General features: G+C 41.3%; 1 protein-coding gene across 1 annotated transcript; it reads right to left on the minus strand.

The window, feature by feature from the left end:
* Positions 1 to 42,027: 42,027 nt before the first annotated feature.
* On the minus strand, positions 42,028 to 46,341 carry LOC149163126 (uncharacterized). The gene is made up of 3 exons (XM_089435353.1): positions 45,436 to 46,341; positions 43,260 to 45,186; positions 42,028 to 42,908 (listed from the first exon to the last, which is right to left on the minus strand). Exons 1-3 carry the CDS (start codon positions 46,339 to 46,341, stop codon positions 42,028 to 42,030), a joined length of 3,714 nt encoding a protein of 1,237 aa, XP_089291479.1.
* Between the last annotated feature and the right edge of the window lie 25,748 nt (positions 46,342 to 72,089).

Genomic DNA, 72,089 nt, shown 5'->3' on the forward strand with positions numbered 1-72,089 from the left:
GCGCCCCGGAAAATTTTGGTTTTGGACCATATGTTAGGTTGGGTGGACCCACCTATGGTTTTGTGCATGATTTTCGCACATGTTTTTTGGACGCGATGGTTTTTCGGTCCATGGTATTGGACGTGATGGTTTTCGGTCCATGGTATTGGATGCTTCGGCATGTATAAATATGTATTGTAACATTGAAAGGAACATAATGAAAAATCAAGCTGGTAGTCCTGGTTTTGGGATCCAGGGAAAAATCTCTGTGCATATGTGTTTTATGGGTTATGCTCTCGCATTGTTTATTTTCTTTGTTTAAGAATTCGTATGCAGGTAATTTCTGTACAGGGTTAAAACCTACAAAAATTACAACTTGTGGCACTCTCCGGGAAACTAATTGACCATTCCATGTTTTCTAGGGATTGATTTTTTTTTTATTTTTATTTTTATTTTTTAGGAAACTGGCCATTCAAATTTCCAAGAAGGATTGCACAATTCTCAACCACGAGGGACTAGACAATCCTTTGGTTGAGTGGATTTCTCAGTTTCTGAGGGTAAGAGAAACTTTACGCAGTTTCTAAGCTCAAGGTAGGGCTACCTGTCTAGATTGCATAGTTTCTGAGCTCAAGGTCAACATGCCTCTAAGAATTGCACAATTTTTGAGCTCAAGGTTGGCCTGCATTCAAATATTGCGCATTTTTTGAAGGGAAGACCAACAATGTTGCAAGGTCAGGGTAGGAGATGGCTTATGTTTGAAAACGTTAGATCGAGATCAAACATGACATCAAAAGAGTTGCATGAAAAGACAAGTCTTTAACATAGCATGAATAATTGATGATAGTGAAATATCATCTCTTGGAGATAGAAGGGAGGCTCCAAAATCAAATCATGGGCATAATTTTGGAGGGTGGTTGTAGTACTACAACACTTGGTGACACACTGGTAGAAATCCAGCTCTTTGTACAGGTCTATTGTTGTTGCTACATCACCTTCCAAAATTTTGGCCTACAACTAATTTCGGAGCCTACTTTGATCTTGCATACTGTCGTCGCAAACATTAAGACTCATCGCATGTGTTTTCTCTACGTGTTGTGGTCCCAATTGCAAGGAAGTCAAAGGGTCGTCTTTTCACATGTTAAGTGTCGCACATCGCATGAAAGCTAGTTTTGGTGGTTTCAAGGGGTAATATTTGTCTAAATGAGTTGATATTACCATGTAAACATGTGCTTCACGTATTTCCAAAGTTTTAAGCACTGTCGCATAAGTTTCGTCACGGTCATCGCAAAGTTGTCCAACTGAGGGAAGTATGTTGTTTGTGTGTTTTGGATGGTCTATGTTGTGTTGTCAAGTGTTCTAGATGATCTATGTTGATTGTCTTAAGTGTGTGATCACAATCAAGTCTTGTCACTGTTCACATTGGCTTCATGGATCCCACACTTAGTCAAATTTAGAAAACTTCCCGACCGGGAATTCTATCCTCATCCAGCTTTCCTGAATGCGCATTGCGTAGTCTCAGCCCTCAAGTAGCAACCCTGCCTCTTGGAAATGTGCAATGTTTATTACTGCCTCCTAGAACTGCGCATTACAATGTCTTAGTGCTAAAGCCTGAGCCCTGAGCTCCAAAACCACCTAATCCATCTCTCTAGCCAAGATTGACTTGTGCATATCACAGTCTCAGTCCTCAATCCCAGCCCTTGAGCTCCTGAAATGTGCAACTATGCACTCACCTAGATTCCCTGTCCTTCCAACATTGCACAATAGGCAACTTTAGTCATCAAGCCCTTAGCTTGGCTCCTTGAGCTCCCCAACTTTTCAATCATCATGCCCAGTCTGACCTGAATTGTGCATTGCACAATTTCAAGGCTCAAAATTGACCCTTGACTACTTGAGTTGTGTAATTGCATAGTCATTGACTCTCTCCCTCAGCCTTCCACTCGGTTCCAGCTTAGTTAGTGGATCTTCATTCAACATCTTAGACTAGGGTTTTTGTCGGACTAATGTCATCTCATCTTAAGTGAATTGCAAATGTAGGTACTCTATCATGCTATGAAAACATGATGAAGAAGGAGAAATTACATGCATACTAATTCTAAAAACAAAAAATAAACAATGGTGAGAGCATAACACATAAAACAAATATACACAAAGATTTTCCCCTACATCCCAAAACTGAGACTACCAGATTGATTTTTCATTATTTTCCTTTCAATGTTACAATACATATATATACATATCGAAGCATCCATAAACCCAAATCCATTAACCCTGGATTAGAACATAACCGTAGTTTCCTTGACCAGATCTACAAAATACCATGGACCGAAAAACCATTGCGCCCAAAACTATGTGTGAAATCCATGCACAAAACCATAGGTAGGTTTGCCCACCTAATATAGGGTCCAATTTTTTTTTTCCAGGGGTGTTGCCCTAGACCCCATAGAGGGGGGCTACCACCCCCCTCAAAGCCCTCGAAAGGGGGGATGCCGCGGGGGTTCCGCCCCCCCTCTAACCACCCGGCTTCACTAATGGGGCTAGTCGTGGAAAGAATATAACACAACCCAACATTCTCCTACTTGTTGTTTTATTTCCATAGGGGGCTAGAGGAGAGCTTAGTCATTGATCCAAACCTACAACGCCCATTGTTTCTATACACCAAGAGGACTTATCAGGGCTCACAGACTTTGTCAATTCATCTGCAGTATTCTTCAAAGTGTCCACCTTTACCAACAACACCTTTTTGTCTTCTACCATATCCCTCACAAAGTGATACTGAATGTTAATGTGCTTTGTCTTTGAATGATAAGCAGGGTTCTTTGCCAAGAAAATTTCACTTTGGCTGTCATAGTCTATCCTTATAGTGCGTTGTACTAACCCCATAGTTGAACACAATCTCTGCAACCAAACTGCTTCCTTGCTTGCATGAGTGGCTGCCATGTATTTTGCCTTTGTAGTTGAAAGTGCCACTACAGATTGTCCCTTACTCATCCAACTGACTGCACCTCCAAATAGGTCAAACACATATCCACTTGTAGATATTCTCTAATCCACATCTCTAGCTCAGTCTGCATCAACAAAGCGACATATGTCCAAAACTTTGTCCAATCTTGGTCTTCCTTGGTAACACAAATCATAATCACTAGTGCCACACAAATACCTAAAAACTCGCTTCACTGCTGTCCAATGCTCCTTCCCTGGTTTTGACATGAGCCTGCTCAATACCCCCATTGCATGTGCAATGTCTGGTCTAGTACATACCATCGCATACATCAGACTACCGACTGTAATTGCATATGGAACACGGGACATGTCCTTTTCCTCCTCTTGTGTCTTGGGACACTATTCAATAGATAACTTTACACCTACAGGAATAGGAACCTTCACTAGTTTACTATCCTTCTTATTAAACCTCTGCAGTATTGTCTCGACATACTTCCTCTTGTTTAACCACAGATTCCTCTTTGCCCGATCTCATTTAATTTCCATGCCCAAAATATAGTTTGCAGCACCAAGATCTTTCATGTCGAATTTGGAGGACAATTGGGTCTTCAAATCCTGGATAATTTCTTTGTCATTTCCAACCAACAACATATCATCCACATACAAGACCAGCTAAATAATACGGTCAACAATTAATTTAAAATATACGCAATGATCTGCTTTGCTTATGGTGAAGCCAAGTCCCCATATAAATGTATCAAATTTATGATACCACATCCTTGGTGACTGTTTTAACCCATATAGAGAATTTTTTAACTTGCATACCAGTTCTTTCTTACCCTTCAATGCAAATCCTTCAGGTTGCTTCATGTAGATCTCTTCTTCCAGGTCCCCGTGAAGAAATGTTTTCTTCACATCCATTTGTTCTACCTAAAAATCAAAAGCAACAACAACAAATAAAAGTAATCTAATAGAAGCTACCTGGGCAGCAGGATAAAAAATATCACCAAAATCAATTCCCGACACCTGGGAATAACCTTTTTGCTACCAACTGAGCTTTGTATTTCTCCACCTTTCCTTATGCATTCATATTCTTCTTGAACACCCATGTCTGCCAATGGGTTTCCTTCCAGCTGGCAACTCCACCAGATCCCAAGCCTCATTTTTGTGCAAATATGTCATTTCATCAACCATGGCCTCTTTTCAGAGTTTTCCATCCTCTGAATCTACTGCTTCCTTCACAGTTCTGGGATCATCATCAGTAATAGATAAAGAAAAATTTGAAAATAAAGTAGATGGACTATACCTTTCTGGCTTCCTTCTTTCTTGAACCGATCTTCTCATAGTTTGTGGCTCTTCATCTTCTGATTCCTCTTCTCCTGTAGAGTCTGATTCTTCCTCCTTAAGCTCAAACTTTGTCTTCTCAGGTTCCTTTGGTAGGACTTCATGTTTAATAACATATTTCATCTCTCTAAACACCACATCTTGACTGTACACCACCTTCCTTGTTACTAGTTTCCAAAGCTTATAACCTTTTAAACCATCTTTATACCCAATAAAGATGCACTTTTTAGATTTACTATCCAACTTTGTTCTTTTCTCCTTTGGAACATGTACATATGCATCACATCCAAATACCCTCAGATGTGAAAGAGAAGGTTTATTACCAGTCCATACCTCTTGTGGAGTCTTATCCTCCAACACTGATGAAGGTGATCTGTTGACCAGGTAACATGCAGTCTCCACTGCCTCTGCCCACAATTCCTGTCCTAACTCGACACCAATGAAATGCTTCTTGCTCTTTCCATCAATGTCTTGTTCATTCTTTCTGCAACTCCCTTTTTCTCAGGTGTGTATGGAGTAGTCTTCTGTCGTGCTATACCACACTTCTTACAGAACTCACCGAATTCTCTCTTTCAAAACTCTCCACCAGTATCTGTCCTCAACACCTTTAACTTCTTCTCTGTCTGGTTTTCCACCAAAGCCTTAAATTCTTAAACCTGCCAAATACTTCAAATTTTTTCTTGAGGAAATATATCGATGCATGCCTTGAGAAGTCACCAATAAATGATACATAGTACACAGACTTACTCAGTGATGGAACCAACACAGGTCCAAACACATCATTGTGCACAAGCTCTAATTTCTATTTCACTCTCTTACCCCCAAAGGGGAAATTCACCCGATTCTACTACCCATATACACAATTTTCACAGAAATCAAAATCCAGAGAGCTATTAGACATACCTTCTACCATACCTTTACCATGAAGTATTCAAAGGTCCTTCTCTCCAACATGTCCAAGCCTTTGATGCCATAACATGGTCTTTTCTCCAGAGACCACTAGATTTTCTGCTCCACTTTTAGGAACCACAAAACTGTTGCACCCATCAATAGCAGTGCTACCTTGCAGCTTGTACAGAGTTCCAATCTGAACTCCCCACATCAATACTAGTGTTCCTCGAACCATCTTGCAGGTATCTTTCTCGAACATTGTTTTTACACCTGCATCATCCATCTTGCTTACATAAATTAGATTTTTGGCTAATGCAGGAATATGAAAAACACCCGGAAGTGTTCTTATCCTTCCACCTTGCAACTTCAACTTGGCTTTTCAGCGACCAATGATTCTAGACTTCCTATCATCCCCCAAGAAGACATCACCACCATCATATTTCCCATACTCGCAGAACCACTATCTATGGGAGTGAAGTGAAAGGATGCACTTGAGTCAATCAACTATATCTTGTGGTCTACATGTGTACTTGAAGAAGAAGCCAAGTACACATCCCCACCTTCATCTGAGGTGGTTTTCGTCTCTATGGAAGGAGCATCATCAGATCCCTTTCCTTTCACAAGAGTTTAAGATTTACAGTCCCTTTTGTAGTGCCCTTCCTTTTCGCATTTCCAGCACACCTTTAAAGGTTTTTCTAGAGATTTAGATCTCGCACTCGAGGACTTATTTTTGTTTCTATTCTAGGACCGTTCTTGTATAGACAAGGAATCACCATTCTGGCTCTCCATATTTTTCCGTCTCATCTCCTCCATTAGCAAGTATGAGACTATTTCATCAAACTGCAAGGCAGTTGCATTGCTACCTATTGAAACAACCAAACTATCCCATGAATTTGGTAGAGAACACAACAAACTGATGCACTTATCTTCATTTGAAATTTTAATATCAATAGATAATAATTGGCTTACCACAATATTAAATGCGTTTAGATGTTTTATCACCGAGTCTCCATCTTTCATCCTCAGGTTATACAACTTTTTCCATAGGAACAGTTTATTCACCATAGACTTAGATTGGTACAAAGTCCCTAATTTGTCCCACAAAGCCTTCGCAATAGCTTACCCTGATACATTTAGTGATACTGAATCTGAGACACATAATCGTATTGTGCTTTTTACCTTCCGATCCAACTTCTTCTAGTCTTCATCAAACATTGTCTTTGGTTTAGTACCTAAATCTATTGCGATCCACTGATCTTTATCCACCAATAGATCCTCCATCTTGAGTTTCCACAACTCAAAACTCTGACCATTAAATTTCTCGATCTCTATCTTTGCACCACTTTCCATCTTCTTTCACCACAAGAATCGATCCCGCATATCTCCCACCGAACAAGGTCTACCATAGGCCCGAGCAAAACCCCTCAGTAACAAAGGCATCCTCTTGAAGCCAAAACAACTCTGATACCAAATGTAGGTTTTAACCCCATATAGAAATTACCTGCATATAATTCTAAAAACAGAAAATAAATAATGGTGTGTGTATAACACATAAAACAAATATACACAGATATTTCCCCTGGATCCCAAAACCGGGACTACCAGATTGATTTTTCATTATTTTCCTTTCAATGTTACAATACATATATATATATGCCGAAGCATCCATAAACCCTAATCCATAAACCATAGATTAGAACATAATCATAGTTCCCTTTATCGAATCTACAAAATACCATGGACGAAAATATTATCGCACCCAAAACTATGTGCGAAATCCATGCAAAAAACCATAGATAGGTCTTCCCACCTAATATAGGGTCCAATTTTTTTTTTTCTCGAGGCACTACCTTAGACCTCGTAGAGGGGGGCTACCACCCCCATTAAACCCCCCGACAGGGGGCGCTGCCAACCCCTTGTGACCCCCCCGCTGTGCCTGACGCAACAAAGGGGGGGCTCAGCCCCCCCTCTAAACCCCGACTTCACTACCGGGGCTAGTTGTGGAAAGAATATAACACAACCCAACATTCTCTCACTTGTTGTTTTCTTTCCACAGCGGGCCACAGGAGATATTAGTCATTGATCCAGCCCTGCAATGCCCATTGTTTATCTACACCAAGAGAACTTCTCAGAGCTCACAGACTTTGTCAATGCATTTGCAATATTCTTCAAAGTGCCCACCAATACCAGCAACACCTTTTGTCTTCTACCATATCCATCACAAAAAGATACTGAACATCAATGTGCTTTGTCTTCGAATGACAAGCAGGGTTTTTTGCCAAGAAAATTTCACTTTGGCTGTCACATTCTATCCTTATAGCTCGCTGTACTAACCCCATACTTGAACACAATCTCTGCAACCAAACTGCATCCTTGCTTGCATGAGTGGCTGCCATGTATTTTGCCTTTGTAGTTGAAAGTGCCACTACAGATTGTCTCTTACTCATCGAACTGACTGCAACTCCAAATAGGTTAAACACATATCCACTTATAAATCTTCTCTGATTCGGATCTCCTGCCCGGTCTGCATCAACAAAGCCATAGATGTTCAAAACTCTTTCCAATCCTGGTCTTCCTTGGTAGCACAAACCATAATAACTAGTGCCACACAAATACCTGAAAACCCGCTTCAGTGATGTCCAATGCTCCTTCCCTGGTTTTGACATAAACCTGCTCAATACTCCACTGCATGTGCAATGTCTGGTCTAGTACATACCATCACATACATTAGACTACCGACTGCACTTGCAAATGGAAACAGGACATGTCCTCTTCCTCTTCTTGTGTCTTGGGACACTATTCAACAGATAAATTTACACCTACAGGAATATGAACCTTCATCGGTTTACTATGCTGCATATTAAACCTTTGCAGTATTGTCTCGACATAATTCTGCTGGTTTAACCAGAGCTTCCTCTTTGCCTAATCTTGTTTAATTTCCATGCCCAAAATATTGTGTGCAGCACCAAGATCTTTCATGTCGAATTTGGAGGACAATTGGGTCTTCAAATCCTGGATAATTTCTTTGTCATTTCCAACCAACAACATATCATCCACATACAAGACCAGATAAATAACACGGTCAACAATTAATTTAAAATATACGCAGTGATCGCTTCTGGTGAAGCCAAGTCCTCGTATAAATGTATCAAATTTATGATACTACATCCTTGGTGACTGCTTTAACCCATATAGAGACTTTTTTAACTTGCATACCAGTTCTTTCTTATCCTTCACGACAAAGGCTTCAGGTTGCTTCATGTAGATCTCTTCTTCTAGATAAGAAATGATGTCTTAACATCCATCTGTTCTACCTCAAAATCAAAATCAACAACAACAGATAAAAGTAATATAATAGAATCTACCTCGGCATCTGGAGAAAAATATCACCAAAATCAATTCCTAGAACCTGGGAATACAATTTTGCTACCAACCGATCTTTGTATTTCTCCACCTTTCCTTTTGCATTCATCTTATTCTTGAACACCCATTTGCTTCCAATGGGTTTCCTTCCAGCTGGCAACTCCACCAGATCCCAGGCCTCATTTTTGTGCAAAGATTCCATTTCATCAACCATGGCCTCTTTCTAGAGTTTGCCATCCTCTGAATCTACTGTTTCCTTCACAGTTCTGGGATCATCATCAGTAATAAATAAAGAAAAATTTGAACAGAAAGCAGATGGACTATACATTTATGGCTGCCTTCTTTCTTGAACTGATCTTCTCACAACTAGAGTTTGTGGTTCTTCGTCTTCTGATTCCTCTTCTGTTGTAGAGTTTGATTCTTCCTCTTTTAGCTCAATCTCTATCTTCTTAGGTTCCTTTGTAGGACTTCATGTTTAATAACATCTTTCACCTCTCTAAAGACCACATCTCAGATGTACACCCCCTTCCTTGTTATGGGTTCCAAAGCTTATAACCTTTTAAACCATCTTAGACCCAATAAAGATGCACTTTGAAGATTTACTATCCAACTTTGTTCTTTTCTCCTTTGGAAATGTACATATGAATCACATCCAAATACCCTTAGATGTGAAAGAGAAGGTTTCTTACCAGTCCACACCTCTTGTGGAGTTTTATCCTCCAATGCCGATGAAGGTGATCTGTTGACCAGGTAACATGTAGTTTCAACTGCCTCTGCCCAGAATTCCTGTCCTAACCTGGCACCACTGAGCACACTTATTGCCCTTTCCATCAACGTCTTGTTCATTCTTTTTGCAACTCCATTTTGCTCAGGTGTGTATGGAGTGGTCTTCTGCCATGCTATGGAGTAGTCCTCAGCATCTTTATCTTCTTCTCTGTCTGGTTTTCCACCAGAGCCTTAAATTCTTTAAACCTATCAAAGACTTCAGATTTCTTCTTCGGGAAATATATCCATGTATTCCTTGAGAAGTCATCTATAAATGATACATAGTACACAAACTTATCTAGTGATAGAACCGAAATAAGTCCAAACACATCACTGTGCACAAACTCTAATATCTCTTACCACCAAAGGGGAAACACACTTGATTCTGCTTCCCATATACACAATTTTCACAAAATTCAAAATCCAGAGAGCTATTAGACATACCTTCTACCATTCCTTTACCATGAAGTATTTGAAGGCCCTTCTCTCCAATATTTCCAAGCCTTTGATGCCATAGCATGGTCTTTTCTCCAAACACCACTAGATTTTCAGCTACACTTTAAGGAACCATTGAACTGTTGCACCCATCAATAACAATGCTACCTTGTAGCTTGTACAGAGTTCCAATCCAAACTCCCCGCATCAATACGAGTGCTCCCCGAACCATCTTGTAGGTATATTTCTCGAACACTATTTTTACACCTGCATCATTCATCTTGCTTATAGAAATTAGATTTTTGGCTAATGCAAGAATATGCAGAACATCCAGAAGTGTTCTAATCCTTCCACCTTGCAACCTCGACTTGAATTTTTCCACGACCAATGATTCTAGCCTTCCTATCATCCCCAAGAAGACATCACCACCATCATATTTCTCATACTCGCAGAACCACTCTCTATGGGGAGTGAAGTGAAAGGATGCACCTGAGTCAATAAACCATGCCTCATGATCTACATGTGTACTTGAAGAAGCCAAGTACACATCCCCACCTTCATCTGAGGTGGTTTTCACCTCTGTAGAAGGAGCATCATCAGATCCCTTTCCTTTCTGAGGAGCTTTATATTTACAATCCCTTTTGTAGTGCACTTCCTTTTCGCATTTCCAGTACACCTTTATAAGTTTTCCTGGAGATTTAGGTCTCCCTATAGATTTAGATCTCCCACTCGAGGAACTATTTTTGTTTCTATTCTGGGACTGTCCTCGTATAGAAAAGGCATCACCTTTATGGCTCTCCATATTTTTGTCTCATCTCCTCCATTAGCAAGGATGAGACTATTTCATCAAACTGCAAGGCAATTTCATTGCTATATATTGCAACAACAAGACTATCCCATGAATCTGGTAGAGAACAAAAAAACTGATGCACTTATCTTCATCTGAAATTTTAATATCAACAGATAATAACTGGCTTACCACAGTATTAAATGCGTTCAGATGCTCTGTCATCGAGTCTCCATATTTCATCCTCAAGTTATATAGATTTTTCCGTAGGAACAATTTATTCACCAGAGACTTAGACTGGTACAAAGTCCCTAACTTGTCCCACAAAGCCTTTGCTGTAGCTTCCCCTGATACATTCATCAATACTGAATCTGAGACACACAATCGTATTGTGCTTTTTGCCTTCCGATCCAACTTCTTCTAGTATTCATCGTATATTGCCATTGGTTTAGTTCCTAGATCTACTATGATCCACTGATCTTTATCCACCAACAGATCCTCCATCTTGAGTTTCCACAACTCAAAACTCTGACTATTAAATTTCTCGATCTCTATCTTTCCACTACTCGTCATATTCTTTCACCACAAGATTCGATCCCGTAGATCTCCCCCCGAGCAGGGTGTACCACAGGCCTGATCAAAACACCTCAGCAGCAAAGACACCCCCTTAAAGCCAAAACAACTTCCATACCAAATGTAGGTTTTAACCCCGTACATAAATTACTTGCATACAAATTCTAAAAACAAAAAATAAACAATGGTGAGATCATAAAACATAAAACAAATATACACAGATATTTTCCCCTGGATCCCAAAACGGGACTACTAGATTGATTTTTCATTATTTTCCTTTCAATGTTACAATACATATATATACATGCCGAAGCACTCATAAACCCCAATCCATTAACCCTAGATTAGAGCATAACCGTAGTTCTGTTGACCAGATCTACAAAATACCATGGAATGTGTTAACACCCAGGTTGTTCCCTATGACTCCCAAGGGAACGGCCGGGTAACCACTAACCAATCTTTGGATCACTGTTTCTAGCCAAACTGTGATCAGAGAGGCTCTCTCTTTATGATTTGTAACTGTTTGTGATATGATTTTTAGGCTAGCTATTATGCACTGGTTTTTTGTTTATGTTTGGTTGATGAAATTCCTTTTAGGTTCTAGTGAAGTAATTTTCTGAGAGGTTGAGCACCATTGGGCGATGGAGTCTGTAGCTATATGTGTTTGAAACTTTGAGATGAAAGATGGGACTTACAGGGCCATTTGAGTGTTTAATAGAACGATTCTTGATTTAAAGACTGGGAACAGGTAACACAAGCAGTGAAAGCATTTAAGAATTTTCACTAGTTATCTATATGTTCCCAACAGACAGCTTTAAGAAGAGAAAACAGAGGTCTTAGGGGCAAAAGTTGAATCCCTGAGAATGACTGTTACAGTAAAAACACAGTTTTGAATTGCAGCAATTAAGAATTACAATTCTGTCACTGTATATGAGGAAAACATATATAATAGCTCAGTTTGAGTCCAGGGTAAACATAGTTAAATCCTGGTACTATCCTTTCACCTTGCTATCAAGTGTAAACATTAGAACAACTAAGAGAACAAAAGACTCAAAACACATGACAAAGAGATTTGAGAATACTTGCTGTTTTATGCAACATCCTGGAATCCTGTAACATTCATCTTTCACCACAATACATCAAAGAACATCCAGCCTTGGAAATTCCATTCTTCCTTTTATTAATTCTCTCCGAATGTTACAACGAGCTAGAGCTCTTCAAAAGAAAATCCCAACAACCACCCCTTTTTACTGCTGTGAAGGGTGAATATATACTTACGGTTATTTACAAAATATCTGAGTCATGAGTTATCTCAGCTTTTACTTTCTTACCAACTACTTAAGATATTATGGACAAAATTTAATGCAGCATTGATTACAGAGTACAGGCATTTTAATGCTCTGTCAGAAGATATTTTAGCCTTTGGAGACAGCTAAGTCGGTCGAGATTTTCTGAGTAAATGCTGGAAAATCTGTCTTTAATGCTTTGTACGCTGTGTCTCGGACTTGTCACCTGTGATTGTGACTGATGCTTGTGGTGAGCTCAATGGTCCTGCTGAGTTGGCTCAGCCTCTGCCTCTTTCCTGTAGATATTTTCCTCAAAACCTTGCCTGCGCATGATGCTTATTTGCCTGTTGAGACAGTGCTACTGATTCTGGCCTGACAGAACTGTTTGTGTTAAATTTCTCCAGGCATCCTGTGTGGGCAGTTGGTGTGCTAGGATTGCACCCAGAGTTTCATCTGCTTCTGTAAATTTGAAGAAGTTAGGTGGTGTGTCAAACAGATGGTCCCACTTCATTCATTAGGAAAAACAGGTTTTCCACTCTGTCATACATACTTTGCCCTGTGGCTGGCCCTGGCTCTGCTGAAGTGCTGGGTGGTTGTGCAATCTCTGCCACTGCATGGGCATCAATCCTCTTGTTGTAATTGTCCAGGGTGAGCAGTCTTCCTACACTGCTTAAGATGCTGGGGAGGCCTCTGTTCTGCAGAGTCACGAATTTTTCCAGGAATCTATTGATCTCAGTTTGCATATCCTGGGTCCTCCTCTCCAATGTTCCGACCAAGTTTCTCAATGTAATGACTCTCTTTGCTACAGCAATTGCTTCTGTCCTGTTAGTGATACCCATGACAGCTAATTGAGAGCTGGTCTTATAATTCAGAGTGTTGATTATCCTTGTAGCAGTTTCTGGCATGTGTCCAAGGCTTGCCCTGGCTCTCTGAATTTCTCTGTTTGCTTTGGTGATGAGCACCATTTGTTCATCCATGGTCTCAATATATTGCCACTGTTTGGCAATGGACCTCCCAATGTTGCTCCACAACACTACTTTCATTTCAGCTGTCACCCTTTCTAGTGCAAGCTCCTTCTCTAGTTCAGCAATTCTCTTCTTAAGAGCTTTCACCTCTCTGTCCTTAGCTGCCTCATTCTGCTTGCTCTTGTCAAACCTTTCATTTACCTTAGTCAAGGTTTTCTTAAGCTCATCCAGCTCTTTCATTTGAGATTCCATGGCTTGGATCTCAGCTTGTAGCTTTTGCATGTCTAAGCTAGCAGCCTGTTCTGATGTTGTGTTGTTGCTGCTGTGGATGGTGCTGTAGTTTCTGTTTGCTGAGGAGGAGGAGTAATCTTTGGAGGGGTTTCCTCAAGATTTATTATGACAGGAGGAGGCTGGGAGGGTTGGCCCTCTTCTCTTTGCTTCAGTGTTTCCTGTAGTGCTGCCTTTGCAGCTTCAGTTTGTCCTAGCTGGTCCTGAGTCCTGACCAGCTCTTTGTATAAGGACACCAGCAGATCTGTAGCATCTTTCTCTTGCCTTTGCTGGGCAACTTCATCTGTCTGTGGATGGATGGTGGCCGGGAGTTTGATTTTCTTTCTTAGGGCTGCCATGTCTGCATCCCTTATCTTCAGGAGCTCTTGGATGCCTTTGACATCTTTAGGATCATGCCCTATCTCTATAATTACCTCTTCTAAGGACTTGATCCTATTGTCCTTGGCTTGTGACGAAGCTCTTTCTAACTCCAGCTGAGAAGCTGTGTTGTCCAGGCTGCTCTTTAATTTATAATTCTCTAATGTCTCATCTGCCAGGGAGGCATACACCATTTCACCAGTCTGCTTATGCAGTTCAATCTTGTCCATGGGGTGTATGTCTTTGGCAAGAACCTCCATGTTGGTTCTTAGATAGTCCGAGGTGGACTGAGGCTGCAAAGCTGTAGGCATGAAGTGGCTCATTATCATTTTGCCTTCGCTCACATCGAAAGCAGACATGAGTCTCTGCTGGTTGCTAGGAGCTAGGTTCAACAAGTGATCATATAGCTGCACTTTTATTGGATCACTCCTCCTTTTTATGTCAATGAATTGCTGTTTTATACTTGACTGTCCTTTTCTTGTTTCACTGGAGGAGCTGACCTCTCCTCCCATTGTCATGTCATGTCCTCGCTGGGATGAGCTGGCCGAAAGTTCTCCACTGGGTGGGCCATACCCATGGCTTGCCTTACTGCAATGTCCTCCTCTTGGGAGTCATTCAGTCTTTGTCTCTTCTCTCCCCTGATGAAAGATGAGGTGTGGGGGGTCTCTCTCTCCCTTTTCCTTGTCACATCCTCCTTTTGTGGTGTTTGGAGGACTGATGTGTCAACATTGGTGTCTGTCCTGGGAGGCACATTTGTTTGAGGCTGCTGCTCGGTACTGCCAGGTTGATCTGTCCCCTTTTCCTGCTGTAAGGGCTGCTCACTGGACTGTGCTTTTTCTTGTTGCTGTCCCAGTTCTTGCTGTTCCATTTCCTCTTGCTGCTGTAGCAAGGTGTCCACTTGTTCCTCTGTCAATACAGGTGGCTGTTCCACCTGTTTACCTTTGTCTTTGCTTGCTGCCTGGGATGTCTTCTCAGTGGTTTGCTGCTGTGCTGCTGAAGATCCAGCAGCTGTTCCACTTTGCTTTCTGTAGGAGTGAGGCACCTGTGCACAAGTTTCCAAGTCAGTTTCCTTCTGTACATTCCTGGCTTCTTTCTCAAGCAATTCTACCTCAGTGAGTTGTTCTATTAGTGTACCCTCTTCCCAATCTAGTGCATTGGCATATTTTTCTATTTCCGGTTGTCTTTTATGTGCATAGTTGCCCAGTCTGTATCTAATTCTCCTGAGGGAGATACTATGATTGGGGTCATAAGGAATCCACTCAAAACTGGTCTGCAATCTGAGGCCTTCCAGCATGCTGTGTGCTCTTTCCATCCTTCCTCTTTCTTGTTATATAGGAAGGAACCTAGCTGACTTCTTACCTTCAATTGTGACTTCTTGTTTCTTCTCTACTCTGAAAGTGAAGGTAATCTGAGTTCCCAAACTGCCTGAAATATTCTAAGGCAAAAAAGCCTCATGGGGACATATCTTGGCAACCTAAATGGGTTCAATTCACAGCCATATATCCTAATGACTGTGTGGTTCTGGTAGAAGTACCAGTTGCCAATATTGTAAGATTTGTTCAAATGTAGAATCCTCCTCATTTCATCGGTTAATCTAGGAGGAGGAGTACCTTGCAGAACTGTTAGGGCCGGATGAACAAATAAATCAATGAACTCACAGTATGTATAGGGTGATACTGAGGTAGAATGAAAAACAGAGGTCCAGAAAACAACTGATCTTGGGATCCCTTGGGCATTGAGTGGCCTCAAAGGAACAGAGAAAGTAGCTGGCTGGTAGAAAAGGAATAAATGATATATATAGGATGTGTACCTGAACAGTTTCTCCCTTTTCAGATTCATGAACTGCTCATGGATTTTCTCTGCTATGTAAGTTGCATAATCATACTGCACAGCTGGAGGCTTACCAGGGGCAAATATGGATAGCATTGCCATTATGCTTTCATCTACATCTTCCAGTCCCCTGAACCCTAGGACATAGCTAATTAGGTCCACCAGCATTCTGCCCAATTCATTCAGATAATGATACCCAATAGGAGGGGTTCTGACTGTTTCAGAGCTTGGTGTGACAAACAGTTGGTTAATCTTGATGATCTGGTCACTGGACAGCTTGATCCCTGTGTTAATTAGATTCTGCATGGACAGAGGGGTCAATTTCTTGGCTGTATTGAAGTGCAGCATCTGGTTTATGCTCTCTGGGGTGATCTGGAACAGTACTAGGCCTGTGGGGCTTATGACTGCCCTTTGGCTGGGGTCATAGCATTCCTGGCCTGTAAATGAGCTCTGGCATTGGATTGACTTGGAAGATTGTATATGGGCAAATTTGACTCCCAAATCCCCAAGATATCTGCTCCACTGAGGTGCTGGGCTCTTAGTTCATTGAACATTAGCACATTATACTTGGTTCCCATGGGAAACCAATCCAGCATTTGGTAGTCCATGTCTCCCAGGGCTTTCCATGCTAGTTCTTGGTGAGGAGCATTGATGGGCTTAATGTTCAGTGCAATAGGGGTCTCCATAGCTTTTCAAGTTACTAGAATTGCAAATAGACAGGTGGAATGGTGAAAACACAGTGTGGAGGCAATCTTCTATGGATACAGTTTGAGGTTTTGAATGCTGAAGGGAATTCTCTCAGTAGCAATTGAAATACTACTGGATTCTAGTGATAGAACCTCTCTGTGGTGTGACTGAACTCTCTAACAGGGTGAAATAATGTCTATTAGCAATTCTGCCGGGAAAACGCAGAATTACAGAGGTTTAATGGAAATTGCAGGTTTTTAGAGCTCTGCCAGCGTTTCTTGGCCCTCACAGTGACAATGCCGGATGAATGAAGGGGAATGAACGGTGTAAATCTAGTCTTTATGGTCCTATTATCCCTGTGAGCAATTTTGAGCTAAATGAAGGTCGTATGGAGGGCGAAATGGTCTAAATACCTGTAATTCGACGAGCAGAGGTTGAAACACAGGTACACAGGTGCTTTTTGAGGAGGTCGCCCGGGCAAATCAACTGGTTGGCGAAAATTCGAGCTCAAACGGTCAAGCAAAGCGCACAGTAAAAACACAGTGTAAATGGTAAAAATACGGGAAAATTTGGTAAATATGGCTCATTTTACCATTTGGCGCTTTTTTCTGCTGACGTCAGCATGACGTCATTGGTGGGTCATGGTGAGGTGACGTCAGCTGACGTCATCATCGGGCGACGTGGCAGTGGACGACTGGTCAAAGGTTTAGGCGAGGTGGCAGCCCAGTCAGCAGTGAGGTGGGCCAATAATATAAGCGGGTACGGGCAGGCAACGACGTGGCGGTGAATTAACGGCGGGTAGGTTGCGGTTAACGTGCAGCGGTCACGGTTAAGGACTTAACCGTTGCAGTCTCCCGGGGCGGTTAAGGTACGGCGCGGAGGATGTCAGAGCGGGCTCCGAGATAGTTAACGCTCGACGCGTGAGGAGGCGTGACAAGGCGCAACGTCACTCCCCGGAAGTTAACGTGCGGTCACGGGAGGCGCTCCGATATTGCTGTAGGCCGTCGGATCTGGTGGGCTTGATCCGACGGCTGGCGGAGGGATAACATGCGCCTTCGATATTACGGGCGGAAAAATCAGCATTTGTGGGTTTGTGTGGGTTTTTTCAAATGTTTTGTTTAAACCATAATGCGATAGGATCGGGAAACGTGCCAGAGGCGGGCATTTGACCTTTGCAAAGGTTTTACAGGCAAAATGGATTCAGAGAGTGGTTTTTAGCAGTGCAGAGGTGATTTGAAGGTAAATTGACTTGCAGTAAAGGGGAAAAGGGTGGAATAGGTTCACCAAAGTGGCCAGATGCCATTTGGTCCCTTTTTTGAAAAATACATGGCTATTATGCCTAGGGGAGGGAATATACATAAGATTTGGGGTTTTATACACCTTAGTGTTAATAGTATTAGGGGTGGGGTAAGATAAGGGATGTTATATAGTAGAATTAGGAGTTAATATGAATGAAGAAGGGGAATTTGGAAAGGGGGTGTTAGTGATGGATTAGAGAGGGAAAGAGAAGAAGTTAGTGATGCTCTTTGCTGTAATTTCCTGGAATTCACCACTTTGTTTGCTGATAGATCAATTGCCTTGGCAAGAGACCTATTGATACTTGTGTAATGGTGATCATATTCTTTTCTGCAACCACAACTGCCTACCCAACTATTTTGCCTAGCATTTTTTGTTTCTTCTTGGAGGGGCACTTGAACTTGCAACCCTCAATTGTCTTTTCTTTTCTTTGGCTTTTTTCCTCTTTTCTCTCTATCTACTTCTACCCTTATGTCTTCCAAGGTCCCAGATTAAACTTTTGGAAACCTTTGTTTCTCTACCTGAACTACTTGTCTGCCAAGATTAAGCTGTTTGGACAGACCTTTTTCTCTATTCTACAACTCAAAATTGAAACATGGCATGATCCAGATTAAACTGTTGAATCATCCACAAAAATTGAAACAAGGTCCTCAATACTAGAAACACTTTACCCAGCTCTTTCTCTCTAAGAAATATGGGATCTTTGGGATACCAAAGCAGAGCTTATTTGGCTTTTCTCTTGCCAATCATGAAATATGAAACCTATTACTATAGGTATCCAACAGTGGCTCCACATGGGGATGGTTTTTCTTTTGAAAGACCAAGAACAGCAGGTCAGATTGCCTTGTTGCTTGACTGCCCACCTTTGTCTTTAAAATCTGCTGCATATAATCTGTCAAAATAGTGTGCTTTTTTCTTGGAGAAACTTCTGATTTTATCTGCCTGTTGCTGCTAGGTGCAGCGTTTGGGGAAAACCTCTTTATATAATTTAAACCAAAAAGAATATGTACAATTGCATATATACAATGAACCTCTGAATTACTATCATAGTGAACAGTCAAAATAGTGTTTCAGCATCCTGCCATTGACAGGACCTTCATCCAATTCAGTTATAGTCAAGCTTTTTAGGAAGTAGGTGTTATTACCTTGTACTGCTTGGACAGCAAATGGTCCTTTCCATAAAGAATCAAACTTCCCATGTTTTCCTTTCTCTTCTCTTCTGGCATCCCACTTTAAAACTTTATCCCCCACATTAAAATCTTCAGCTTTAGTTCTTCTGTCAAAGGCCTTTTTCAGTTTCTCTTGTAGTATCTGTACTCTGCTGAAAACTTGTTCTCTGGTCTGCTGTAGACAAATGATCTGGTTAACCCTTCTTTGCATGTCATTTGGCTCTGCTTGGCTTTCTTGTAGAAGTTTCATAACTGGTACTCCTAGTGATGAAGGAAATCTGGCCTCTAATCCATAGACTAACTCATATGGGCTGGTCCCAATTGATCTTTTGGTGGTTAATCTGTCTGCCCATAAAGCATTTACCAGTTTCTTGTGCCAGTTCTTTTTGTTCTCCCAGCACTTCTTTATGATGTTTATCAGGCTTTTGTTTGATGATTCAGCAAGACCATTTCCTTGAGGATAGTAAGCTGTAGAATGGCCCAAAGTAATGTGAAATTTATGGCAAAAGTTTACCATCTTCTTGGATCTGAAGGCAGCAGCATTTTGTCTGTTATTATCTTGTCTGGGCAGCCAAATCTAGCCAGTATATTGTTCTCCAAAAATTGAATGATTACTGAATCATTTGCTTGTCTGCATGGGCAGCTTCAATCCACTTGGTGAAGTAGTCTGTTGCTGTTAGAATCCATCTGTGTTGTCCTGAAGATGAGGGGTGAATTTCTCCAATGAAATCCAAGCCCCATTGTTGAAAAGGTCTCTCTGTTGCAATGGGCCTCAAAGGAAGTGGCAGCAACTGTCTCTTGCCTTCAAACAGTTGGCACTTGTGGCATGATGTTGTGGATTTCTTCATATCTGAGAACATAGTGGGCCAGTAATAACCAGCCCTTAGTATCTTGTCCACAGTGACTTCCAGTACAGATGTCCACCACAGTCTCCAGCATGAATTCTTGCATAATATTATCAGTTTCATTCTCAAGAAGACAGTGCAGCAAAATACCTTCATGGTTTTTCCAGAGTAGATTCTCATCTATCACACAAAATTTAGATGTTTTCATTTTTAGGAACCTAGACTTAGTTCTGGACAGTCCTGGGGGAGCACACAGGTTTTGTAACACATAACAGATATCAGAGTACCATGGAGATTGTTCAAAGGCTACATTGATCTTTGGAGTCGCCAGCTCTGTTTCACTGTCCATTTGGTTGATATCTAAGGCTTGGAAATTTGCTTCTGTCATTAACTTGGCCAAACCTTGTCCTTTTATCAGCTTTGTAGGCTTTATCTCAATGTCAAATTCAAGTATGTTTGCAATCCATTTTCCTCTCCTTCCCTCTAAGTTTTCTTGTGTGAGAATGTCTTTGACAATAGGACTTGGTACATAAGCTACAACATGGGAGTAAAGGATGTAAATCCTAAAGTCTTTGATGGCTTTGATCAAGGCATAGGCTTGTTTCTCCATTATTTGATACTTTAGGGGGGCATCTCTAAGAGCTCTGCTGAAAAAAGCAATGGGCTTTTCCTTCCCTTGGTCATCTTTCTGTAATAAAACAGCAGCAATAGTGTGTTGGGAGGCAAAGGAGAAAATGATGAAGTCTCTGTCAAACTGAGGGTTAATTAACACTGGGGTTTGAGTCAAGGCCAATTTTATACTTTCAAAAGCTTGTTTTGCTTCAACAGTCCACTTGACCTTTGAATCTTTCTTTAGCATATTGTTTAGTAATCTGATTAATTCTGCTAAATTTGGGATAAACCTTCTCAAAAAGTTGATTTTTCCCAAGAATCCTTGAAGCTCCTTGACATTCCTTGGGTGAGGCATTTGTAGGATAGCTTGTATCCTATCTGGATCAATTCTTATGCCATCTTTCGAAATGATGTGACCTAGAAGTTTCCCTTCTTCTAAGCCAAATAAAGACTTCTTGGGGTTTAAGGAAATACCATATTTCCTGCATGTTATGAAGATTTGTCTCAGATGTTTCAAGTGTTCTTGGTCAGATTTTGAAAAGGGTGTAAGATCATCTAAGTAGATGACCAAGAAATCATGAATTTCCTTTGCAAAAGCAATGTCCATTGCCCTCTGAAATGTTGCCCCTGCATTTTTCAATCCAAAGGGCATCTTCACGTACTTGAAAGTACCCCATGGGGTAGTAAATGCAGTCTTGTCTTGATCATCAGGGTGTACCAGGATTTGATTGAAACCTGAGAAACCATCCAATAATGATATTCTTGAGGCTCCTACCACTCTTTGAAGGATGTGGTCCATTTTGGGTAAGGGATAGTTGTCTTTGAGTGATACTAGGTTCAAATTCCTTAAGTCTACACACAGTCTAATCTCACTAGTTTTCTTTCTTGTAGGGACCAAATTTGAAATCCACTCAGAGAACCTGATTGGTGCTATGATCCCAGCTTTGAACATTTTTTGTAATTCTTTTTCAATGGAAGGAAGAAGCACAGGATTGATTCTTCTCAGTTTTTGTTTGAATGGTTTTTGATTAGGCTTGAGGGGAATGGTATGCTGGATAACAGAGGTGTCATAAGACTTCAAGTCTTCATAACCCCAGGCAAAGACATCTTGGAACTCTTTAAAGAGGTCAACATATTTGGGTTTTTGGTCAGGGGGCAAAGCAGCAGATAACTTTATTATTTTAGGCTTGTCAGTGGTACCAATGTTACACTCTTCAATTGTTGCATCTAATGGCTGCATCTTTGGTTTCCTGGGAACATCATTTGAGTCAAAAATATCCTCTAGTGGGGTAAGGCCTGCTGGAAGAAGATTGTCTTTGAGTTGTATGATTTCATCTTCAGCGTTGCTCAGCTCTTCACAGTCAATTTGGTGAATTTGCTGAATGTTTTCTTTGTTGAAAATGGTTGGACTGAGTAGTTGTTTTGCCGTCCTAGGTGACATTAGGTGGGCAGACTGTTGAAACTGTAATTGTGATTGACTTGCTCCATCAACAATTTGAGATTGACTTGTTGTCTCAAGGTCAATATTTAATCCTGTAAACTCTTGTTGCAAGGTTAAAAAGTTGTTTATTTGCCTATCATTCTCAAATACTTGCCACTCTTTGACATTGTTTGGGATAGAAGGCCTATATTTGACCTCTGCTGTGAAACAATTGTTGGGTTTTAGTGGGAATTTGAAGGTGCTGGCAAATGTTGCCAAGCTGTGAGCATGGAGATTGTGGCCCCTTGGAATCTTTGTGATAACAAACTCGGAGAAAGTTTCTAGTATTTCAATTACAGCAGACCTATAGGACCTTAATCTTTTGTCATTGGTGACAAAATCCCCTTTTACTTGTTGAATTACTAGATCAGAGTCCCCCATGATTGAGAGGCTATGTGCTTGTAATGATTTTGCAATCTTGAGGCCAAGTAGCAGAGCTTCATATTCTGCCATGTTGTTAGTGCATTTAAAGTTCAATCTATAAGCCCGGCCTTGTGCACAGGCTTTCTCTTTGTTATGTATCCATACTCCAGCTCCTGCCCCTAACTTGTTAACTGAGCCATCAAACTCTAGGACCCACAGACTATCTTGCTGGTCAGGGGATCTTAAATTCTTTTCATGGGATGGCCATGTGAGCATGAGTTGAGGTTTCTTTTCCCATTTGTCTCCTAGGATAATTTCATTATTTGTTTGACAATTTTTGATAGCTAAAGGAGGGTAAATGGGTACTATTGGGCTGATTGAAATTTGGCAGGTATCACTTATTTGACCGATGTTTTGTTCCTGTATGGGTGTTTCGGTCTTAATGTCATTGCTTAAGGAACTTGTGCTGTCATTGAAAAGGATGAAGGAGTCTATGTCCGAATGGACAGCATATATTGGAAAATTTTGAGGCTTTTCTTCACTGCTGACCATATATTTCATGAGTGTTTCCCTATAAAGTCTCTTGGGTTGTCCAAAGACAGAGATGGTTGCATATGACATGTCTAATTGTAGGGAGCCTTGGAGCTTGGCTCCCCATGATCTTGATAAGAGCATTCCATATTTGGGTGGGATATCAGCAACAACAACATCCATTAAAATGGTTTTGTTGGGAAATTGAACCAGGGACACACATAAATCCTTAATCAGGCCCAAGCATTTTACTTGACTAGAATCAAAAGAAAACAGGTCTTTGTATGGTCTTGTTATATCCAAGTTTAATTTTTCCATGACTGCTTTTGGCATAAGGTTGTGAGATGCACCTGAGTCAAACATTGCATTGTGCAGTATTTTATCATGGACATGTAAGCTGACATAAAAAGGTAAAACCCCTGTGACTACTGTTTTTCCATCTACCTCTGGGCCAAACAGTAATTCTGGAGTGTCATCTAGCACATTTACATCATCTTTGTTGTTGGTGAGCTGAAGGGATTTTTTGATCTGTTGCTTATATATGTCATGCTTGGCTAGTTCTGAAAGGGGAATTGCTATCTTTAACTTGCCAATCTCTGTTCCTAGGTCAAAGGGTTTATCCACCTGAATTTTAGGGTCACGGATAGTAGTCCTCTCCTTGTTCATTGAATCTTCTTGTTGGATTTCATCTTGATTTTGGAACCTGCCCCTCATGCCCATGTCTTGAGGGGTAATGTTCGGATTTAGGTGAGAGGATGAGGTTGCTGTGGTCTCTTGTGGTGTAGACAGTAATTCGGTGACCTCCTCAACCACTACTTCCTTTGCAGGCAGGTTTGTTTTGTCATTAGGTTCAGTGACTGAGGTTTCTTTGGATTGCTGTTTCTCCTTTACCTTTTCAGGTTGATTTGCATTTACAGTCCGACTTCTTAGTTTGTACTGCTTATGGACTTCATAGACAGCAGTGTCATACCCTTGTTTAAAGTCAAAGGACTCTCCTGATTGCGTTTGGAATGTTTTGTTTTCATCCTCATCATGGTCTTCTTGTGTTAGGAAAACATGGCTTTTACCATCCAGACCTATTAAGTTGATCTCAGGATCTTCATTGAGCTGATTGGCTGAGGAAGTTTCTGCATAATTTTCTTGAAAAGGGGGTCTGATATCCTGGTCAGCACCTGTTTTGCCTATATTGGGGTTCTGTGTTCTCCTAAAATTTGGGTTTCTAGGAGAATTGTTTTGTGGTGCCTCCCATGATGATTTTCTTTCTACTGATTCCACTCTCTCACCTAGTCTTTTCATGCTATTTAGTATTGCATCCAACTTTTGATCAAAGCCTGAGGGCTCTTCTTTGAAACCAACCTTCTTTTCCAGCTTTGCCCTGTTTCTTTTGGCAATTAGGTTGGCCTCTACAGTGACTGCAACTCTCTGGGCTTCTGCAAGGGTTGGAGGGTCTCTTTCTCTCAATTGATAGGCCATATCAGAATCAAAACCATCAGGGAAATTATAAAGGGCCAAATCAGGAGGGGGCCTTAAGTTCTGGGGAATAGCATTGTATATGTTATTGAACCTAGCACAATACTCCAAAACCGTTTCTTGGGGACCTCTCCTAATAGTGTTGTATTCACCAAGTATATGTGTGGATCTCTCTTTTTCTCCCTCTCTGTTGTAAATTCCTGGTATAGAACTTCAGAGGTTGCAATGGAATTTGCATTTAAGGATCTAAACCAAGTTCTGACATCCCCAGTTAGGCTTTGGACGAAAATTCTCATTCTAACACTGTCATCATCTATTTCAAAGGTCTCAAAGTGATCTTGCATCTTCTTAGCATGCTGGGTAGCTGTCATAGGGCCCTGGGAGTCAAAAAATGAGAGTCTAGTTTGGTAGTCTTGGGGTAGAGCTGGAGCATTGGCTGGTATCTGCAGAGGTGCATATCTGTTAGCCATATTTATGGGATTTATAGGGTTAATAGGAACAAATGGAACAGCTGGTATTACAGGTATAACAGGGGTAACAAGAGGGAAACTGATTGAAAGGGTATGTGCACAAGGTGAAGATGGGAGAGGAGGGCTTTGAGGCGTTGATGATGAACTAGGGGAATTAGGTGTGGAACGGAAAAGGACTTTACAAGGAGTTGGTATGAGGATAGGTTGGTCTAAACTTATAACTGAATCAGCAGGCCTCTCCTGCTTTTGCCGTCTCCCTGTGTTCTTTGGTATGATATTTGGATTATCAACAATGATAGGTTGATCAGGGTCAGGGTTTGCCCTAGTGTGCCTTGGGTTTCTTTTGGGAGCCAGCTTCTAAGTATTCTTTTAGAACTTTATACAAAAAGTTTTGTATGTACAAGGACTGGGCAAGAATTCAGGAATGGCTACATATTTGTCAAAACTAAGATGAAGTTCCCCTAGTTAGCTCTTCCCTAAAGCTGTCCCTGTGTTTACAGAAACAGTCCTAAGGCCTCTTGGCTAGTTTCAGGCTTGATGGTAGCTTTTGGAAATAGATAGTAATTGAAAAAACTCTAGATCCCCAGTGGAGTCGCCATTTATGTTAACACCCAGGTTGTTCCCTATGACTCCCAAGGGAATACGGCCGGGGTAACCACTAACCAATCTTTGGATCACTGTTTCTAGCCAAACTGTGATCAGAGAGGGCTCTCTCTTTATGATTTGTAACTGTTTGTGATATGATTTTTAGGCTAGCTATTATGCACTGGTTTTTTGTTTATGTTTGGTTGATGAAATTCCTTTTAGGTTCTAGTGAAGTAATTTTCTGAGAGGTTGAGCACCATTGGGCGATGGAGTCTGTAGCTATATGTGTTTGAAACTTTGAGATGAAAGATGGGACTTACAGGGCCATTTGAGTGTTTAATAGAACGGATTCTTGATTTAAAGACTGGGAACAGGTAACACAAGCAGTGAAAGCATTTAAGAATTTTCACTAGTTATCTATATGTTCCCAACAGACAGCTTTAAGAAGAGAAAACAGAGGTCTTAGGGGCAAAAGTTGAATCCCTGAGAATGACTGTTACAGTAAAAACACAGTTTTGAATTGCAGCAATTAAGAATTACAATTCTGTCACTGTATATGAGGAAAACATATATAATAGCTCAGTTTGAGTCCAGGGTAAACATAGTTAAATCCTGGTACTATCCTTTCACCTTGCTATCAAGTGTAAACATTAGAACAACTAAGAGAACAAAAGACTCAAAACACATGACAAAGAGATTTGAGAATACTTGCTGTTTTATGCAACATCCTGGAATCCTGTAACATTCATCTTTCACCACAATACATCAAAGAACATCTCCTTGGAAATTCCATTCTTCCTTTTATTAATTCTCTCAATGTTACAACGAGCTAGAGCTCTTCAAAAGAAAATCCCAACAACCACCCTTTTTACTGCTGTGAAGGGTGAATATATACTTACGGTTATTTACAAAATATCTGAGTCATGAGTTATCTCAGCTTTTACTTTCTTACCAACTACTTAAGATATTATGGACAAAATTTAATGCAGCATTGATTACAGAGTACAGGCATTTTAATGCTCTGTCAGAAGATATTTTAGCCTTTGGAGACAGTTAAGTCGGTCGAGATTTCTGAGTAAATGCTGGAAAATCTGTCTTTAATGCTTTGTACGCTGTGTCTCGGACTTGTCACCTGTGATTGTGACTGATGCTTGTGGTGAGCTCAATGGTCCTGCTGAGTTGGCTCAGCCTCTGCCTCTTTCCTGTAGATATTTTCCTCAAAACCTTGCCTGCGCATGATGCTTATTTGCCTGTTGAGACAGTGCTACTGATTCTGGCCTGACAGAACTGTTTGTGTTAAATTTCTCCAGGCATCCTGTGTGGGCAGTTGGTGTGCTAGGATTGCACCCAGAGTTTCATCTGCTTCTGTAAATTTGAAGAAGTTAGGTGGTGTGTCAAACAGATGGTCCACTTCATTCATTAGGAAAAACAGGTTTTCCACTCTGTCATACATACTTTGCCCTGTGGCTGGCCTTGGCTCTGCTGAAGTGCTGGGTGGTTGTGCAATCTCTGCCACTGCATGGGCATCAATCCTCTTGTTGTAATTGTCCAGGGTGAGCAGTCTTCCTACACTGCTTAAGATGCTGGGGAGGCCTCTGTTCTGCAGAGTCACGAATTTTTCCAGGAATCTATTGATCTCAGTTTGCATATCCTGGGTCCTCCTCTCCAATGTTCCGACCAAGTTTCTCAATGTAATGACTCTCTTTGCTACAGCAATTGCTTCTGTCCTGTTAGTGATACCCATGACAGCTAATTGAGAGCTGGTCTTATAATTCAGAGTGTTGATTATCCTTGTAGCAGTTTCTGGCATGTGTCCAAGGCTTGCCCTGGCTCTCTGAATTTCTCTGTTTGCTTTGGTGATGAGCACCATTTGTTCATCCATGGTCTCAATATATTGCCACTGTTTGGCAATGGACCTCCCAATGTTGCTCCACAACACTGCTTTCATTTCAGCTGTCACCCTTTCTAGTGCAAGCTCCTTCTCTAGTTCAGCAATTCTCTTCTTAAGAGCTTTCACCTCTCTGTCCTTAGCTGCCTCATTCTGCTTGCTCTTGTCAAACCTTTCATTTACCTTAGTCAAGGTTTTCTTAAGCTCATCCAGCTCTTTCATTTGAGATTCCATGGCTTGGATCTCAGCTTGTAGCTTTTGCATGTCTAAGCTAGCAGCCTGTTCTGATGTTGTGGTTGTTGCTGCTGTGGATGGTGCTGTAGTTTCTGTTTGCTGAGGAGGAGGAGTAATCTTTGGAGGGGTTTCCTCAAGATTTATTATGACAGGAGGAGGCTGGGAGGGTTGGCCCTCTTCTCTTTGCTTCAGTGTTTCCTGTAGTGCTGCCTTTGCAGCTTCAGTTTGTCCTAGCTGGTCCTGAGTCCTGACCAGCTCTTTGTATAAGGACACCAGCAGATCTGTAGCATCTTTCTCTTGCCTTTGCTGGGCAACTTCATCTGTCTGTGGATGGATGGTGGCCGGGAGTTTGATTTTCTTTCTTAGGGCTGCCATGTCTGCATCCCTTATCTTCAGGAGCTCTTGGATGCCTTTGACATCTTTAGGATCATGCCCTATCTCTATAATTACCTCTTCTAAGGACTTGATCCTATTGTCCTTGGCTTGTGACGAAGCTCTTTCTAACTCCAGCTGAGAAGCTGTGTTGTCCAGGCTGCTCTTTAATTTATAATTCTCTAATGTCTCATCTGCCAGGGAGGCATACACCATTTCACCAGTCTGCTTATGCAGTTCAATCTTGTCCATGGGGTGTATGTCTTTGGCAAGAACCTCCATGTTGGTTCTTAGATAGTCCGAGGTGGACTGAGGCTGCAAAGCTGTAGGCATGAAGTGGCTCATTATCATTTTGCCTTCGCTCACATCGAAAGCAGACATGAGTCTCTGCTGGTTGCTAGGAGCTAGGTTCAACAAGTGATCATTAGCTGCACTTTTATTGGATCACTCCTCCTTTTTATGTCAATGAATTGCTGTTTTATACTTGACTGTCCTTTTCTTGTTTCACTGGAGGAGCTGACCTCTCCTCCCATTGTCATGTCATGTCCTCGCTGGGATGAGCTGGCCGAAAGTTCTCCACTGGGTGGGCCATACCCATGGCTTGCCTTACTGCAATGTCCTCCTCTTGGGAGTCATTCAGTCTTTGTCTCTTCTCTCCCCTGATGAAAGATGAGGTGTGGGGGGTCTCTCTCTCCCTTTTCCTTGTCACATCCTCCTTTTGTGGTGTTTGGAGGACTGATGTGTCAACATTGGTGTCTGTCCTGGGAGGCACATTTGTTTGAGGCTGCTGCTCGGTACTGCCAGGTTGATCTGTCCCCTTTTCCTGCTGTAAGGGCTGCTCACTGGACTGTGCTTTTTTTGTTGCTGTCCCAGTTCTTGCTGTTCCATTTCCTCTTGCTGCTGTAGCAAGGTGTCCACTTGTTCCTCTGTCAATACAGGTGGCTGTTCCACCTGTTTACCTTTGTCTTTGCTTGCTGCCTGGGATGTCTTCTCAGTGGTTTGCTGCTGTGCTGCTGAAGATCCAGCAGCTGTTCCACTTTGCTTTCTGTAGGAGTGAGGCACCTGTGCACAAGTTTCCAAGTCAGTTTCCTTCTGTACATTCCTGGCTTCTTTCTCAAGCAATTCTACCTCAGTGAGTTGTTCTATTAGTGTACCCTCTTCCCAATCTAGTGCATTGGCATATTTTTCTATTTCCGGTTGTCTTTTATGTGCATAGTTGCCCAGTCTGTATCTAATTCTCCTGAGGGAGATACTATGATTGGGGTCATAAGGAATCCACTCAAAACTGGTCTGCAATCTGAGGCCTTCCAGCATGCTGTGTGCCTCTTTCCATCCTTCCTCTTTCTTGCTATATAGGAAGGAACCTAGCTGACTTCTTACCTTCAATTGTGACTTCTTGTTTCTACTCTGAAAGTGAAGGTAATCTGAGTTCCCAAACTGCCTGAAATATTCTAAGGCAAAAAAGCCTCATAGGGACATATCTTGGCAACCTAAATGGGTTCAATTCACAGCCATATATCCTAATGACTGTGTGGTTCTGGTAGAAGTACCAGTTGCCAATATTGTAAGATTTGTTCAAATGTAGAATCCTCCTCATTTCATCGGTTAATCTAGGAGGAGGAGTACCTTGCAGAACTGTTAGGGCCGGATGAACAAATAAATCAATGAACTCACAGTATGTATAGGGTGATACTGAGGTAGAATGAAAAACAGAGGTCCAGAAAACAACTGATCTTGGGATCCCTTGGGCATTGAGTGGCCTCAAAGGAACAGAGAAAGTAGCTGGCTGGTAGAAAAGGAATAAATGATATATATAGGATGTGTACCTGAACAGTTTCTCCCTTTTCAGATTCATGAACTGCTCATGGATTTTCTCTGCTATGTAAGTTGCATAATCATACTGCACAGCTGGAGGCTTACCAGGGGAAAATATGGATAGCATTGCCATTATGCTTTCATCTACATCTTCCAGCCCCCTGAACCCTAGGACATAGCTAATTAGGTCCACCAGCATTCTGCCCAATTCATTCAGATAATGATACCCAATAGGAGGGGTTCTGACTGTTTCAGAGCTTGGTGTGACAAACAGTTGGTTAATCTTGATGATCTGGTCACTGGACAGCTTGATCCCTGTGTTAATTAGATTTTGCATGGACAGAGGGGTCAATTTCTTGGCTGTATTGAAGTGCAGCATCTGGTTTATGCTCTCTGGGGTGATCTGGAACAGTACTAGGCCTGTGGGGCTTATGACTGCCCTTTGGCTGGGGTCATAGCATTCCTGGCAGCTGTAAATGAGCTCTGGCATTGGATTGACTTGGGGAAGATTGTATATGGGCAAATTTGACTCCCAAATCCCCAAGATATCTGCTCCACTGAGGTGCTGGGCTCTTAGTTCATTGAACATTAGCACATTATACTTGGTTCCCATGGGAAACCAATCCAGCATTTGGTAGTCCATGTCTCCCAGGGCTTTCCATGCTAGTTCTTGGTGAGGAGCATTGATGGGCTTAATGTTCAGTGCAATAGGGGTCTCCATAGCTTTTCAAGTTACTAGAATTGCAAATAGACAGGTGGAATGGTGAAAACACAGTGTGGAGGCAATCTTCTATGGATACAGTTTGAGGTTTTGAATGCTGAAGGGGAATTCTCTCAGTAGCAATTGAAATACTACTGGATTCTAGTGATAGAACCTCTCTGTGGTGTGACTGAACTCTCTAACAGGGTGAAATAATGTCTATCAGCAATTCTGCCGGGAAAACGCAGAATTACAGAGGTTTAATGGAAATTGCAGGTTTTTAGAGCTCTGCCAGCGTTTCTTGGCCCTCACAGTGACAATGCTGGATGAATGAAGGGGAATGAACGGTGTAAATCTAGTCTTTATGGTCCTATTATCCTTGTGAGCAATTTTGAGCTAAATGAAGGTCGTATGGAGGGCGAAATGGTCTAAATACCTGTAATTCGACGAGCAGAGGTTGAAACACAGGTACACAGGTGTTTTTTGAGGAGGTCGCCCGGGCAAATCAACTGGTTGGCGAAAATTCGAGCTCAAACGGTCAAGCAGAGCGCACAGTAGAAACACAGTGTAAATGGTAAAAATACGGGAAAATTTGGTAAATATGGCTCATTTTACCATTTGGCGCTTTTTTCTGCTGACGTCAGCATGACGTCATTGGTGGGTCATGGTGAGGTGACGTCAGCTGACGTCATCATCGGACGACGTGGCAGTGGGCGACTGGTCAAAGGTTTAGGCGAGGTGGCAGCCCAGTCAGCAGTGAGGTGGGCCAATAATATAAGCGGGTACGGGCAGGCAACGACGTGGCGGTGAATTAACGGCGGGTAGGTTGCGGTTAACGTGCAGCGGTCACGGTTAAGGACTTAACCGTTGCAGTCTCCCGGGGCGGTTAAGGTACGGCGCGGAGGATGTCAGAGCGGGCTCCGAGATAGTTTAACGCCCGACGCGTGGAGGAGGCGTGACAAGGCGCAACGTCACTTCCCCGGAAGTTAACGTGCGGTCACGGGAGGCGCTCCGATATTGCTGTAGGCCGTCGGATCTGGTGGGCTTGATCCGACGGCTGGCGGAGGGATAACATGCGCCTTCGATATTACGGGCGGAAAAATCAGCATTTGTGGGTTTGTGTGGGTTTTTTCAAATGTTTTGTTTAAACCATAATGCGATAGGATCGGGAAACGTGCCAGAGGCGGGCATTTGACCTTTGCAAAGGTTTTACAGGCAAAATGGATTCAGAGAGTGGTTTTAGCAGTGCAGAGGTGATTTGAAGGTAAATTGACTTGCAGTAAAGGGGAAAAGGGTGGAATAGGTTCACCAAAGTGGCCAGATCCATTTGGTCCCTTTTTGAAAAATACATGGCTATTATGCCTAGGGAGGGAATATACATAAGATTTGGGTTTTATACACCTTAGTGTTAATAGTATTAGGGTGGGGTAAGATAAGGGATGTTATATAGTAGAATTAGGAGTTAATATGAATGAAGAAGGGGAATTTAGAAAGGGTGGTAGTGATGATTAGAGAGGGAAAGAGAAGAAGTTAGTGATGCTCTTTGCTGTAATTTCCTGTTTCACCACTTTGTTTGCTGATAGATCAATTGCCTTGGCAAGAGACCTATTGATACTTGTGTAATGGTGATCATATTCTTTTCTGCAACCACAACTGCCTACCCAACTATTTTGCCTAGCATTTTTTGTTTCTTCTTGGAGGGGCACTTGAACTTGCAACCCTCAATTGTCTTTTCTTTTCTTTGGCTTTTTCCCTCTTTTCTCTCTATCTACTTCTACCCTTATGTCTTCCAAGGTCCCAGATTAAACTTTTGGAAACCTTTGTTTCTCTACCTGAACTACTTGTCTGCCAAGATTAAGCTGTTTGGACAGACCTTTTTCTCTATTCTACAACTCAAATTGAAACATGGCATGATCCAGATTAAACTTTGAATCATCCACAAAAATTGAAACAAGGTCCTCAATACTAGAAACACTTTACCCAGCTCTTTCTCTCTAAGAAATATGGATCTTTGGGATACCAAAGCAGAGCTTATTTGGCTTTTCTCTTGCCAATCATGAAATATGAAACCTATTACTATAGGTATCCAACAGAATGAAAAACCATTGTGCCCAAAACTATGTGAAAAATCCATGCAAAAAACCATAAGTAGGTCCGCCCACCTAATATAGGGTCCAATTTTTTTTTCCTAGGGTGCTCCCCTAGACCTTGTAGTGGGGGGATACCACCCCCCTCAAAACCCTGATAGGGGGGCTGGTCCCCCCCCTGTGACCCCCCCGTTGTGCCCAGTGCAATGAATGGGGGGCCACACCCCCCCTCTAACCCCCCGGATTCACTATTGGGGCTAGTCGCGGAAAGAATATAACACAACCCAACAAGCCTCCCTCAACCTTCCACCCATTTCCAGCTTAGTTAGTGGATCTTCATTCAACATCTTAGACTAGGGCCTTTGTCGGACTAATGTCATCTCGTCTTAAGTGAATTACAAATGTAGGTACTCTATCATGTTATGGAAAGATGATGAAGAAGGAGATGGAGAGGAGAACATGCTAGAAGACACTTATGCAACTGATGATACAAGTTGATCAAATAGGAGAAAGAAAAGGGACATCATTTTTAGACTGTAGCTCAAGACCTAATAACACTGAAGACTCCCCATCTCTAAGCCATATGGAGGTGGAAAAGAGATCATTCTCAAGAAGACACAACACAAGAAACAACAAAGGATGGCTTGACATTGTCATGCCATCATGCAACCCATGTCAGTAGTTTCATGTCATGTCCTGTCATGAGTCATCATTATGACACATCATTTTTTGGATTGTGTAAATTCTTATTCGAAAAATGTAGTGTAAAGTGGAAGTTCAAAGGACATGTAGAGAATATGAAGAGTCATGTAAAGTCAAAAAGTCATAGGGAAGTCAAAAAGTCATGAGGGTAGTCAAAGAGTCACAAGGGAGGTGAAGGATAACCCCATTGGTTATATATACACCCTCATTGTATCAGAAAGGGACTTTTCACCTTGGTTTCTCCCAAAAGGCATCAGAGAGACAAGCTAGTTTTTTTGGGGGAGCAAGTAGGGGCTCCAATGCTCCACTATTAGAGCTAGCAGTGTTCGATGTATACATGTGCCTTCGGAATTTTACTTAGTATATGAAGCTTGATGGCAAACATGTTTTTCATGCATGGATTATGAATATTTGTAAGACTATTCTTTGAATGTTTATGATTCATGTTTTTTTCACCTATACTAAAGTAGTTGAAATATTTCAGTTATTTTAGTGCTTATCATATTGAGAATGTGTTGTAATGGTTGCAATGACTGTCACATCTTTGTGGACTATTCGTTGGATGTTAAATGGACATTTCTAGTTTATGTGTGTGTCATCTAGGGTAGTACTGTTACCTCTCTCTTAGGGGCTCACTTTCTTTTTCCTTCCACAGTAGAAGAACCTTGACACACCTACAACCGAACACTCACCAGGAACACTTGCTTGCTTTTCAAAGGCACATATGCAATCCTCTATTTTGATGACAACTAAATCCAAGGAAAACCTTTAAGAAAAGGGTAACAGGGACATATTATGAATGGGGCTCCTATCCCAAAATATGTGAAGTCTAATTAGGACCACACATCAGGGAGACCCCCTTGAATGTTGGTAGGTCCAACGCTGTCAACATTTGTGGCCCTAGAAGGAGGGAAGTGAAATTTTTATGGCTGATAACCTCACTTGTTTATTTCTGGTAGCATAGGATGTGCTCTAAGTCTCAAAATTTGTAGGGAGGCTTAGACACATGCATTATCCAATACCCAGAAATCATTTTGGGAAATTCCACCTGGAGACAGTTTTATTAAAATAATTAATTATTTTTAATGGGTCCCTACGTCTAAACTTAGGAAATTAAAACAATTAATGGGTATTAATCTAAACTGTGGATGAAGCTTCTAGAAGAATATGGAGATCGAGTCCAAATGATATGAGCCATTGATTATAATCTAATTTGGGTTGTTGGTTCTCAACTGGAGGATTATAAGAAGGACATCGATGGGCATTTGGAAAACACACTAGGCAGATACTCAGTTACCGAGTAAAATCGATTTTCTCACTGGTTGAAGTTTGGTAAGAGGAAATCGATTCAGAGGGAGAGTTGCAAGTGAGGAGGAGAGAAAGGGTAGCAACATTAATCGAGAGTGCAAGAGAAGAAGATGCATAGTAGAGAAGGGACAATGCAGAAGCTGTGACACAGAGGGACAACGTAGAGGCTGACGTTGGGACTGCGCAGTCCTCACACAGTTAGACGGAGAGGGGGCAGAAGGTTCTCTCCTGGATCAGAATCTTGATAGGAAGTGTGAGAGAATTGTCAGTAAATTTCTCTTCTATTTTGTTGGTTATATCTTGTACATGAGATTTTGCTAAAGATTAATAAAGAAACGCTCATCTGCCACATTGGTTTCCTGCATTGTTTTTCCAGGGACAATTGTCCAAAAATAATTGTGTCATTGTGATTGTACTTGTGCTAGTATTTTTCTTTGCATTTACTTTCCACAATATTTTAATTGTGAAGGTTGCAGTAGAATTTATTTCGATATTTGTTGTAGAAACACTGTGAATAACTTATTTATGAATTAATAAGTAGAAGAAATAATATCAGTCACTGCAGTTGGTTTTTTATCTAGAAATATTCACATGGTATCAGAGCGCAGATCGTAAGTAGAAGAGCTAAGAAGGAGAGAGGAAAAGGATTTCAAAATTATTGAAGAGGAAATAATTCGAAACCCCCAGAGGAAATGCAGTCCAAAGGACAAGGAGGACAATTTTTTGAGGAGAAATCGATTTCTCCGAGTGAGTCGACAGAGAAATTCGATCTCCAGATCGAAGCTTACCGGACACAGAAGGGAGCAACATATTTTTTCTTGTAGAGAAGATCTTCAGCTGGGACGTAGATATTTTTGCAGCGGTTGATAGGGCATAAAAGCATCAACAATCGATAGGAAAATAATAGAAATAAGGATGGAAAATCAAGATGTCTTTGGATTATATTCTAGATTAGAAGAAGAATTCGTATGCTTGGAAAGTTCAACATCAACAGATTTTTGGTACATTGATAGTGGGGCTTCAGCCCATATGACTAGAGACGATAATATTTCTTGAGCTATCAAGAAGAAAAAATGGACTTCCAGATTACTATGGGAAACATAACGAAGTGTACTCCAGTAGGGAGAGGCACCATATCATTTCAGAAGGAAGCATGAACCAACATCTGAGCCACTAATGTTTTGCATGTGCTCGGGTTAGGAATGATTATGATTTTAGTGTCCCAGTTATAGGACAAGGGATATGATGTATACTTCATTGGAAAGAAAGTATATGTCAAACATCCAAGATGGAAGAAGAAGAGACAAATTGGAGCTCGAAGCAACAAACTATAGAGGTTGCAACTCGAGTCTCCAATGGCACTAATAGGAAGAAATATTAATGGTGAAAAGGAATTGAATGAGTTATGGCACAGGGGAATGAGACATTTACACCATGGAGCACTGAGGATGCTCAGAGAGACTGTTATAGGAGTTCCAGTGCTTAGTACTGAGCATGATGATATATGCAGAGGATGCATACTACGAAAGTACGCTAAAGCAACATTTTCCAGGAGTAAAAAAAGGGCAGAGGGTGTATTGTGATTGAGACACTTAGATATCTGTGGTCCAATGTCCACAAGAGATCTTAGTGGTGGTGAATACTTCGTCACCTTTATTGATGGTCACTCTAGAAAAACCTGGATCTATTTCTTAAAGACCAAGGATGAGGTCTTTGATCGTTTAAGAGAGTTTAAGGCTCTCATTGAGAACATGACAAGGAAAAAGATAAAGGTATTGCGTTCAGATAATGGTGGAGAATATACGGACAAATAATTCACAGATTTCTTTGCAAAAGAGGGCATCAAAATAGAATGAACAACCCCTTATAATCCAAAGCAGAATGGAGTAGAAGAGCGTAAGAATAGAACTATTATTGGGCGGCAAAGGCTATGTTGTATGATCAAGATTTTCCTAGATTCTTATGGTCAAAAGCTTGCAACACAATGATGTACATCCAAAATAGAACTCCTCACAGAGCCTTGGGGAAGAAAACACCCGAAGATGTCCTCACAGGGAAGAAGCCAAAAGTCAGTCATCTCAAAATATTCGTAAGTGTGGCATATTGTCACATTCTAGACGAGAAGCGTAGTAAAATGGATCAGACTGCAGAAAAGGGGTACCTCGTAGGATATAGCGAGACCTCGAAGGCATATAGAATCTACATTCCTAGAAATAGGAAGATTGTAGTAAGATGGGATGTGAAGTTCATGGAGGATATAACTTTCAGGAAATCCTGAGAGATGCCAGTAGAAGATCAGTCAATAGATATTCCTTTAGTCCAATAGTAGCAGGGGTAGTAAGGAGGACAAGTAAGAGGACAAACACTTGGAACTAGCACAATGACCAGTACCATTATTTCCTCGGAAGAAGGAAATCCAAGTAGTTCTCAGAAGGTGGAATGACAGGAACAAGAGGGGATTTGATCGAGCCTCCCACCACCTGTGGAAGAACCAATAGAGAAGTACGACATACATTAAGGGATGTAGAGGAGTTTGTCAGAGCTCCTAGAACATAGAAGAGGCAACATAGACAACCTGACAGGAACCAAGCCTTAGTAGCACAAGTTGAAGAACCCTCTGGCTTTCAGGAAGTCGTACAACACCAAGTATGGGTGGATGCCATGGTAGAAGAGTATAATTATATCATGACAAATGATGTCTAGGGAGTGGTACCTAGGCCATAGGATAGACCAGTTGTAGGATCAAGATGGATCTACAAGATCAAGTATGTTGCAGATGGCAGTATAGAGAAGTACAAGGCTAGGTTCGTAGAAAAGGGGTACTATTAGCGCTGCTATATAACTCGAAATTTGAGGGTCAAAGATAGCTTGGCCGGTTGTTTTGTGCTTGAAAAGAGCTCGCAACAGCCTGTTTTCTTCTTCTCCTTTATTTTCCTCTTACTCTCATAACCCCTCGCTAGCTCTGTTTTCCTCCAAAACCCTGTATAAACCCATGTTTCCCTCGGTTCCCTAGGTGCAAAGTTTAAACCCATATCACCGTAACCATGTGACCCCGTGCCTTCATAACCCCTTTGTCGCCTTTAATTCCAAGTTGTCGATCACATCTGCCGCAATCCAACGGTCTCCGCTGACTTCCCCGCACGTTAACCCGTTACCTATTTCCACTATCTGATCGCTCCTGCCACATGATCTAATGTCGTTCGCGCCTCCCGCTCCCGTAACTTGCACACACGATAACCTGTGGGGAAAGCGGTTTCGCACCCGTCACATCAGACACGCATCACTCGCTGACTCGCATCGCTTCCCTTGTGTACGAATTCTGCTATTCCCGGTAAGCGGTGCGGGGAATACCGCTTACTGCCTGTCCCGCCTGTCCCCGCTCGTTATCGCCCGCGCATGTTAGCCGCCCGTCAGCCATCGGATCTGCCCGACCACGATTCGACGGTCCATGTTTGTCCGATCATTTCGTCTCCCGATAATTCTTGGAAAGTGCTCTTCGTCGTCGATCCACACTATCCAAAGGTGGATCTTCCTCCATACTGCCTGTGCCCATAGCCTGTCCAGTGTACCCGAAGGAGGAAAGAGGCCATGATCCAGCACTCTGTGCATTGAATCCTCAACAACCACATTCAACAAGCAGCATGGCCGAGGAAGAAAAGTACAAGAAGAGCACTTAAAGGAATTAATCAGTTATGGAGCCTTATACACATTGCACTCCATCTGCTCAGAGAAGGACGACCGAGCAGCAAAAAGGTCGATTTGTTCATTAAAGCAGCAGATTGTATCATAGAACCATATTAGAGAATTAAGGTGGTTGGTGGTCCATTATGACCCCTCCACGTATAGGATAGTAGATATTTTTGTAATCAACCTCCATATATACCCATAAAGAAGATGTAATGAGGGTTGATGGATATTGTTTTGATGTAAAAATTCAACTTCTGGAGACTGTAACTACTGTGATACCTGCAGCATCTGGTCTTCATTTTCAGCTAATACAAGCTTCTTTTGGTGTCAATTCCTCACTTTCCACTTCTTCTTTGTTCCAGGCTGTGCTTGTTATGAATTTTTCATGTGCTCTTGATGTTTAGCATTAGAGGGGTTGTCATCCCACCTCTGTGTTAGAATCTAGTATGTATTATTGAAGGTGTATGCAGGTTTCTATTTTCTTGGTGCCAGAGAGCTGTCATCCTGTCTATGCATTAGGGAATAGATTTACAGACCTTTCTACTGGTTGCAGCCGGCCATCACATGGTCTTGTGCATCTGCCGGTGTGGTCAGTATTCTCCATTTCCATTTAATCCTCAAGTTGTGAGTAATTGGTGGTCTAAAGCCTTGTAGCCTGGGGGTGTTCACCCATGTCTGGGTTTAAGCATAGTAGAAGTGGTTATCTGGCTTGAATATGCATCATTCCTTCCATTCATCCACTATTTTCCAACATTTTTGTTGAGTTTGTAATGTTCCTGAGCATCTTTGATATACAACCTAGGAGAGTTTCTTGGGGTGATAATAGGTACACATAAAAAGAATGAATAAACTATGAAAAGACCTTCACCCCAGTAGCCATATATACCTCTATTAGATTCGTTATATCCCTTGCAGCTCAAATGGGATGGGAGATTCACTAGATGGATGTCAAGACAACATTCTTGAATGGGGTGATAGAAGAAGAGGTGTATATAGAAGAACCCGAAGGCTTAGAAACTCATGAGAAGATAACTCATGTATGTAGGTTAAAGAAAGCCCTGTATGGACTCAGGTTGGCACCCAGAGCATGGTATGGTCAGATTGATAGTTACTTGCAGTAGTTGGGATTCGTCAAGAGTGATGTTGATCCCAATCTCTACTATCTAATGATAGAGAATGAGCCACTTATTCTGGTATTATATGTGGATGAATTGTTTCTAACAGGTTCATCTAGGCTCGTAAAGTACTGCAAGAAGAATCTTGAATCAGAATTTGACATGAAGGATATGGGGTTGATGCATTATTTTCTAGGGTTGGAAGTATGGGAGAAGGATGTGGTGATTTTCCTTGGACAAGGAAGATATGCTCAAATATTATGAAGAGATTTTGAATGCAGGATTGTCGACCCATGGCTACGCCCATGATCACCAACAGGAAGAAAATAGATACATCAAGAGATAAGGAGGTGGACCCCACCTCGTACAAACAACTCATTGGGTCACTCATGTATTTGGTCAACATTAGGCCAGACATTTGCTTTGCTGTCAACACCCTTATTCAGTTCATGGTGGAACTGAAAAGGGTGCATTAGGCAGCAGCTAGGAACATTCTTAGATATCACACAATTCTCACGCCCTGGAACTATTAGGCAAGGTATGAGGTCTATCAAAGATAATATTAATAAACATCAACTTAAGGGAGTCTGTAAAATAAATTGTTCATGTGGAAAAAGTTACATTGGTGAAACAGGTCGATCCTTGCAGACAATACTCAAGGAACATGGAGCTGATATTAAGAATGAAAGGTCTCAAACTTCGGACCTTGCAGAGCATTCCTCAAAAACCAAGCACCAGGTCTGCTTGGAAAACGCTTCAATTATCGCACGGGAAGAAAAACATCATAGGCGAAATATCAGAGAAGCTCTTGAGATTATCAAACATCCACATAATATCAACAGGGACAATGGTATTGAGATTAGTGGAAGTGACTCCCCTTAATCAGAGAAATTAGGATCCCCAGTACATCTCAGGTATAGTGCTCGGTAGGTAGATATCTCCCTCTCCTATTCTAGCAGTTAGTAGCATTACTTTCATCATTACTCTCCATAATAATTCACAACAATAATAATAACTTTCAATACTATTAGGTATTAATTATAACATTTACAATAATAATTATGATAATAGCTATTACTATTATCATTAATTATTATTATGAAATGCTAATATTAATCATTTATTAAGACCTATGAACAATTCTATTAATTAAATAAACTATTACTAAGAATTAATAAAAATTAATCATTTAGAGTAATTATTCGGATTTGATATATATTAATTATGAACTTTTAATATTAAATATTAATTAGTTATTAATTGTTATTATTTACTTTAATACATTAACATTAATATTATTATTTTTTTTTTTCTCTGTAAAAACTATCTAAGTAATATATTATATGTACAAAAAGATTACAAACTGCATGACATGCCTTCCAGAGCCTGAAGAGTAGCCCTGGGACTCCTGACTGTAAACCTTATAGCTCCCTCGCAGGGGCAGCTTCTCCAAAACCAAACTGAATTATCCATGAAAACAAAAAACCCATACAGGGGCAGCAACGAACCAAACTCTCAAGACAATAAACTAGACACATGATTGCCCACGCAGGGGCTAGCAGCAGAGATAGTCTGACCTTTATATCTGACAAATGTAAGCGTGACTGTGTTACTGATGTCAGCTATCCAATTCGACTTCCCAATGATGAGGCAAGACCATAGACATGACCAAAGACTCAGAATTAACCAGGACCAAGAAGTAAGAAGCGAATGCCAAAAGACTGAGACAGAGGAAGCAAAAGCCAGAGGACCAAAAGACAAAATCCAGGCGTTACCCGCCACAGCTTCAATCTTGGGGACGAACTGAAGATGGCTGGATGGACGCGAAGTATGCATCTGCCGCCTCAGCCAGGCTCGGATCTTCCACGACATAAGCCCACCCGTCACCTTCCGCGCGCCCTTCCCACATTTTCCGCCATGTATCTTCTTCCACACTTGGAGGAGGTGGCCCCATCGGAGGGAAGCGGTCTTGCAGACTTGATTCCCCTTGCTTCCAACAACAGACGCTGGAAGCACCTCAGCATCGTTCTTTTCCACAGACGAGTGTTCTTTTCCAAGACTGATCTCTCTGCCCGAGTCTTCCAGTTGTTTTTCCTGCGGGTCCTGGAGATGTTCTTCATCTGGAATTTTTGTAAACATGATGGAGATGTGGGCGTTAACGCCTGCATTATCCTCGGTGCCTGGCAAGGTGAAAACCACGGAACCGAAAGCCGGGAGCTCCGTTTTCCTTTCACAGGAACCCCCAACCTCCACATATTGTCTAATGGGAAGCGGGGTTGCTCTAGCTCTCCTGTGACAGTAGCAGCAGTAGCAGTGGTGGTGCTCATCTGCTGCAGGTGATCTTGAGGAGGACCCTCTAGATGGGCCTCTTCTGCATGGCTGTCGTTCGCGAAGTTTAGCCATTGTAAGTCTAAAGCTACCTCTGTATACTCGATGGTGAACCTGGAATTGGTAGCAGCAACAGTTTCCTTCCAATTCACTCTCAGATGTCCAGCTTTCCCCTTGGCTACCTTCGCTTGAGAGCCAACATTTTCTTTTCCAGACTTGATGCTGCAAAGCATCAAATTGCCATCTCCTCCCAACCCAGCAACCAGAATGGCCACCAAGACAATTCTCCAGGCTGCAGGGGAATGAAACGGTGCTTGGCCGGAGCTTGCTATGCTTCCACGACCGCCAACTTTCCTCAGGCCAATATGCCTTGAACGAGCCATCAAACCTGTGATATTTTCCCCAAATTCTCGTTGCAGGTGCACATTAATGCCGCCCTGCTCCTCCATCTACCCCGCCTCTTCTTCATTGAATGCATTATCAACTTGGGTGGCTTAATTGCCATACGACGGCCTCCATTACACGAGGCAGCCCATGCGCTGCATGTGGCGTGCCTGTACTTCTCGACTCGACACCCGCATCCGGGGTTTCATTATCCCTGAGAATGAGACTCTCACAATCCTGCTGGAGTTGATTGTTGGGGATAATGTTCAGATTTCCTTCAAGGAAGGGCTGGTCTGAGTCTACCCCTATATTAGCTAGAAGATCGGCTACCTTATTGCTATCTCTTTTAGTATGATGAAAAGAGATGGCATTGTAGCTGCATATTTCCTCAACCATGTGGCTAAGCCTGGCCTCCAATCTCCAGCTGTTGGCTACCTTCCTAGCTTGTGACCCATTTTGAATTCGAATGGCCATATTTATGAGAATTTGGGAGTCTCCTTCTACAATCAACGGTTGAAGATTGTGTCGTCTAGCTGTAAGTAATCCTTGCCACATACCCTCCAGTTCTGCTGAGTTGTTGGTGTCCCAACCTAGGTTGCCAAAGTAAATCTGTTGTAGGATTCCTTGGTGATCCCTGATGATTCCGCCAAATCCTGCAGTGCCCGGATTACCTTTTGAAGCCCCATCAAAGTTGAGCTTGTATGAGTGCATGGGTGGAGCTTCCCATCTCCCTTCTTCCTTGCCTTTGCAATTTGTTGTCTGCTGTGTAGTTAATTGCTGTAGCATTTGCAGTCCCCAGTTGTTTAAGATATTTTTCTCATTGTCTTCAGTGGGGAGATCCTGTTGAGTCCAAGTTTTTAGTAGCATGGTTTCTTGAATGTTGGCATGAACTCTGTTCCAGATGTCCTCCTTATTCGAACTGAGGTTTTTGAATATGCGCCTATTCCTTTCCTTCCAAATGTTCCACAACAAAATACCTGGAATTATGTTCCATAGGTGGTTGAGCAACCCATTGTTGTAGGGGCTTTTCGGCCATTGCCGTATGGTTTTTATTATGCTTCCCGCCTCTCTGCATCGTCTTTGACTCCTGAATTCCACCTTCTCCCAAATTTGAGTTGCAAGCGGACAAGTATCCAGTAGATGCTGCAGGGTTTCTTCATTCTGATGGCAGTTGTGGCATAACGAAGGTCCTTGGAAGTTGCGCTTCTACAGTTTATCCCATGTAAGAATCTTTTTATGTCCCACCATCCAAAGGAAGTGAGATATTTTGGGCCAAGTCTTGAAGCTCCATATTCTTGCCCAGAGAGGATCCGGGATGGTGGTGGTACCTTCTAAAAGGTTATAGGCTTCAGAAGTGGAGTAAGAACCTTTGGGAAGATAGCCCCATCTAAGTATGTCCTCCCCATTATTGTACCTGATGCTCCTCTTTTTTAATTCACTGTCAAGAGCTGCTGCTTCCTGGGTGTTGCTGGTGTTGGTTATATGATTACTTGATTGCCATTTCCTGAAGCTCGTGCCCGAATCCGGACTCCAAAATTGATGAACTTTATCCTGCTGCTGCTCTTGTTGTCCCGGAATTAAGGTAGCTGGAAGAACCGCTGAGAGTTTAGGAAGCTGATTCCAAGCGTCGCTCCAGAATCTGGCACTATGTCCATTTCTTATTTCCCAGAAGCTGTGTTTCTGAACCAGCTGGTAGTGGAGTTTTGCCGCATTCCAAATGAGTGAACCTGTGCTGGTAGGTGTAAATCTAATAAGCTCTGCTTGGGGCATGCTGTTGGTATATTTGCCTATCCATAGTTTGGCCCACGGTTTGTCCGGGTTTGTCATCCATTGCCACCAAATTTTGGCGGTCATGATGATATTACTGTGCTCAGGATCGCGGATGCCTATACCACCTTTGTGCTTGGGTTTGCAGACAGTGTCCCATTTCACAAGAGCCCACTTGCGATTCGTGGCTGAACTTCCCCAAAGAAAGTTGCGCTGTAGATTCCTTAGGCTCTTTAAAACCCACTTTGGAGCGGTCAGGATGGAAAATAGATAGAGAGGCATGGCTTGAAGGATGGACTTTAGGAGCACAGCTCTGCTAGCCAGGTTAAGGGAGCGGTGTGTCCATAGGTTTAGTTTGAATTCCAATTTTTCAATAAGCCCACGCCAAGCTGGTTGCTTTATTGCTGAAGCCGTGAGAGGCGCCCCAAGGTATGTAGAGGGGAGAGAGGCAGATTGAAAACCCAATATGCGTGAGACAGCCCTTTTTACAGAGGGAGGGGTGTGGAAGAAGAAAATGTGGGATTTGGCATTATTGATTTGAGTTCCTGAGGCGTTGGAGAAATCATTGAGCAAAGATTTCAGACAAGAGGCTTCTTGAGTAGAGGGGTAGCCATAAAGCATAGTGTCATCAACAAATTGCTGATGGGAGGAGGCAGGGGTATTATGAATAGAAAGTCCCCGGAGTTGATTTGAACACAGGGCCTGCTTGATATGCCTTCCTAAACCTTCTGCCATGATAACAAATAAGAATGGGGATAAGGGGTCCCCTTGCCTAATGCCCCTGGAGGGTTTAAAGGGGCGAGAGGGCAGGCCGTTTACAAGAATGGAGAAATGGGAGGAGGAGATGAGGCTCATTATCCATCTTACCCAGGTGGCGCTAAAGCCAAAGGCTCTCAGCATGCTCTGTATATAGGGCCAACTGAGTTTATCAAAGGCTTTTGAGAGGTCGAGCTTGAGTAACATGCCCGCTTGTTTATCCACCTTAAGCGAGTGAATGATTTCATGGGAGAGAATTATACCGTCCATTATCTGCCTGCCCTCCACATAGCCAGACTGCTCCGGAGATATAATCTGAGGAAGAAGGGGTTTGAGTCTGTTGGCTATGACTTTGGAAATGACTTTGTAGAGAACATTGCAGAGGGCAATGGGCCTAAATTTGTCAGGGGTAGTGGGGTTCTCTTCTTTGGGGATGAGAGTGATGAAGGTGGAGTTAAGGGAGGGTAACAGCCAGCGAAGAGCTCTAGACTCTTCTACAACTTGCAAGATCTCTTCCTTAATCAAATCCCAGAAAGCATGGAAAAAATTACTTGTAAAGCCATCAGGGCCAGGAGCCTTACCGTCTTTGAGCTGTGCCATTGCTTCATCCACTTCTTGGCTTAGAATAGGGCTCATGAGCAAGTCGTTTTGCTCATCTGTTATTAATCTGGGGATGTTGCCGGTGATTTTCTCAATGGCAGCCTTGCGATCCATTATTTGCTCTTGGTGAACCTGTTGGAAGTGATTAAGGAGGATTTCCTCTATTTTTTCATGCTCCTCCTCTTTCCCTCCTTCCTGGTTTTTTATGAAGGAAATCTTGTTGTGCATTCTTCTTTGCACTGTGGTGTTATGAAAGAATTTGGTGTTGCGTTCCCCTTCTTTGAGCCATCTGATCCGCGATTTTTGTCTCCAATATATTTCTTCTTGCTTCCTTCTTTCTTCTAGCTGACTGTGAATGTGCTTTTCTTGTTCCAATGTTGCCTCTGTGTGCCCTGTATTGATAACTATCTGATGGAGAAGCTTGAGCTCCTGATTGAGTTGCAGTTGGGCTTCAAAAATGTTCCCAAAGGTCTCCCTATTCCATCGTTTAAGATGTCCTTTTAAATATTTTAACTTTTGCTGAAGTTGGAACATTTTGGTACCTTCGGGAGGAACAAAGGAGGCCCAAACGGATTTGACGAAGTCCTTGAATGCCGGGTGAGATAGCCAGAAGCTTTCAAATCTAAACGGCTTCCTGGTGCTGTTCCCTGGCCTTTGCCATTGCAGGGCTATTGGCCAATGGTCCGATCCCGAGTGTGCCAGGATCTCCGCAGTGAAGTCCCCTCCAACGTGCACTGCGTTGTCCGAGATCAAAAATCGGTCTAGCTTGGAAGCGATCTGATGTTTCCCCTTTCTGTGATTGCTCCAAGTGTAAGTTCCATTGCAGAAGGGCAGGTCGATGAGTGAGGCGCTTAGTATGAAATCCTTGAAGTGTTCTACTTCAGGTTCCATTCTAGTTCTTCCTCCTGTTTTGTCCTCGATCTTGGTGATCATGTTGAAGTCCCCCGCTACAATCCAGAGTGGGTGCGGTCTGTAGACATTAAGCTCCTTGATGGTGTCCAGAAGCACTTTTTTACTGCCTCCATCCTGTGGGAAATAGACATTGGAAAGGTTTCCATGAACCTTTGTGCCTAGGATGTGAAAGGCAGCTTGTATGAGATGGTGTGAAGCATGGAAGTCAGTGAGCGCTATGGTTTGAGTGTTCCAAGCTATAGCAAGCCCTCCCGAAGCGCCAGTTGCGTCCACGGCCACTGAGTGGCAGCCTGGCCAGGCCTTTGAGAGTATTTGTCCCAGAGTTATGCTGTTGCATTTTGTTTCTTGGAAAAAACATATTTGCGGTTTTTCCATCTTGATCATGTTTTTGAGCATTCTGTATTTTGCTGGGCCGTTGAGCCCTCTAAGGTTCCAAGAGATGAGCTTCATTGATAACTGGGTTGAGAGGGACTGAAGTACTTTGTAAGCTGCGCATAGTGGCCTGAATCCACTAGGACTTTGCCAACCTCTATTGTTCATTGAAGAACGGTTTTCCTTCCCCTTTTTTTGAAGTCTTTTGGACGTAGTCTACCATCCCAGGTGCTTCCAGCTTGAATCCCTAGCTGATGTTGTTGGTAGACTTTGGAGATGACTATTTCTAATTTTTCCAAATCGGTTGCTGCTATAGTTTCATAAGCTTCTTTCCTACATGCCAGCTCTAACTCATTTATATCCAGCCCTTGAAGGTCTACAGTGTCGGCCTCTTCATCCATTATCTCCACAGTATTGGCATCTTCCTGAGTGTTCTCTGAAATCTGGGTATCCTTCAATCTCCCATCTGTCTCCATGTTCTTGGGGGTGTTCATCGGGTCCTCTTGGACTCTGGATAAAATGGTAGGGATGATAATGGGGGCTTTCGAGTTGGGCGGGGGGCTAGAAGGGGGTGGGCGGCTTGAGGAGGATGGGAAATCTGATTTGCTGGGATTTTCTGGAGGTTGTTCTTCCGGCATGTCACTGAGGGTTTGAAAGCTGTTCTTGGACGCTTGATCTTTGAAGTTACTCTGCTGAGACTTTTGCCCACTGGCATTTTTCCTGTTCGAACGCCTTCTGTTAGTAACTTTGGTAAACCCATCTTGGTTGGGCTTGGCTGCAGGGTTCTGAGATAGATCTGGGACATTTAGAGGACAGTCCCTGAATAAGTGCCCAAGAGCATGGCATCTCCTGCACCGGAAGGGCACATGCTCATAGTCCAGGGGCTGAACCCATTCTTCATCCCAATGGGAGAGCGTTATCGATTCTGGTAGCGCTTCATTCAGCCTAATGAAAACACAAATTCGTGCATATGATATGAATCTGCGAGATTTGGTTTCCTCAGCTGTTCTGATGTATTCTCCCACGCCATTTCCAATTCTCCGAGGGAGTCTTCATCCCAATATTCATCAGGGAGTCCATATAGACGAATCCAAACTGGTGCCCAGGTTAGGTCTTCCCGATCTGGGTTAAATCTGGGCTTCCAATCGCGCATGTACAGACCCGCTGCATTGAAGAAGTGTGGGCCTGTTCCTAGCACTCTGAGTTTGTCTTCAACACAGTAGAAAATCACTGTAAAAAAGCCCTTTGGTCCTAGTTGCAGTAGGACATCCCCTTTCGGTTTCCATTTGGCAGCTATCCAACCAGAGAGGGCTTTTTCCGTAGGCCAGAAGCCTATAAATTTCCCTATTATGGCATGTTCCTTCATGAACTCTATTCTGGCGTTTACCAGGTGTCCCTGTAGTTCGATTCTTGGCCTTTCTGCAGCTACAGGTTTGCAGGTTGCTGAGGTCACTTTTGGCGTTTCCTCTTTGTCTTTTTCCCTTTTGTCTTGCGGTCCGATGCCCTGGCCATGCGGATTTTTCGATTTGTTTTTCTCCTGCTGCGTTGAACGATCTTTATTCAGGAATTCCTTATTGAATGTACCAAAGAGGAGGTCATTATTCTGCTCTTGCTGCATTGGGGAGGGCCCTGACGCCCCCCCCTCTGGTGTCTCCATGGCGCCTTGACTGGCGCAGCAGACTACTCTGATCGCTCAGAGCCTAGAGTAGGGATGATTACAGGGTCTCTGTTCGGCTGTTTGCGCCGTCACGGATGCAGAGAAACCCTAGTCGTTCTTGCAGAGCTCAAGTTTTTCGTCTTTTTTCATCCGATTGAGGTTTTCCTTGTTAATCTAACATTAATATTATTATTAATATTAATATATTTTTGGTATTTAATATTTAATATTTAATATTAAAAATTTAATTTAATATGGATGAATCTTTTAACTGAATTAAACCAATAATAATAAATTAAACATTTAATAGTAAATATTGATGATAAAGATTAAATAATCAAAGTATTTATTCATTATTACATTAATAATTGTATTAAAAATACTTTAAAATACTTCAAAATTATTTATTATTATTTAAATATAAGGATAATAATAAAAAGGATTAAAATAAGCTGACATCCATTTAAATCTTCTCACCTCAAAACTATTTAAAACCCTCATTCAAGCTCTTCTACTATCAACATTCAAGAAGTCCTGATGATGGATCCCTGTTGGGATTTGAAACGTTGACGAAAAATGGTTTTTACTGTGGGTTCTCCAGTTACTAAGTTAGAAGAATTCTTAGATATGTTTGTGGAATAGTCAGATATGGGTTGAAATACACCATAGAAGATGATGTCAGATTGAATGGATTCACAGATGCAGTTTGGGTAGGTAGTTCAGTAGACCGGAAAAGTACCTCTAGGTATTGCTTCAGTGTTGGATCAGGAATGATCTCTTGGTGCAGTAGGAAGCAGAAGTTGGTAGCTTTGAGCTCAGCAGAAGTAGAATATATGGCAGCCAGAATAGCTACGTGGGAAGCTATATGGCTTAGAAAAATGCTTGTTAGTTTATTCAGGAAAAGGATGGAGGTGACCAATATTTTTTGTGATAATTAGAATTGTATTAAACTCTTTGAGAATCTAGTATTTCGTGATTAGTCGAAACACATTGCTATCATATCTCACTTTATCAAAGATTGTGTTCAACATGGGGTAGTACAGTTGCAGTATGTCTCCATAGGAAATTAAGTAGTAGACGTACTCACAAAATCTCTAGGAAGAGCTAAGTTCATCTAGTTCAGGGAGCAGATGGGTATGGTAGAGAATCTGTTTCAGTAATAGAAACAGATGGTTTCTCAGCTGTAGTGGCAGAAAGTTGTAGTACAGATGCAATGTTAACAGTGGCAGAAAGTTGCAGTACAGATGCAAAGTTGTCAGTGGCAGAGTTAACAACTAGAGTGAAACATTTGTGCAGTAGTTGGTGGACAGGATGTCAGACATCAACAATGCAGAAGGGGATGTTATAGGACAGAGTGATGCTCCAGCAAGGTGCATTGCATAGTGAGGCTTAGACACATGCATTCTCTAATACCCTGAAATCGTTTTGGGAAATTCCACCCGAAGATAATTTTATTAAAATAATTAATTATTTATAATGGGTCCCTAAGTCTAAACTTAGTAAATTAAAGTAATTAATGGGTATTAATATAAATTGTGGGTGAAACTTCTAGAAGAAGATGGAGATCAAGTACAAATGATCTGAGCCATTTTTTATAATCTAATATGGGCCATTGGTTCTTAACTGGAGGATTATAAGAAGGACATGGATGGGCATTTGGAAAACACACCAGGCATATACTCAGTTACCCGAGTAAAATCGATTTTCTCACCGGTCGAAGTTAGGCAAGAGGAAATCAATTCAGAGGGAGAGTTGCAGGTGAGGAGGAGAGAGAGGTACTAGCATCAGTAGAGAGTTCAAGAGCATAAGGCGCATAGTAGAGAAGGGACAACACAAAAGTTGTGACGCAGAGGGACAACGCAAAGGTTGACGCTGCGACTGCGTAGTCCTCATGCAGAAGCTGATGCAGTGAGACGCAAAGAGGGCAACAGGTCCTCTCCTGGATCAGAATCTCGCCGGGAAATGTGAGAGAATTGTTAGTAAATTTCTCACAGATATTTCTCTTCTATTCTACTAGTTGTATCTTGTACATGATATTTTTGTTGAAGATTAATAAAGAAACCCTCATTTGCTACACTGGTTTTCCCGCATTGGGTTTTTCCGGGGACAATTGTCCAAAATATAACTGTGTCATTGTGATTGTACTTGTGCTAGTATTTTTCTTTACATTTACGTTCCAAAGTATTTTAATTGTGAAGGTTACAGTAGAATTTATTTCGATATTTGCCATAAAAACATTGTTAATAACTTATTTCTGAATTAATAAGTAGAAGAAATAATATCAGTCTCTGTAGTTGGATTTCTATCCAAAAGTTTTCACATCGCTCACCCTCATCATACTTCTTATGGTCAATGCAACAATATTCCCAACACCTCCCCTGCTCATATCCCCGAAGTTGGTGGATCTTCTCAGTCGAGTCTTGAACAAACTTGTGAAATCTCCAACGAGCACATCTGGGCCATCCAACCTATAACTTGTAAGTTCGCAAAGACTATTGGATTGATCCCTCGAGTACATAATCTTCCTTATTTTCCAAATAAGAACCCAACCACTCCTATTGGGATAATGGTTTTGACAGTCAAATATCTGGTTCTCGCCACCCTTGAAGAGTTAGTAGAGACTACAGAAAGCGTAGAGAAACCAAAGAAGCCTCTATCTTTTAGCTGGGGTGACGGAGACAACGTTGTACTCTCAGAAAAAACTTTATGTGGGTTAGAAAATGACAAAGAAGAGGAGGAGGATCCCTTAGATTCTGAAGAAGAGGAGGAGCACAGAGACAGAGACATGGAAAAACATGATTTGGATTGGATGTCTCAGGGCCCACTCACTTTACTTGGTATTTTACACAAGATGTCGAGACACCCGGAGACGATGTTAACGAAGTACGACCTTGACAAAGAGGTCAAAGAGGAACACCATCTGGACAACTTTACCTACACCTACAGATGCTCGAGGTAAGTTACTATGATGTCCTGTGTCAAATTTTTCCATGTACCTTAAGATGGTAGAGAAGATGTATGGTACCATAGTCTTCCACCAAACACAATCTTGAATTGGAAGGGGTTTAAAAATTTGTTCCTTGAAAAGTTTTTAGGTGACAAAACCCCTGCCATGTTATTGAAAGAGTTCAGCAATCTACATATGGAGCAGAAAGAAAAATTTAAATATTTTAATCAGAGGTTCAATTGTATAATGAAAAAATTTCCTGCGAACATGAAACCTCATGACTCCATCACAATTTATTATTACACTTATGCCTTACCAACAAGCATCATGAAATTCGTTAAGAGAACTGAGAAGCAAACATTGGTTGGAAATTAGGAAGAAGCATTGTGGTTGAAAAGGAATTGCGATCAATTGGAGTCATTGTTGACAAGGAATCATCGAAAGACTCCAAAAACACAGGTAAAAGGTCTCAGGCTTCTTCAAGTAAGGCCAAGGATAAGGAAGCCAATGATCTTGAGAGATTGACTTGGACCATCAAGTCTTTGTCCAATTAGCTAGCAGATTTAAAACAAATGTTAAGAAAGACCACCAAAATTAAACTTCCTGAGAAGGGCTGCCAACCCCAACAATAAAAGAAAAAAACCAGCTAAGTCTGCACAAAGCTCGAATGCCGTGATGAATGTCGAAAGTATGGGAATGGAACAATATTGTTCTTTTCATCAAGAGTATCAATCAGAAAATACATGCCTGCAGTGGAACCACAACATGAATGCTCTAGCTATGCACATAATTGATACAATACTTTTAGATGAGTGGAATGAGCCAATAGAAGAGAAGGAAGAAGTTGCTGCAACTAAAGAAACTGTGAGTGTTGGACACACAGTGAATACTTTCAGTGATGTATTCGCAGCGAAAAAGCATTCTTTTGAAGAATCACCACTGAGTGAGGCTCCAAATCAAAATCAGAATAGTCGATATAAGTTGAGAAGCCAAGGACCAATTTGTGAACAAGAGTTGATGAGGCAAAAATTGAAAGAACAATTGCTAAGGAAAATTATTCCGCCTGTCAACTCAGCTCAAAACACTCAGAGTCATTCTTGAAATACTACTTCAAGAAAATACACTTTCACCAATAGAAAAAGCAAGCCTACCATTATGGAAGTATGATATAAATTTACTCCTTCAGACACTTGAGCGATGCCCTCCATGCTTGACTATAATATAGTCGAAGACATGAATAAATCTCATGCTAATATTTCAATCTTTGAACTTACAAGGATCGCAAGCTAGCGAGAGCTGCTTGTCTGAGCTCTTGAAAAACCCCCCTCAGGTAACAATGCTTCTTCGCAGAAGGAATCTGGTAAGTATTCTGGTCCCTTGAAGTCTTTCTTAATGAATTAACAATAGATGCTAACACATTCTACCCTCCGTTTTGTTTAACGTTTGAAATTTTCAACTACAATGTATACAATTGCTTAGTTGTTTTCGGTTCAACTGTAAACGTAATGCCATTATTTGTAGCTAAGAATATCAATTCTAAATGGGATAAGATAAATGCACAAATTATTCAACTCAACAGGAATCTTGTCCAAGCTATCGGTGAACTCATAAATGTGCTTATTCACTTCTCATCTGATCAACAAGTTCACCAATGCATAAATATAGTAATTGTGGACATCCCAGAAGCATATGGTGTATTGGTTAGTAGAGACTAGTCCAACAAATTACAAGGGTATTTTGCTACCAATTGGTCACATCTCTGGCTTCCATATAAGGGCAGAAATAACCAAATCCAAGTAGACTTAGAACCTTACATGAAGCATAATGTAACACCCTTTGAGGGAAAGAACAAGCCAACATCTTTCGCAAATATGATCTTTAGAAATTGCTTCTTGGAGGCTGTCCTTGGGTGCAACCTTGCTCAGCCTTCCCCAATCTCACGAAACACACAGTTGTAACTCCTTTGTATTACAACTTGCGGAAATGACCTTTGTGTAGTAGATATTAGTAGTACTAGTGTAGGGAATAGTTCTTGTACATATGATGTTTGGAATTTGTATTTTGATAGTTCCAAGACACAGGAGGGATCTATAGCTGGTTGTTTTTAGTAGACCTGCAATGCAGGAAACACCTAATCTCTAACCGCTTGGAATTCAAGTGCATCAATAACACTGCGCAATATGAAGCACTCATCCTGGGCTTACAAAAGGTCATTGACCTCAAGGTTGGGGTTCTTAATGAAATAGGTGACTCTGAGATCATCATAGGATAAGTATGCAACACTATATATTGTGCGTCACCTAATTTGAAAAGTTATCAACATGAGGTATGGCATCTGATTTCTCAATTCCAAGATTTTAATATTTTATCTGTTCTTAGAATGTGTAACACAGTTACGGATGCATTATAAAATGTTGCTACTAGGTTGTCACCACTTAGGAACAATTTTCTATTGAAATTATTTATAAATCATCTATCCATAATAACATCACTAATTTACGTGTTTCTAATAATGACCTATAGATACTCCATTTCATGGTGAACATTGATGTATTCAAAGATGCATCCATTAACAAAGATGAGCACCATAAAGCATTGCAAGATGCAGCTCAAGCAAGCAAGGAGAACCCCATGCCAAAGGGTGTGGTATCATTAGAAAAATTGTATGACTTGCATAACCACTTTAGAGGATCAGTCATAGCTAAAACCCACAATTCAACACTATCGCATGAGCAGACCAATCTTGGGATAGAGAAAGATATGAAGTTTGTTAATCTTGGTACTTGTTGCACACCACAAGAGCGCAAGCCTTTATCCACTTATTCAAGTAGTACTGAGATGTTTTCGCGTAGACATATGATGAGCTCAAAACTTACAACACACGAATAATCCAACATGTTATCCCAATAAAGGAAGGGGCCAAGCCTTTTTAGCAGAAGTCATGAAAGGTGCATCCGATGCTTGAGCCCTTGATTCAGAAGGAGCTGAGGAAGATGTTGGATGCTCGAATCCTCTACAAAGTGCGACACTCAACATGGGTTTCTAATATGGTCCTAGTGAGGAAGAAGTCCGAGAAAATACGCTTATGTGTGGATTTCCAAAATCTCAATTGCGCCTTGGACAAATACAATTACCCGGTGTTGTCACTAGAGAAGATATTACAAACAATATCAGGGTCAAATTTTTTTTCTTTACTTGACAAATATTCTAGCTACAACTAGGTTTTGGTCTCAGATCTTGATAGGCTTAAAGCTACTTTTTGAACAAAGTGGAGCATGTTTGCATTTAGAAGAATACCTTTTGGCCTAGTTAATGTTGATGCAACATTTCAACATGCGATGGAAATCACATTTCATGGTCTAATTGGACAAAGTGTGGTGGTTGTCTTGATGTTGTCAGGATGTTTTCAAAGAAGAGATCCGACCACCTATGCCACTTGAAACAAATCTTTGAGCGATGTCAGAAATATAGGATATCTATTAATCCTGAAAAGAGAATTTTTGTAGTGTCTGAGGGAAACCTCTTGGGACATATCATTGCAAAGAGTGGGATTAAAGCGGATCCTAAAATGGTTAGATATATTACTCATATTCCCTTCCTAGTGAACAAGAAAGCTACGAAGTCCTTCTGATTACGTGTAAATTTTGAAACCTATGCATGAGATGGTAAAGAAGGATGCAATTTACAAGTGGGAAAAAAGCGAAAAAGATGAATTTTCCTGTATTACGCAAGCAATCACAGAAGCACCAACCTTACACAACCTAAAATTTAGCAAGGATTGTTAGGCCCCTATATTACTAGTGTAACCCCTTATTGTTATTAGTACAACCCCCTTATTATATTGTTGTACCCATGTAGTCCCCATATTGTTACTATTGTGCCCCATAGAAACCCACTATTGTTATTATTGTGCCCTTACATTATTATTGTTATGTCGGCTCTGATTATATTATGACCCCTTAGACTCCTATATATAGAAATGAGGTCTTTTCATTTGTATCATCCAAGAATTATTCATTTATGTAATGTAAAGGAGGTTTCCCCCTCGAAGAGGCTAAATTCTAAGGCGTTGATCTATCTTTTCTATCTTTTTATGAGCTGGTTTCATAACATTTGGTATCAGAGCTTTGGATTCTAGCGTTTCGCTGCTCCAAATAGGTCATCGTGGCATTTTCGCTATAACTTTTTTTTTTACGACGTTTCAGAAGTGAAAAAAAACCCATTTCAGACGAAATCGTACTGAACCTCGAATCCAAATTTAAGAGATTTTCGTGCTATATTTGTGGAGATATGATCTGAGGAAGTTGGTCTTTTTGCAGACTCCTGAATTACATTCCAAACAGGTGACCTGGGGAAATCATCATAACTTTCTCTCTGAACATAGGATTGAAATTTTGTAATAAGGCACAAAAAGAGGACGGATTGTAGTTTCTTGTATATATTTTTCAGAGCCAAAGGTCGAAACAGTGACATGTGGCACGTCATACAAGTTCGCTCTACTGAACTAGTCTATAATAAGGTCATTGTGGGAGATTTGGCATAACTCTTCCTTGGAGAATCCAATTTGGATCAGACTGGTGGCATTGGAAAGAGGATGAAGAGGGCTACTGTAGGTTGCAATTTCATAATTGGAATAGCCGAAATTACAAAGTTATAGTCGTTTCAAGATCAAGCTCCTAAAATCAAGAAAAGGCGATATGAGGAAGTTTGATGGCAAGGATCCGATAAATTGGATACTTCAGATGGAGAAATATTTTGATCTACATGGTGTACCACTGTTACAAAAGGTATGTATTACATCTTCATATTTAGAACCGGATCAGTTTTTATGGTATAAAGGGCTTTGTTCTTGTAAACAACTTGTTATGTGGTCAATTTTCACGAAGGAAATGATAACACATTATCAGGATACAAAGAGAAACACCTTCTTTAGAGCAACACCACAACAATTGGAAAGAGTAAAAGAGCTTTGTTACATAGTGGAAAGTAAAATTATGGCAACAAGGAAGTCTACCCCTCACAACTATAATAATGGAAGTGTTGTTTATCCTAGCCTTCCACAACCTACAAGGGTTACACCACAACAATTGGAAGAGAAAAGAGAAAAAGGGCTTTGTTACAATTGTGATAGCAAATGCACTAAAGGTCATAAGTATGCTGAGAAGAAATTATTTTACATAGAGTATGAAGAGGAGGAAGAAAAGGATCAAGAAACATCAAAAGAAGAGGATATATGCCAAGACCCAACCCTAGAGAAAGAAGAAATGAATCCAACCATATCTTGTAAAGCACTGGTCGGAATTACCACTCCTCAAACTATCCAGATAGGACATATCAAGAAAAAAAATGTTCAAGAAGTGAAAGATCACATCGAGCATCAAGAAATGAATCCGACCATATCTTGTAAAGCATTGGAAGGAATTACCACTCCTCAAACTCTCAATATAGAAGGACCTATCAAGAAGAAAAAGGTTCAAGCAGTGAAAGATCCCATCGAGCATCAACAAAAAGTTCTCCAACCTTTAAAGGATAACACCACTTTGGTGCAAAATCGAATGAAACAACAGGTAGATCAACATCGTAGTGAATTTTTTTTTGATGTAGATGATTGGGTATTTTTACTACTACATCTCAAGCAAGCTATTTATGAGAAGGAAATGTTGGCAATACTACATGCACTTAAGAAATGGCGACCTTACCGAATGGGAAGACACTTCAAGGTAAAAATGGATCATGATAGTCTTAAATACTTTTTAGAACAACTATTATCTTTACAAGAACATAAAAAATGGGTCACAAATATGTTGGGTTATGACTTTGACATTGTCTATAAAAAATGGAAGCAAAATTTTGTTGCAGATGCACTCTCAAGAAAGGATGAGGATGTGGAAGCATTGTTTTGTGCTATTTCTATTATCTAACCAGATTGGATAAACGAAGCAAGGGATGAATGGAACAAGGACGAAGAAGTATGGCCACTCATTCAAAAGTTGCAGAAGATCCCAATTCAAACAATATTGTCAGAACTTGAAGAGGAAGGAAAAATCATATTGGAATTTGGAGCAGTCACACAAACAAGAACCTGACAGCTATGAAATCGATCAATTTCAGAGTATCTCATCAAGTGGAAGAACTTACCAGCTTAAGATTCCACATGGGAGGACAATAATTTTATATAGAAGCATCAAGAACTACTTAAGCGTTGAAGACAACACTTTTTGAAGGGGAGGGGCATGTTAGGCCCCTATACTACTAGTGTAACCCCTTATTGTTATTAGTACAACCCCCTTATTATATTGTTGTACCCATGTAGTCCCCATATTGTTACTATTGTGCCCCATAGAAACCCACTTTTGCTATTATTGTGCCCTTACATTATTATTGTTATGTCGGCTATGATTATATTATGACCCCTTAGACTCCTATATATAGAAAGGAGGTCTTTTCATTTGTATCATCCAAGAATTATTCATTTATGTAATGTAAAGGAGGTTGCCCCCTCAAGAGGTTGAATTCTAAGGCGTTGATTTATCTTTTCTATCTTTTTGTGAGCTGGTTTCATAACAAGGATTTTCTGCTCTACAACTTTTCTTCTGATACTTCTCTTACCATTGTGCTTACACAAAAAGATGATCAAAACAATGAGAAACCAATCTCTTTTATGAGTGCTAGCTTGCAAGGACCTGAACTCAACTATCCCGCCATCAATAAATAGGCGTATGCAGTCTATAAGGTGGTGAACACTTGTGGCCCTATCTTTTGCAAAATCATTTCATTATATTTTTTCCACACCTAGCAGTTACATCACTGTTTATAAAACAAGAGTTGGGTGAGAGAAGAGAAAAATGGATGACTAGTTTGCAAGAGTATGATTTAGAATTCAAACCAGTTCATACTATTAAGGGCCATGGTCTCTTTTGGCTAGCAGTAAAATTAGTGAATGAAATGGAAGATGATCCATCTGGATGGGAGCAGGAAATCGAGATGTATAATGTTGAGCAAACTTCCCCCACTACCATCTGAAACTCTTGGTATGCGGATGTGTGCTAGTATCTCAAGCATGAAACTTTTCCCTCTAACTTATCCACGCGATAGGAGAGGGAAGTTATATTAAAATATTTATCTTACTAGTTAGTGCATGTGGTGCTTTTCATAAAGCACCATAATAGAGTATTTCTCAGATGCATGGAAGCACATCATTCAAAGAAAGTGTTATGTGGCCTCCATGATGGGCCAGCCGGGGGGCACTTTGTGGGTGACACTACAATGTACAAAGTCATGCAGGCTGATTTTTATTGGCCCACATTATTCAAGGATGCTCACGCATATGCCTGCAAGTGTCCAGTATGTTAGAAGTGTGTCAACCAAGGAAAGAAGTCAGACACCCAATTGTAGCCTATCATTTTGGAAGAACCATTTCAACAATGGGGCTTAGATGTCATCGGTGAGATTTTCCCACACTCATCTAAGTAGCACAATTACATTCTTACTCTACAGATTACTTCACAAAGTGGACAGAAGCGGTTCCACTCAAGCAAGTGAACGATCAGGAAGTCATCAACTTCCTTAAGTATAGTATTATCTCTAGGTTTGGCGTTCCAACTTCACTTGTTTTTGACAACACAACATACTTTTCATTGTTAAGATTATATGATTTTTCATTAGAAAATGGAATTGTATTGAAACATTCTTCTAATTACTATTTGCAAGGAAACCTTACTGAAACTACCAATAAAAACCTTTTCCACATCATTAAGAAAACTGTTTTCTCTGAATAGAGGAACTAACACTCCACTTTGGTGAATTCCTTATGGGCTAACCGAGTCACAACTAAACCTTCTCTAAATACGTCTCCTTACTTCCTAGTTTGTGGAAAAAAAACCATCCTAGCCCCGAACATCTATTTGCTTGATATCCAACTTTCACAAGAATCATAGGGCAAGACATGCTTATTGGCTCAAAGTAGGATAGACACCCTTCGTAAGCTGCAGGAAGAAAGTAAAAAAGATAAAGAGAATTTTTCTCTTCACCAGAGTTGTATCAAGAGGTTGTTTGACAAGAAGTTTGCAGGGAAAAATGAATTCAATGTGGGTGACCTAGTCTTGAAGTGGGACAAATCCAACAAAGACAAAGGAAAACATACTAAGTACCCTGTGGATCAGATTGTTCACAATACATGAGAATATTGGCCAACAAATATCATCTTCAATCTTTAGACGGGAAAATTGACTCTCTTCCTGTTAATGACCAAGACTTAAAACACTATTTTCAAAGATGGTCTACGATTATGCCCTACAATATGTACATAGTTTGTTTCTAGTTTCTTTGTTTTGTTTGGTCTTGCATTTTCATTTTCGTTTATGTAAATAAGCGTCATGTGTGAACTTGTTTATGAATTTATTGTGTGTGGTTGAATTGAAAAGAGTCTTGTGATACTACAACATTTGGTTAAACTTCGGTCCTCCTTTGTTTTGGTTACATATTTTCGTCAATGATGTTCTGACGGAAAATATGATCCGTCCATAAGGAGATTTTTGTGTCAAACCATGATACCTGTGTCTATTCTGGAAAACTTATGCCCACACTTGGTTCTTCATGTTTCAGTATTTTCACACTTATCTAATCAAGTAGAGTAGGAAAAGGGAAAAACTTAAACGAGTAAACCAAATTTACAGGTCTCTATATGATTCTCTGAAGGAACAACCTCATCTACTCTCAATAAGTCAGGATCTATCTTCTTCCCATGAAATTAATAAGTGCCTATGCATAGTCCTATATAAATATATAACTAAAGGTGAAAGAAGAGAAAGGCTTCTTGCACATAGAGGTGCATAAAACAACTCTATCGGGTTATTGTCCAGGCTCATTGGAAGCGGAGAAATGTTTATGTTCTTGTAGTGACTTCTCCGGGGTAGTGTCCAGGCCTGTTGGCAGTGGAGCAACACCAGAGATGAAAAGCTATACTCTAAAAATCTAAAGCTCGTGAACTATACTACCCTTTTCTGATTCAAAACATTGTTATATTATTGATCTTATGTTTGTTTTCAACCGAGAAGGGACAAAGGGGACTATGTTTTTTCATGGGTTAAGTGGGGATGCCAAAGTGATCTGTACGATGAATCAATGCTCCCCAAAGAACTAGACCCTGCACCAAATAGTCAACCTAGAGAGAGAAGCTGGAATTCAGCTAGTGTGTCACCAAGTGTTGTCACTTCTACAACACCTTCCAAAAATTTGGCCTACGCCTAAATTTCAGAGCCTACTTTTATCTTGCATACTGTCATCGCAAACATTAAGACTCATCACATGTGTTTTCTCTACGTGTTTTGGTCCCAATTACAAGAAAGTCAAAGTTTCATCTTTTCGCATGTTAAGTGTTTCAAATCGCACAAAAGATAGTTTTGGTGGTTTCAAGGGGTAATATTTGAGTAAATGAGTTGATCTTACCATGTAAACATGTGTCACACTCATTTACAAATTTTTAAGCACTATCACACAAGTGTTGTCACGGTCATCGCAAAGTGCATCTTTGGTGTCACACTGAGGGAAGTATGTTGTTCATGTGTTCTAGATGATATATGTTGTGTCATCAAGTGTTCTAAGTGTGTAATCACAATCAAGTCATGTCATTATTCACATTAGCTTCATGTATCCAACACTTAGTTAAATTTGGAAAACTTCCTGACTAAACAATCGAGCCTCATCCGACCTTCTTGAACTGTGCAGTACAGAGTCTCAGCCCTCAAGTAGCAACCCTGCCTCTTGGCACTACGCAATGTACAGTTCCCACCTCCCAGAACTGCGCACTATGCAGTCTCAATGCTCATGTTCAGCCCTTGAGTTCCAAAAGTTTGCAATACATCTCTCCAGCCAGGCCTAAACTGCGCATTGTGCAGTCTCAGTCCTCAAGACCAACCCTTGATATCTTGAAGTATGCAATTGTGGAGTCACATAGCTTCCCTGTCCTTCCATCACTACGTAGTGGGAAACCTCAGTCATCAATCCCTCATACTGGCTCCTTGAGCTCCCCAACTATGCAATCATCATGCTCAATCTGGCCTAAACTACGCATTTTGCGGTCTCAAGGCTTAGACCTAACCCTTAACTGCCTGAGCTACACAATTATGTAGTCACTGAGCCTCTCCCTCAGCCTGCCACCCAATTCAAATCTTAATCAATGGATCTTCATGCAACATCTTAGACTAGGGGTTTTGTCACACTAATGTCATCTCGTCGTAAGTGAATTGCATATGCAAGTACTTTATCATGCTATGAAAAGATGATGAAGAAGGATATGGAGAGGAAGAACATGCTAGAAGACACCTTTGTAGATGAAGATACAAGTTGATCAATCAGGAGAAAGAAAAGTGACACCAGTTTGCAACGCAACTCAAGACATGATAACATTGAAGACTCTTCATCTCTAAGCCATATGGAGGTGGAAAAGACATAATTATCAATAAGACACAAAAAAAGCAACAAAAAATGATGTCTTGACATTTCCATGTCATCAGTGTCATGTCATGTCCTATCATGAGCCATCATATGCCACATCATTTTGTGGATTGTGTAAATCTTTATTGGAAAAATGTATTGTAGAGTGGAAGTGCAAAGGACATGTACATAATATGAAGAGTCATGTAAAGTCGAAAAGTCATAGGGAAGTCAAACAATCACGAGGGTAGTTAAATAGTTACAAGGGAGGTGGAGGATCACCCCATTGGTTATATATACACCCTCATCGTATGAGCCAAAGACTTTTCACCTTGGGTTCTCCCATATGGAATCAAAGAGATAAGCTCGTTATTTTGGGGAGAAAGTAGTGGCTCCAACACTCCCCTATTGGATCTAGTGGTGTTCGATGTATACATTTGTCCTGTGGCTTTTACTTAATATATGAATCCTGATGGCCAACACGTTCTTCATGCATGAATTATGAATATTTGTAAGATTGTTCTATGAATGTTTATGATTCATGTTTGTTTTCACTTGTACTAAAGTAGTTGAACTATTTCGGTTATTTTAATGCTTATCATATTGAGAATGTGTTGTAATAGTTGCAATCACTGACACATTTTTGTGGACTATTCCGCTGGATGTTAGACAGATCTTTTCGTTTTATGTGTGTCTCTGCTAGGGTGGTACTATTACCTCCCTCTTAGGGGCTCACTTTATTTTTCCCTCTGTAGTAGAAGAACCTTGACAAACATACAACCAAACACTCACTATGCACACTTTCTTTTCGAAGGCACATGTGCAATCCTCTCTTTTGCTGACAGCTAAAGCCAAGGAAAACCTTTAAGAAAAGGGTAACCAGGTCTTATTTCGGATGGGGCTCCTATCCCAATCGATGTGATGTCTAATTTGGACCACACATCGAGGAGAACCCATTGAATGTTAATAGGTCCAAAACTGTCAACAAGCTCTTACTTCATGTAAAACATGTCTAACTCTTCAGGAAGTATTGTTCCTTTCATTGATCACCATAACTTCTTTAATTAGCTTAAGTTAAAGATATATTCCATGCCATTCTCTTCATAAAAAACACACTAACAAAGATAAGTCAAACTCAGCTATTTTGATTGGGGATGGGGAGTACATAGATACACAAGTGAAAAGGATTGTCAAAATCATGGTTTTCATCTCTGGTATTTCTCTGCTTCCAGCAAGCCTGGACAATACCCTGACAAAGTCATTTCAGGAACAAAAACATTTCTCTGTTGCCATCGAACCTAGACAGTGCCATGGCATAGTTTTTTCCTTTACCTCCCTGTGTAGGAAGTCTTTCTCTTCTTTTTATTTTTATTTATTTTTTGTATTTTTGTTCATAGAAATGTGCATCGACACTTATTGATTTAATGGGGCAGAAGAGGGACCTTGACTTATTGAGATTAGAAGAGGTTGTCCCTTCAGAGAAGGATATTTATATGCCTCTGAAATACATTTCATTTGTTAAATTTTCCTCCCCTCCTTACTCTACTCAACTTAGTTGACAAGATGAAACTGAATGATTATAAACTCGATTAGAGTAGGTGGTACTAGTTATAGATTTAGGCATCGTGATTTCACTAAGGCTTTCTTTGAGAAAGAACATATTTTCCATTAGGGTATCATTGACTAAAATATGAAAGGCCCTTGTAAAGAGAACGAATAAACATATGTCCAAGCATTGACAGTGGCACAATATCCTCTGAAACTTCACCATGCTTGCTTCAAAACCAAACACGGTCTCATGCGAAAGTTTATTACAAAAATAAAAGGAAAGGATTGATCGGAAAACAAACCAAAACAAAAGAAATAAACAAAATAAACTACCCCTACTCCTAAACTGACTAAGAATAGGCTAGGCTTACATAAAATAAAACTTCTAGTGTAACCATCGAAGCATAGACTGAACTATATAGGTGAGGGAATCCATAGTAAGAGAGATATTCAGGAATAGCAGCAGACAAGAAAGATAGATCACGACATGCCACAACATTCGAAGACTGAAAATGCAAGCAGGAAAATACAACCAGAAAGCACATGTGAAACATTTTGAGGATGCATTATGGTGTTCGTACACATTGCAACAAGGTTGCATGATAAATAAATCTTTTTAACTTCCAAACTTGGCAAACATAAAGAAAGTGGAAAACTTGTTTTTTGCTAATGGGCTTTCCAGGGATGATTCCTCCAATGATTGAGTGATAGGATCATGAAAAATATATGAAGGATGTGAATATGATGAAATAAATTGATTTTCAATCTGCGCAATCAGGTGATGAGGATCCTTGAGAGATAAAGTACTATCCTAATCATGCTTGGGACTAGCATTAAGACTGTGAGAACCTAACATAAACATCAGCACGAGCTAAAGTGCCTTGACAACTTGTGATAGTTCCAAGACATGAGAAGGTAGATCATTGAAAACTTGTGGCTTAGAAAAATCATTAGTAGAGAATACAGAGTCGTAACTAGATGAATAGATCATGACAACCATGATCAGTAATTCCAACATAAAAAACAAGGCATCCTCTTGATATGATGAATCATAGAGAGGGGAAGATTGAAAACAAGAAATTTCACTCTTTGTTTCTTCAAAATGATCAGATGATTAACGGGAAAGTCAGGAAGAGAAGAATTGTCCTCTCCATGTTCAAATGCAAAGCTCACGTCCTGCGATACCTGAGTGTGATCATGATTAACATCACCATAAATTGTTTCTTAGAAAGATTCAACAGACATGACAGAATCGTGGAAGATGTCAGGGTAATTAGGGGGAGGTGAGAAAGGAGAAACATGCAACTTCATAACAAAATATTCTTCAAAGACTGAGTCCCACACATAATCATTATGAATGATATCACAAGTTTCCGAGTTAAGACTAAATCCGTCCTGAATTTGATCCTCATGAACATCAGAAGAACGATTGAAACATGTGGATATAACAAGTCACAATCAGGAGGACCAAAAAACAACGGATGGAGGGTGAAGGGAAAGAACAATACTAAAAAAATCAAATCTGAAGTCCAAACTTGCATTTAAATTTTGAATATGTGGGGTGGGAGAAGATGGTGGCAGATCAACGTATGGACTCTCAAGTTCTGCAACCTCAACCTGCATAAATGGAGCTGTTTGATGAGAAGAAGATGAAGAGTCACTTGGAACAACAACTTCTTTCATCATAGATTTAAGAGCTCCATAACCAATATATGCTGGGATACTCTATAAATATTCATATTATATTGGACTCATCGAAATGTGAACAAAAAATTGAAACATCTCTTTCATAAAATTCCAATCAACATCATCTTTAGGAAATTCATAACAAAAATGGATGAAGCGGTCGTGAAAATCTTCAAGAGATTCATGAGGTGATTTTATGAGATGCATGATTTTATTATAAATATATTTATAATCATACATGTCAAAGGTGCAATAGAGATCCTTGACAAGATGTTCGAAAAAGTGAATAGAAGCATTTGGAAATGTGTAATACCATTCCTTAACGCACGCTATGAACAACCTACAAGTAGTATTCTCACAGTGAATATCATGACAAGTGAAAAATTAAAGAAAATGAGCGGTGTGCTTGGGAATGGTTGTTCCACACTCGCCATCAAACTTCAAATATGACAAATGATTGATTATCCATGCGAGAACTTTCAGTTTTGTAGTTTTGGAAAAACATGGCGGGGTTAAGACATGGGAAGAAGCCATTTAAAGATAAGGAAAGTTCAAGACAGACTTCGCAAGATCATCTTTTCATTTGGACCTCCTTCTAGTGCCTAAAATGTTGTTGGTGCTGGACCTACCAACATTCAGGGGGTATCCTCGATGTGAAGTCCCAATTAGACCTCACACGGTTTGGAGTAGGAGCCCCATCCAGAATATGGCCCGGTTGCCGAAGTAGCAGGTTTTAATGGTATGCCTTGGCTGCAATAACACATAGAATGATGTATTCATGACTTTGGTGAAACAAGTGTATAACTCTATGAAGGGTCAAGTGAAATGCATTATAGGATATAACACAACAAGGGTGGAAATAAGTGAGCCCCTGTTGTAATGGCTACAACCACCCTCCAAAATTTTGGCCTGCACCTAATTTCAGAGTGTCCCTTGAGAGTTTCTCTTGATGACTACACACATTCAGGTTCACTCCATGAGCTCGCGTGAGTCTTTGCATTTTCCTTGCTTGTTCATTTCACCAAGTCTTGCATGTTGATGTCAAAGTCATGCTTACGACCAGGTTTTGGTTATGCTCAAAGTCTTCACTTCATGTGTACTTGTTGTGATCGCTATGAAAACATCTGTCGTACTCACACACAGAGTCACATTCACTGTCATGTAAGCGTCATCATGGTCGACCAACTATCAATCACAAGTGCCGCACTTATCGCCTACACTGTCAGTCAGTCATGTTGTACATATGTGTCTCAATGGTTTGAGTCATCTAGTCATCGAGTCATGCAAGTGTGTGTTGCAGGATCACATATGCATATTTCACTCGTTCACACACTTAGTCATTTTGCTGAAGTTATGACAACTAGACTCCCCTCTGACAGCCGAACCATCACCCTGCCATCGACTCGATCGACTGTCACCCAGAACAATGCAGGAGCACTAAGCAAGTCATTTCAAGCTGCACTGCCTGCAAGCAAATCAATCAGTCTCCATGTTGGTCAACCAGAGAGTTTGACCCGACAACCACCTCGAGATTGAATCCCCTGAAAAAATTGCGCAGATGCTGCAAGCATTGCCCGCTTTGTTGATTGAGAAAATTGCGCAGACACGCTGGACAGACACAAAGTGCCCATCCCTGTATCCCTCAAGAAATTACGCAATTTTTCTAGCTAACCCTCCCGATAGTGGACCGAATGCTCATCCAGAAAATTGTGCAGCTTTCATGAGCAGGTCCTCTGCTGCCTAGTAGTCTGCTCGACTTAGAAATTGTGCAAAGATGATCAGCAGGTCGACCTCCCAGCATCAGTGCAATTTCTCTCACTAGCATCTCCCAACAACAGACTGCCAGTTCCCTCCAGGAATTACGCAGTTTTGGCTACCAGGTTTCCGGTCAGTTCCCCCAAAAAATTGTGCAATTTCTGCCTGCTAAGCCTCCCTGCATCCCGACCTATTCCTCCAAAAAAATGCGCAGTTTTGCTGCCCAGCCCCACTGCTCACTCATTCTGAAAACTGTGCAGATTGTGGCTGCCCAGCCTTCCTACAACCAGACTATTCCCCTAAAAAACTGCGCAGTTTTGTCCTCCAGTCGGGCCAGATCTCGTGGATAGTCACTGTTGTTTCGGATTACCCATCTCCATCACCTAGTGACTCTTGCACAATTTTCATCAACAATTCCCAGAGCCTCCATCCTGCCTCACAAATTTGTTACCTCTCCCAGTCACCTTCATCCGAAATGGTCATGTATTATGGTAGGCTAGGAGGTTTTTAGATTTGATGTCGTCTCTTCATGAGTGACTGCAGGCATAGGCACACAAACAAACATGGCGCGACGAAGAACGAGAGGAACAAAGGGGAGCACATGCAAAAGGACAGGTTCACCAACAGACGAACAAACAACACATGTAAAGAGATATGCTCGCAAATGGATGATCATGTGAAGATGTGTTCGTGGACGGATGAATGAGCGAACATGTAAAATGTGCTCATGGATGGATGAATGAACGAACATGCACCTTTCACGAACATAAGAACCTGTCAAGACTTCCAACATACAAGCAAGGAGCAATGTGCAAAAGCAACATCAAGCGAACCAATGACCATCGAAGACTCCACGCACTTTACCATGCGGAGGTGAAGCTATGATACACCATGAGGATATCCATCACCCAGCAACACTACAACTCGACATGCACACCGGCAACATGAATGTACAAGCACTTTCATGTCGATTTATGTCATGAGTCATGTCGTCCACATCTCCACTGTGGGCCATACTGTTTATCAATGTAATGTAACGTGGAAGTCTAAGAGACCCACTTGTTGTAAAAAGAGTCATGTAAAGTCGAAAAGTCATGGAAGTCAAACAATCATGAGGGTAGTCGAACAACCACAAGGGTTAGTTTCACCCTTGGCTATAAATACCCCCTCATTTGTACATGTAAAGGAATTTTCACCTCAACTCCTCCCACATAGCCAAGAGAGTCTGTAATCTTTTCTTTGAGGAGTAAGTAGTGGCTCCAATGCCCCTCACACGGGGTTAGTGATGTATGGTGTAACAATGTGTCTTGGAACTTTCGCTTAATTCAGAAGCCTACTAATAGGCCAACACGTTTTCACACATGTATTGTAAATGTTGTAAGACTAATCTTTAACACTTGTGATGCATGTTGCTTTAACCTATGTTCTACATTTGAACTATTTCACTTGTTGTAATACATAATCTACTAATGAAAATGTGTTGTATATGCTGTTAATGCTGTCTCGCATGTGTATACTACTCTTCCAGACATCATACATACCTTTCACATAAAACTTGTTGTAAACAACCGTTGCACTCGTGTGGACTAATAAGCTGAGTGTTATACGTGTTATCTTCCATTATGTGTTGTGCTTGCCAGATCCTTGTGGACTGCTCCGTCGAAAGCTATGCACGTCCTATTGTGTTGTGTGTTCCTAACAGCATTGGGACTACTCCCAACCGACTTGGGACTCACTATCACCCTCTCCCTCGACAGTGAAAGAACCATTGACACAAGTGACACTTACACTCACTAGGCACGTGAACTTCACTTCTCGAAGACAAAGCATACCACTCTCCTATGCTGATAAGCAAGAGGTGAGGTCTTGTTGGGACTTCATACCGGGTGATCCCCTGAATGTTGCCGAGTCCAACACCGTCAACATTTCTAGCGCTAGAAGTAGGGAAGCCAGTTGCATATGGCTGAACATCCCCCCACACTCATTCATCAACCTTCTAGTCAAGGCAGTAACTCGCACTCCCTCTCACCTACACATGACTCTACAGTTGGTTACTCCTAACCTCCCAGGATTGAACACAACATTCCGTATCATCAACTTCGCTCCATCTGTCCCATCACTCGCCAGTTCACGAAAGTAGTCGAATTGATCCCAGGCATACATCATCTTCCATATGCATCAAGAAAGCCAAAAGCCACTCCTACGGGAGTTGTTGAATCATCGGTGGAAGAAGCAGTCGTTGCCACACTTGAAGGTCTGGCAGAAGCTATTGAAGACGGAGAGGAACCTTCGGTCTTCCAACAAGGTGAACAAGACACTCTTGTGATCTTGAGATCAGACTCCAGTGCAGGAGGCGGAGGAGAAGGTAGCGGAGGAGGCAAAGGCAGAGACGAACCAACGGACTTAGAGCCGGAACCATCAGATTCTGAAAAAGAGGGTGAGGACGAAGAAGAAGAAGAGATGGCTTACCCAAATATAGAATGGATGACACAGGGACCATTGGATCTCTCAACTTTTCTGCACAAGATGCTAAAGCGAGCAGAGAGAATAAACATCAAGTTTAACCCTGACAGCATGGTGAAGGCAAAAGATCACTTGGACAACTTCTACCTGCAGCTGTAGACCCTTAAGGTATGGTATGACGACGTAGCATGTGGATTGTTTCCATGTACCTTGGATGGCCGCACAGCTGCATGGTATCACAACCTTCCACCAAATTCTATACAAAACTGGGGTGCATTCAAACACATGTTCCTTGAAAAGTTTGCTGATGACAAGACCCCAACCATGCTACTCAATGAATTGGGAAGCCTGAAGATGGGGGGAAAACAAAAAGTAAAAGAATTCAATCAGAGGTTTACACACATATTGAACAAGTTTGCAACAGACACTAAACCTCATGACTCCATCACCGTTGATTACTACACGTCTGCACTGTCGACTAGCATTGCGCAGCTCATCAAACGAGCTGTGAAATCAACACTCTTAGAAAGCTGTGAGGAGGCTATCACTGTTGAAAAAGACCTGCACGCAATTGGAGTCAAAGTATGATGAACCAACAAAGGACTCCAAAGACGTAAGCAGGAAGTCCCAAGCAATAGCGAGTAAGGGTAGAGACAAGGAAGCAACTGATATGCATTCACAAACTCTTGTTTGGACTAGAAGTGAGTTGCAAGCTATGTATGCAATCATACACTCGATGTAGAAAATGGTATGCAGGAGCAGCTAAAAGATACTGATGACGACGAAGAGGTTGCACTTGATGAACCATCAAGTTCTGGGCATGTTATGAATGCGTATCAGTGCTTGCAAGCAATACAGAAGATGAACACTGAGAAGCAGCCCCAAAAGCAAAATGATTGTTACAATCTTAGGAGTAAAGGGGCTCCCCTTACACTTTGAGAAGCATAAGAGAAAATGGGACTGTTGATGAGGAAGGTTGATCCATCGACCGCCCCTAAGTAGAAAACACAAAACAAGTCCAGGAAGATAGCGGCAGACAAGAATACATCCATGAGCAGCAAGCTACAGAACACTCCGCCAGACGACACGAACATCCATTCTACCCCGGACACCTCGGTGAGTCTACCACCTCTGGACTACAACATTGTTGATGACATGAAGAAAAATTGGGCGAACATCAGTTTGTTCAAGTTAGCTAAGATCTAGAGTCAGCAAGACATCCTGCTACGCACATTGGGACAGACAAAAACATACAACGCAACCTCTACTAGCAAGGGAGCAAGCACACCTCCTGGATCGCTTTCTACTATGCTCAACACACTCTAGATGGAAGAAGAAAACACAAGTTTCCCTCCATTCTTGCTATCCTTTGAAATCTTTAACTACAATGTTCACAATTGCTTGTTTGATTCTGGTGTGGCCGCGAACGTCATGCCACTCTCCATTGCAAAGAAAATCAATGCACAATGGAGCAAAACATCCATGCGAATCATCCAACTTGATCGAACATCAGTAACAGCCATTGCTGAACTGCGAGATCTGACTATCTCATGACAGTCGAGTCCACCAATGCATCAACATAGTTGTTGTGGACATACAAGAAGCATACAGTCTCCTACTCAGCAGAGACTGGTCCAGCAAGCTGGATGAATATTTTGCTACACACTGGTCCCACATGTGGCTTCCATACAAGGGAAAATGCAACCAAATCCAGGTATTGTCCGAGAGGTATATGAAGCACAATGTTACTCCCCTTAATGGTGATAATGAACCGTTGGCCTTCGCATTACTCATGTTCGATAACTGCCTCCAAGAAACGACATTGGGGTGTTATCCTACATGACCAGCTCCAACCCCTCCAGACACGTAGTTGGGACTCCTTCCTTGCCCAACTGATGGTAATGAAATATGTACAACGAATTGTACCAATAGTAGCAGTAACAGTAGCAACAATAGCAGCAACAGTACTAACATGCCAAACGGTCTGTGTACAGATAAGTTGCGGGCCATAAATTTTGACGAATCAAAGACACATGATGGCTCAAGGACCAGGTGTATCTCAGTCGCCCAAAATAAAAGAAAATGCATGATTTCAAGCTGTTTGAAGTTCGAGTGCGCAAACAACGTTGCTGAGTATGAAGCAATCATGTTGAGCTTATAAAGGACCATTTAACCTCAACGTGGTCGCACTCAAAGTGATACTATACCCCGCGGACAATGTTGATGCTTTCAAGGACATAACAACTGATGAAGTTAAGCACAAACAACCCCTGAAAACTGCAGTTGAGGGCAAGAAGGGAAACCCGATCCCCAAGGGTGTGATTTCCCTCCTTATGATTTGCGGAACTTCTGTCAAGGGACAAGAGATAACAGAACCCACAAGTCCACCACTACGAACGAACAAAGCAACCTGGGAACCAATCACGATATGAAGATAGCTAGTCTCGATACAAACTACACACCACAATAGTGACAAGTCTTTGACCGCTTGATCAAACAGTACTAGGATGTGTCTACATGGGCAGATGATGACCAGAGTACACATTACATGTGAGAAATCCAACACAAGATTCCAGGTAAAGATAGTTGTGGTTGAAATATGAAGAGAGTTGTGACACTGCACCACTTGGCCAATTTTGTGTCCGTCTTCTCTATGCTTGGTTACAACCTTTGACGGATGAAGTCCTGATGGGAAATACGAGCCATATGTAAGGGAAGTTTTGGTCCAACCACAAGCTTGTGTCCACATTGGGAAGCCTCATGGATACACTCAGCCTTCTGTTCTGTGTGTTCAAGCTCATCCAACTAGTAGAAACGGAGAAGGGGAAAATCTAAATGAGCAAACCTATGTCAGAGGTCTTACATGCTTCTCTGAAGGAACAACCTCTTCTACTCTCAATAAGTCGGGATCCCTCTTCCGCCCCAAAAATAAATATGTGCCTATGTAAAATCCTCTTGAAAAATACAAAGACAAAAGAAGAGGAAGGCTTCCTACGCAGAGAGGTGAAGCATGTAACTCCACCGGGGTACTAACCAGGCTCGCTGGTAGTGGAGAAATGCATGTGTTCCTGCGTGACTCCATCGGGGTACTGTCCAGGTCTGCTGGCAGCGGAGCAACACTAGAGATGAAAACTTATACTCTAAAAATCTTGAACTCGCAAGCTAAACTACCCTTCATGAATTCGAAACACTGTGATCAAGCTGAAATTTTGATTGTGTTTGACTGAGTTAGAAAAAGGTGAACCATGTATATCCATGGGG

Source organism: Pinus tabuliformis, chromosome 5_2, assembly GCF_031772625.1.
Source record: "Pinus tabuliformis cultivar Carrire ecotype Pingquan chromosome 5_2, CPIR1, whole genome shotgun sequence".
In the NCBI taxonomy this organism is placed as follows: domain Eukaryota; kingdom Viridiplantae; phylum Streptophyta; class Pinopsida; order Pinales; family Pinaceae; genus Pinus; species Pinus tabuliformis.

Bases quoted from the DNA above. Each gene is read 5' to 3' on its own strand.
- LOC149163126 (XM_089435353.1), bottom strand. From the start codon at position 46,341: ATGGAAAAACCGCAAATATGTTTTTTCCAAGAAACAAAATGCAACAGC. The intron at 45,187-45,435 runs GCAACATTGGAA...CACTTCCAACAG, and splicing joins TCAATACAGGGCACACAGAG to GTTCACCAAGAGCAAATAAT. The intron at 42,909-43,259 runs GTACCACCACCA...ACATAATTCCAG, and splicing joins AGCCTATAACCTTTTAGAAG to GTATTTTGTTGTGGAACATT.